Below are 72089 nucleotides of genomic sequence, written 5' to 3'. Positions count from 1 at the left end.
GAGCCCTCCAGCCTCTTTTCCTTTGCAGATCGGGAGCAGGTGCAAGAGGATCTAGGTCAGCTGGCATAAGTCCTACCCACCTGGTGCCTTCCAGGTTGCTGCTTTTTTTCCCCACTTAGTAACCCCGCCCACCTGGTGCCTTCCAGGTTGCTGCTCTTTTTCCCTACTTAAGGAGCCCTCCAGCCTCTTTTCCTTTCCAGATGGGGAGCAGGTGCAAGTGGTTCTAGGTCACCTTGCCTAAGCACCACCCACCTTCTTTGCCTTGCCTCTACCTTCCTGCTCTTAACCCTTACTGGTGCCTTCCTGGTTGCCGCTCTTTTTCCTTACTTAAGGAGCCATCTATCCTCTTTTCCTTTGCAACTGGGGAGCCGGTGCAAGTGGATCTAGGTCACCTGGCCTAAACCCTGCCGACCTGGTGCCTTTCAGGTTGTTGATTTTTCCCCACTTAGCAAACCCCGTCCACCTGGTGCCTTCCTTGTTGCCGCTCTTTTTCCCTACTTATGGAGCCCTCCAGCCTCTTTTCCTTTGCAAATGGGGAGCCGGTGCAAATGGATCTAGGTCACCTGGCCTAAACCCTGCCGACCTGGTGCATTTCAGGATGTCACTTTTTCCCCACTTAGCAAACCTTGCCCACCTGGTGCCTTCCTGTTTGCTGCTCTTTTTCCCTACTTAAGGAGCCCTTCAGCCTCTTTTTCTTTGCAGATCGGGAGCAGGTGCAAGTGGATCTAGGTCATCTGGCCTAAACCCCGCCCAGGTAGTGCCTTCCACATTGCTGCTCATTTTCCCCACTTAGCAAGCCCCGCCTACCTTGTGCCTTCCAAGTTGCCGCTCTTTTCCCCCACTTAGCAATCCCCGCCCACCTGGTGCCTTCCTGGTTGCTGCATTTTTTCTCTACTTAAGGAGCTCTGCAGCCTCTTTTCCTTTCAAGATGCGGAGCAGGTGCAAGTGGATCTCAGTCACCTTGCCTAAGCATCGCCCACCTTCTTTGCCCTGCCTCTACCTTCCTGCTCTTAACTCTTACATTAAGGGCGTCTCTCGCCTCGGCATCCAAAGTGAAGGGCAGATGAAGAAAAGGGCAACTCCTGTTTGGGCCTTTTTTTTCCGACCAGGAGGACCCAGGACCCAAACCCCTGCTCAGACAGCAGGTAAGCATGTAGCAACATGTGTTTACTCCCTCTGTCCCCACAGGCCATCCCACCTCCTCTGGTCCCCCCCCCAATGTTCCTGTGTCCCCCCCACCTTTCTCGCACACAGGTGTTGCCAGTTTTGCTTGATTCTTTTACCCTGCTCCCCCACTGCCCCCTCCAGCCTATTCTGCAGGAGTCTGTCCTGATACATTCTGGTTTCATCATCACTGTCTTGTGGCCAATGCTGGATTTGACTTTTATGGTCTTCATTGATTCACGGTGCGTCATCCTTTCTCAACTCGCATGCTGGACTTCCTTTGCATCTTGTGCTCATGGTGGCCCTGAATCTTGCTGTTCCCATCTTCATCTTGTATCCTGGCTTGCCACATTATATGTTACTACTGACTTCTGCAATTGTATTCACTCTCCCCTCTTGCTTCTCCACTCTTTTTGACTGCTTACTCTCTGTTCTCTCCTCATCTCCCTTTCTCCCTTTTCCTATCTCTCCACCTCCCTTACTTTCTTCTATGCACTTACTCTATCAGAATTGTCCCTGGACCTAGTATGATAGCAATCATGTTTGTCTCCGCCCCTCCGCTTACTTGTCCCCCCCTCCACCCCTCCAGCACTATCTGAAATCTCGTCAGGCCTAGTACGATAGTCGCTTGTTTTGTTCCTCCCCTACCTTTCTGCACCCCTCTTCATCACCTTTTGTTTTTCTCCGGCTATACTAGAAATGTCGTCAGGCCTAGTACGTTATTCGACTGTCTGTTTCCATTTACTTCCCACTCTCCCCCTCCCTTACTTATCTAGGTCTTAGCTCTTGCACTATCTGAAATGTTGTCAGGCACAGTACGATTGTTAATTTCACATCCTTATTGTTCATGGCCTGTAAGAATGTCATTGTATTTTCCCTTATTCCCTCCCTTGCCTTGAAGCGCTTTAAAACACATTGTGGATAGGCACTATATAAATAAACGATCATATCATATCATGAGTCGGGTTAGCGAAAGGTGAAGTAGGGTTGGTGGGTTGTTGGGGATATGTTGGCCTGGGGCAGGTATGGTATGGTGGGTGTGTAGGGGTGAGGCAGGGAATGGTAGAGTAGGGAAGGTGGGGAACCTTGGTGATAGAGTGGGTGTGGTGGTGCAGGGGTGGACAGGTGCAGAGTGGATTGTGGGCTGGTGTCAGATTGGGGGAAGCCAGTAGAATGGGATATAGGGTACAGTGGGGCATTAGACTAGGCTGGGTTAGGGTGGTGGTTTTGCTGGTGATATGGGGGTGTGGGGTGGTGGTGTGGAGAGGGGTTTTGGTTATGGAGGTATGCAATGTTGCAGAGGTGTGGAATGGTACGGAGGTGTGGTGTTGAATGGGGTGTGAAGTGGTGCTGTTGATGTGTGATGTTGTAGTGTGGAGTGGTGGTGTCAAATTATGGGATGGTCTTGCTTTTAAAGTGGTGCTCTGGTGGTGTAAAGTGTTGGTGGGGTGGTTTGATGGGGCAGTGGGAGGAGTGGTGTGTTGGTGTGGAGTGGAGGTGGTATGGCGAGGTAGTATCATGTGAGGTGATGTGGAGGTGGGCTATGGTGTAGAGTGTGTTGTGGAGTGGGGGTATGGGGTGATGGGAGTGTACAGTTGTGGTGTGGCGTTGGGGTGTGCAGTGGGTTGTGTGGTGTGGTTTTGTGAAGTGTTGGGGGCTGAGGTGTGGAGTGGAAATGTTTTTTGGGGTGAAGGTATGATGTGAATGGGTGATGTGGAAAGGTGGTTGGTGATGTGGAGTGGTGGTGGGGAGTGGGGGAGTGGGGTGAAGTGGTATGGAGGTGTGGTATGGGGGCCTGTAACTGGTGCGGTTGTGTTGAGTGGTGGTGTGGAGTGGGGGGGTGGTGGTGTGAGATGGGTGTGTGGAGTGGTGGTGTGATAGTGAGGAGTGGTGTAGATGTGGAGTTATTAAAAGCCCAACACCTCCTTGAAGGAAGTACAAAATAACCTTTTTCCAATGCAAAACGGCCCTCAAAAAAGCCACTTAATGGCATAACCTGGTTAGAATTCAGCCCACATATATGAAATAGGCAACACTCATAAAAAGAAAATGCACACATACAACTTACAAACGCTCATAAAAGGAATGCAGAGTATTCAGGCGACCATGATAAATTTATATATGGCTAAATTAAGGTGCTTCATGAGAAAGGCTAACTAGGAAACAGCGTTGCTCCTACCATGGGGGAATCTCTATTCGTGTGATGCTAAAATGAACGAGCAAATTAGATATTGTTTTCCGGGACTTAACTGGAGGTTTGATTGCCCATTCTTCATGTTATCAATTTCTTGTAATGTCAGGAAGTCTGCAGTTCTACTGACGGCCAATAGATGTCCTCAGAAGAAATCTTATGAACTCAAATCAGGGAAATTGAACTGCAATCTACGATGGGCTATTGGCAGTATGCTCTTACGGCTGCTTATTTTCACGTGTTACCTTGCTATATTCAAGTCAAAATGTGCAGTAATCAGTAGAGGAAAAGGTCGACTGCCATCTGTGTAGTACAAATGCAATTCTGCGCATGCCTCGGTGAAGTCCGTGTTAAAGGTGGCGTGTGACCCCCAGGCTCCCCGCATGCACACACACGCTTGCACGCATGCCGGCAGAGAGACACACGGGACGCGGGTTGCTGGTACGGGTTTCCCGGCCGCAACTGCTGGCCGGGACCTCCTTTATTGGCAACGCGCATGTGCGAGCCCGAATGAGGCTCGCGCATGCTCACAGTGCGTACGTGCTACACAACATCCCTCCTTTTTCCCCAAACAATGAACAACATTAACAAATAACAAACACAACCTGGGAACACAGGAACAGTTCTCGACCTTCTAAGAGACCGGGTCCATGATGAAGTCCTGGAACCTCAGCGGGCTTTGGCGCCCCTCCGGCTCGGGTACCTTCTGGCCTCCTGTCGAGGTGGTCTTGGTGTCCCTGGGACCTCTGGAGGGCTTTTGTCCCCCGGCGGCGCTCCTGGTCCGGGTCCTGGAGAGGGCGCCTCTTCCGTCACGGTTGCGGGTGCTGCTGATGGGGCTGCCTCGATCCTCTTGAAGTAGGACACGTTCCGTGTGATGGTTCCCCTCACACTGGCCGCCGTGACCATGGACCCCTTGACGTGGGTCACTCCTAGCGGCTGGGCCTCATACGGGAAAGATAACTTCCCCTCCGGCCTTCTATTCTGGACCAGGACAGTGTCTACTACCTCGATCGTCTTCTCAGGCAAGTTCCTGCGGGCACTTTCCCACTCGTTCTTGATCCTTCGCTCCATGCGTACACGGTTGTTGTCGATCACCCCGGGGAGTCGCCCCTCTACTTCTGGCAGCAGTCCTCTGGGGCACCGGTTGAATAGCGCCTCGGCCGGCGCGACCCCGGTAGACTGATGTGGGGTTGTCCGATACTCTCGCAGGAATTCAAAGAGGTGTTGGTCCAATTCCCCTCCTCCATCCAACGAAATTTAGAAGACCTTGTTGAGTGTTCGCATGAAGCGATCGGCCTCTTCATTCGCCCTGGGCCAGAGCAGGGTGACCTTCCGGTGTTTGATCCCCCTCTCCTCACAGTACTGGCGAACTGCTGCCCCTGAAACGGCGGGCCATTGTCCGAACAAAGCTCAGTGGGGAAACCGTGGGTGGCAAACATCTTCTCCAGTGCCAGGATGGTGTAATCGCTGGCCGTTTACCCTACCAGCTCCACCTCGGGATACCGTGACCATTGGTCCACCACTGCAAGGAATACAGTCCTCTGCCCGTAGAGCCAAAGTCGGCATGCACCGTTCCCCACAGCTGCTCACTTCTTTCCATGGCTCTGATTGGTGGTCCCCTTTCCGCTGGACTGGCTGCTGGGCACGGTACGCATGAGCGTACAAACTCGTCCACCCTTTGCTCCAGATACAGGAACCACACCTTCAATCTTAGGCGTGCCTTAGTCTTTGCGGTTCCTTGATGTCCCTTGTGGGCCAGCTGTTGCACTTTCGTCACCAAGGCTCGCGGGATGACAATCTGACAACCTCTCAACAGAAGGCCGTCGTCTGCAACCAAGAGCTCATTGCGCATCCTTCCACAGCGCTTGGAAGTCCTTTTGAGCCCCAGTCTCCCTTCTGGCATTGTTAGTGAGCACCTCTCTCCACTCCCCACTGTCCATTGCCTCCTTGATGATCAGGAACATCTTGTCCGCTTTTGAAGCATCTGCAATCTCCTGGCGTGCCAGGGCCATTGGCAGAGCCCCCTCCACGACATTATGCACCATCTCAACGCAATCCACCACCTCAGCCGTGTCTCGGGGGCGCCCGGCCCCTGGATGTCTGGACAGGTAGTCTGCTGGGTTATGGGTCCCCAGGCGATATTGCAGCTTGACCCCATATTCTATCAGTGACAGCATCCACCGCTCGATGCGTGGAGGTGGCTTGGAGGAGGCGCCTGCCATGATCAGAATAAGCGGCTTGTGGTCAGTTATCACCACAACGGGTTTGCCCAGAATGTAGATCCTGAAGTGCTTGCAACCCCACAGAATGGCCAGGGCTTCCTGCTCAATCTGCGAGTATCTTTTTCCCGTTTCCATGAGCGCCTTGCTGGCATATGCAATTGGACGCATGAGTCCCTGAGAGTCCGCTTGCGTGAGCACCGCACCCAGCCCCACAGGGCTGACGTCCACGACTATCTCCGACTCCCTGTCCGGGCTAAAGTATGCCATGGTTTCCTGGCCCGTCAGATCATTCTTGATCTTGGCAAATGTCCTTTGTTCCTTGGAAGTCCACGGCCATGCAACGTCGTTCCTCGTCAGGGCCCGCAAGGGCTCCGACAGTGACGCCAGATCGCGAATGAATCACCCACAATAGTTCACCATGCCGAGGAAGCTTCTAATCTCCGCCGGTGACTCTGGTGGGGCCACTTCACGTATGTCTCTCACCTTCTCCGGGTCAGGCGAGATGCCCCCTGCATGGAACACAAACCCGAAGAACTCTATCCGGTCCTTGAGGAATTGGCATTTCTTTCGGTATAGTGTCTGAAGACCAGAATGCTGTCTGACATCTTGATGACACCTTGTAGTCCCGCCAGGGCTCCCCAGATGACATTCTGGAAGACTTCCGCCGCTGACGAGACACCAAAACTAAGTCTTTTAAACTGATATAACCCTTCATGGGTCATAAATGTTGTTATGTACCGTGACTCCGGGTGGTGTTCCAGCTGGTGGTACCCAGACCTCAGATCAAGCTTGGAGAAGACTTTCGCCCCCTGCAGTTCACCCACTATGTCATCCAGCGTTGGCGTAAGGTAACGCTCCCTCTTTATGGCGGCATTTGGCAGTCTCATGTCCACGCAGATGGTTGTGCCCTCCACCCTCTCTATGATATCCAAGTCAATGAGTGATTGAAGTTCTTTCTCCACCTCCGCCCTCAGATGGAATGGAATTCTTTGATGTTTGAGAGCAGTCGGCCTCACGGACCTGTCAATGTGGAGTCTGATGGGGTCACCGTTCAGCTTTCCCATGCCTTGAAAGATGCTTTCGAAGCACTGCAGCAGGCGATCAATGTCTGTGTGGTACACCGCCAGAGTGAAATGCGCGATGTCGAGGGCTTTGGAGGCAACGCAGCTCAGTAGGGAGTGGAGACTTACATTAGTCACAAAGAACCTCGCCTTGATCTTGTTGAGCCTGTGTGATACAGGGGCCACGAAGACTCCCTGAATCAGCAGCAGCGTGTCCCCTCCAAAGGAGTATATCCGAGCTTTGGAATCTTCCAGCTTGGGGGGACCCGGGAGATCCTCATAGTGTTCAGCGGCTAGCAGACCGATGCTCCTGTATCGATCAAGACTGGGGTGGGCACATCACCAATGTTTACAGTGCACGTTGGTTGCCTGCTCTGCCTTGATCCTGTGGCGATGCTCGAGATGAAAAAGATTTCCTCGTCATCTTCCTCCTCCTTGGCAATGTCCAGATCTTGTACGCCTTGCTCAATCGACGACACACCCCACACGCGCCTGGGGTTGCCCTCGCTTCACCTTGCCGGACGCCTCGAAGCAGCCACTGGGCCTGAGCCCCTGCACACTCTCGCATAGAGTCCTGGCATGCCACACCTGCCGCAGACTTTAGTCTTTGCAGGACACTCCCCAGCATGTGGCAGGTCATATCCACAGTATGGACAGGACTGCAGATTTCCAGGCGCAGAGGGACTGTCTGCTCTTTTGGGGGCCCAGTGCATCCTACCTGGGGCAGAGCGCCCAATGGCAAAGGCGTCCTCACTCTTCCCTGGATGCATTGCTGCGTCCATCTTTGCACCTCGGGACTCCGCCAGTTCATATGCTCGCCCAGTGTCCAGGATTTGCGGCAGCGTCAGGCCTGGCTCCCGAAGCACTTGCCTCCTCAACTTCCCGGAGCTGCACCCCTGAATCAACTGGTTCCGCACCATCTCCTCCTCATTCACCCACCTGCAGGTGCTTGCGAGGTGTCTCAACCGTGCACAGAACTGGTCCAAGGACTCCTCCCCTTGCAGCTTCTCTGCACACATCACAAATCTGTCGAAATTGACATTCGCCATGGGGAGGAAATGGTCCTGAAGGGCCTGTTTCACCGCATCATAGGTGACCATCTGAAGATTTAGCGAGTCATAAATCCTGTGGACCTCCGTGCCAGCTGAGTACACCATTGTGACCACCTTCGCATCATCATCCGTTTCCCCTGAGGCCCTGAAAAACATTTCCAGTTTCTTCACCCACAGTAGCCACTTCGGCCCCAGCTTAGATGGCGGGCCTGTGGTGTCGAATTCAGGCATGGTTGCCAAGGTGCTGTACATCCTGCGTGGGACTGGTATGGGGGCTCCCTCTTCTCCCTCCTCCTCACCCATGATGGTGACTGGGTTGAAGATATAGCCATTGGGTCAGCCCTGAGAAACTTGCACTGACCTTCAAGTGTCCAGGATGTGTGTTCAGGCACAAAGAGGGCCCAGGTTGGAGGCGTGGTGGGCCTGCAGCAGTCGTGGGTGATGCCCTCAGCCTTTTCCTCAAGATGAACCACGGCCCTTTAGCTGTAAAGGGCCATGGAGTGTCCAAAAACTGTTGAAATATTATCCGGACCACAGCCGGCGCACAAGCACCCATGTGGGCCGCAACCGCTGTGATCCACGTGTATCTCAAAATGCCCGCCAGCCAAGTGCGTAGGTTCACGACCGCGTGGGGAAAGAAAACACTTTCTCCGACTCAGCAGCAGCCGGAGCAATGTCGTGTTCCCCACCGTCGCCGTTCCTCATCGCCAGTGTTAGAGGTGGCGTTTGACCCCCAAGCCCCCCGCATTCACACACAAGCTCGCACGCATGCCGGCAGAGAGACACACGGGACGCGTGTTGCTATTACGGGGTCCCGGCCACAACTGCTGGCCGGGACCTGCTTTATTGACAACGCGCATGCGCGAGCCCGAACGAGGCTTGCGCATGCTCACAGTGCGTACGTGCTACGCAACAGTCAGGATCAGATGGCCAATGAGTTCTTCTCTTTTCAGAGCCTCAGGCAAAAAGTACTGACCATCGGCCAATTGGACACATCCATGTGTTCTTTTCGACTAGCAATTGCAAGATTTGTAGGGAGGTAACAAAGGTGCCCATAGTAGCCAGTCGATCTCTCTCTCTCTCATGCGCACGCACGCACGTACACACACACACACACACACACACGCACATGCGTGCGCACGTGAGACAAAGCTCTGTTTTGGGGAATTCTGGGACTTGAAGTCCTAAATTTAAAATAAGAACAAACAAAACGTCAAGTCTCACAATTCCAAGAAAAAAAAACAGCAACTGGGAAACACCCAGACACTACAACTTGCTTGAACTGCATACGATCATAGGCGTTGAGTACATGGTGGAAGAGGTGGCAGTTGACCCCATACTCCTTCAACCACAGGGGCATGTGAGTCATTTTGTCCCATGGATATGCTGCATGTAGTTGTATGGGGGCGACCAAAACCGCAAACCCAAAAAAGCATTGGGTGCCGTGCGCTTAGAAATCGATTAGCGCGATAGGACTTCTGGTGTCTCCCCTGCTGGGCTGAGGTGAAGTGTTAGCATGCATCTTGCAAAATTAACATGTGCTGCTCACTTCAAAGTAGGAAGGCTGCCTCATCAATGTACCAATTGGGATTCAATTGCCAGGTGGATGGGGAAAGAGAGTATAGTGGACAGGGACAGGCCAATGCTGTTTGGCAGGCGCAGAAGTAGGGGGAAGTCGGAGACCCAACAGCAGAATGCTCAGGAAAGGCAGCTCCGCAGGTTAGGTGACTGTTGCTACAATGTTATATAAGTTTAGACTTGGCTGTAAATCCTATGGCTTTTTTACAATTCGTGCTTCAAAGTGTGCAGTAAAATGGGTTGTCTCCATCTGGGGATGGGTTCGGCTCCCTCTCTTAACTCGTGGAATTTCTGACCCCATAGCGAGAATGAAAGGTTTGCACCCATGCATATATTAACACCCTTGTTTATTGGAGAAGAAGGAGGCATAGAGGGAGATGGAGCACCCTTTGTGTGGATCGAATCTAAAACACGATCTACTAAAGTCTGCATGTCCAAACTTCCTAAAACTGAATATGGAGATAATGGGTGATTAGTTTAAAGATGTCAACCGGTGTCTAATCGTCTTCTTTTGTCACCAAGCCCCGAGTATGGGGTTTTATGGATGTTGTCATTGTGAGAACGCTCAGTCAAGGTCAATACATATTTATTTATTTATGCATTTTTAAAGCGCTCACACAGTCCGGGGGCATAGTGGCGCTGTTACAGGAGTTTTTGTTGCGTATAATACCCAGAGGTTTCTAAGCGCGGACCTGGGGATCGAACCTGTGTTGCTCCGTGTCGTCTTACTTCCAAGGCAAGGCAAGCACCCTACTCCTGGCAATACACCCCATTACCCATAATTAAAGTGCAGAACCACTTCAGTAGAACGATATGCAAAGAATGTCTATCATGGTCCCTCTCTAACCAATATAATAATTACCCTTAAAATTAACACAAGGAATGCGTGTCCATATTTTAGCAACATTTTTCATATTCCTATGATGCCAATCACATACTCTAACAGCACAGAGGTGCAAACAAAAGTAATTCAATACAGAGACAACGATTATCATGTCCGCTGTGGAAATGCTATACGAAATTAGGTTTTGGTTTTGGGTAATTAAGGTTAATGGGGTTGGCTCTGTTCCTTGCAGAGCCCGAGCTGGGAGGCTGTGGCTCCGATGCGCAGGAACACGCTGCGACTTGTGAAACGGGAGCAGGCACGCGAAGGCGGTGCGTACGTACGTATGGGCGCGCCTCGGAGCCGCCTGTTTGCCTCCGGCCTTGCAAGCGGGCGGGGAGTGCGCACATCTCCCGTGAGTCAGCAGTCAAGCTCAAACGCCACTCGCTGGGAACGATGTTCGGCAGTTCATGACTGCTTTGGAACTTCACCCTCCCCCTGCCCCCACCGCACTCCAGATAAAACATCCTAACATTATTTCAAAACACCGTGATTTACACAGCATTGCAGCAGGCCATGATATCCTCGGGGAAGCGCCGAAGATGTTTCCGCCCGATAAAGTGATTCAGTTTCAATATTTGAGAACGAAAGTCTAAAAAACGTCACTAGGTGTGTTCAGAGCAGAGATAATGAACAGCGCGTCAATCTCGCGCGATCTTGCCTTCTATTTACTGAACTCGCAGTGAATCGTTGCGTAACCCGTGTTCATGGACTTTGTTGTGTACGTTTGACACGGTTTCCAATTCTATCCTCATGCTGTGACTGCAAAACCCCTAATCAACTGTTATGACATCAGAGAAAGGGGATTCACATGTTCACTGCCAGGTACTACTTTTTTAGGCTGCTGCGCTGTGAGTAGAGAGGGAACTTGCGGCCTCATTACAAGTTTGTCGAAGCTTCCCTGAGAAACACCGCCAAACTGGTTGAATGATTTCTGCCGCTCACAGCCACAGTAACCCCACCTGAGTGTTGTATGCCACCCCTCCTGGGAGCATGGTAGCTCCCAGGATTTGTGTAATGGTCACATGGTACTAACCATGTGACCATGCAACCCAATAAAAGGGCCGAGCCGCTTCCGGCTCGGTAGTCGAACAACAGCTGACTCCTGCGGATGATTGTATGCACCCTCACAGCATGCTGAAGGCCTGTCCACGTGATCCGGTATCTTGACGGTGCCCCTGCTGGGCAACACCGCCCCACTGTCTTTTGTGTGCCGTGTGATCATGGCTATGGTTGCAGCCCTGGCCGGGGTCCCCCCAGAGCCGAGGCTGCTGTAGGCTATGTGCCCCCAGCCACGATGTCCTGCTCCGGTGGGCCCGAAGTACGCAAGGTGCTCCCTGCTGTGTCTGAGCAGCGTGGAGGCAGCTCCTTGGTCCTTGTCGGGTGGTCCCGATATCTGCAGTGGTCTGTTCCGGTGATCCATGAACCCGGGCCGCCAAGACTGTTTACGAGGGGCAGAATGGAAGTGTTGGTCCCCATCCCTGCGGACTCCACTGGGGATTTGTCCAGTTACCCCTAGCAGTAATTCCAGCCTGTAAAAATCACAATGTTTTCAGGGAGGTTAAGTGGCGCAGACATCTCCGGCAACCGCCAGACGTATTTCCCCTGCTTGATCCCAAAACTCTAAATTTGGCTGTGCAGGGAAATTTATGGTAACGTTGCAGTTATGGAGTAACTGACTTTAGCAACATGTTCCCTACATCACTAAAACTGCAATACGGCCCTCGATATTTGTTATGTTGTTTACAGTCTCTCATGCAATGCTGGTCCAGAAGGGACAGCACAGGGGCTGGAAAAGAGAAGTGGGGACCTATAGAACTAAACTAAACTAAACTGTTTAACTAATACTCTGCACTACTCTTGCCAAACCAAGCCACTGTTCCACTGTAACCTTGTAAGGAACCTGTAAGCTTGCCCTCACGCATGTAACTCTGTATTCAATCTAAGCATGAAAGCGTCTAAGCACTCTGTAACAAGTGCTACGATGCCCAAGGGCCGCCTGGCGCTGTACAAAAATAAATAAATAGACAATATACAATTCTAGATGGGTAGCTTTAATCTGTAGAGTCCCTTCCCCCTCGGGGTTCTGTGCAACTTCATAGACTGCCCAAGCTTCACTCTCATCTAGCAGACTTCATGTGCAACCCTTGCTGAAATATGTCCCTGAAGCTGCTAGCTACCAGCACATTGAGGCTAATGATTTCATTTATGACATTTAAAATGTGCACACTATGAAAGTTATCCTATAAAGTCGTGAAATGAACAGGTGGATTGATTAAAGACACTTATTAGGCACTTTCTTATAGGATACACTTTCTCAACGTGCTGGACCACCACCTCAACCATGATGGAAAACAGGATAACGGCTTATCTGGGACCTGAAGCAACTTTAAAAGAAAAGAAGGGGTTTCCTTAGTTGAGAAGTTCTTTGTGGGACATAGGAAGATTGTTCCTGTCAACAGGGGCCTTGAAAGCTAAATCTCTACTTCCAAAAGTGGAGCATCTGATGAAGGCAACTATCATCAAATTGGCCTTGGCAGACCGCAGGCAGCTCACCTGCTGATATTTGTTCAGTTTGGCATCTAAGTAGGCAGGTGACTAAGCAACCAGTTTTAAATGGGCAGCGAATGCAACAACTGCCTCAGTTCTGAAATGTGGTCGCTTTTTGGCACCCCAAATTTGAGGCACACTACCGCATTCTAAACATCCTGCAACCATTGTAAGAGTGTCACTGTAGACCCCAGGACTAGGTAATTGCTATAATACAACCATGAGTTGGTGTGAGCTCCCACTAACAGGCATGATTCGATATAATGTCCCATTCAGTTTGGAAAGCTGTTGAACACTGGTCTCGTTGTAGGAACGTGAGAGGTCAAAGTTAAATCATCGTTCGACCAACACCCCAGGTTCTTTACCTTCAAATTAATATCGTTCGACTGGGTAAGAAACTTAGGAGGGAGTTCTGCTTTGGGTCCTCGACGAGTGACGTCTATCATATCATCTCATATCATAGGAATAACCTCTGTTTTTTCCCACATTCAGCTGTAACCAATTTTTTCATCCATATTTCTACTGCCTTCAGACTAACGCCCACATTTTCAAAATCCCTGTTGTCCGTGCTTGCTGTAATATAGAGCTTGGTGCCCCCAAAGAGAGTTCCGCCTTCTGTCGGTTATGCTCCTACGGAAATGCAGTGGCAAACGTCACTTCCAATTATGAGCATTGTAGCAGGATGACTATCAACTATGAATGAGTCTTCTAAGGCCTAGGCAGAGGTGTTCTCAAACTTTCTGAGGTCAGGTGAAACTAGGTCTACAAAGGTGCCAGGTTCGGAAGGCGAGTTGAGTTAGTTAAATGGGTTTAGTTATTTGCAGGATTCTGTGCTACTTGAGTTGCAAGCCAATGAATACATCATATATGTTTGCCACCAGACTAAATTCGAAGAGTGAACCTGTTTTTGCTCTGACGGTGTGCACCCCACAGTGCCTCAACGAGACAACATTTAGATATGGGCATGGCATAAATCCATAACTGTGAGCACAACCTTCAGTCATTCAATGAACACCTTAAACACACTCACAGTGTCCATTGGGCATGCCCTGAAGACACTGTGAACAGGGCATCACCCTAAACTACGCCTTGGCACAGCAAACACACCCACGTTGCGTAGGGGGGCAAGGCCTATGGCAATCGTATCAGGCACTTTGTCAGTGCAAAGTTTGCCTTTCCTTATCCATGAACATTTCAGACAAATTTCACAGATATAGAAGTGAGTCTGGATCATGCAATGGACATGCCTTTTTGTTTTGCTCCCCACACAATACCACACATGTTTAACTGATTCCTTTGCCTTCCCTCACATCAGACCATAACCTAAAGTACCACTGAGGCTTTATTTCATACTCTTTTATCAGTGTGTGGTATCTGTGAAACCCCCACAGTGTAAAAAGATCGTTTTGCCAAATGAGATGCTTTAGAGCCTGATTCATAGAAAAGGGAGCATTGATCCTGCAAAGCCAGCATGCAGAGAACGGCTCTGCGCAGCCATACACGCAAAGCTTCCAATGCGCGCTTCGTTTATTCATGGATTGAAACACATATTCCAACCCGGCCCGCAAAGAAAGCTGAGGTGCGCGAAGACCACCCTTGACATGCCTGCATGCAAACCAAAAACAGAGCCACAGACCAATCATTCTGCTAACCTCCGCGTCCACCATTGACCCAGCACCCCTGTGAATCTGCGCAAGCTCCCCGTCCATAACGACTTCACCCGTGAGAAGCTGTGCAAGCTCCCCCGTGAGTAAAGGCAGCACCCCAGCCAATCTGTGTGAGGCCCAACATAAGTAACGGTTGCACCCCTGCAAACCTGCACGACGTCCCCCGTAAGTAACGGTTGCCCCCAGCCAATCTGTGTGATGTCCAATGCACGTAACGCCCGCACCCCTGTAAACCTGCGTGAGCTTCCCCATAAGTAACAGCAGCACCCCAGCCAATCTGCGCTATGCCCCACGCAAGTGACGGCTGCATCCCTGAGAACCCGCGCAAGCTTCCCCGTAAGTAACGGCAGCACCCCAGCCAATCTGCGTGAGGCCCCACGTAAGTAATGGCTGCATCCCTGCAAACCTGCCCGAGCTCCCCCATAAGTAACAGCAGCACCCCAGTCAATCTGTGCGATGCCCCACGCAAGTAACAGCTGCACCGCTGCAATCCTGCTAGCCCTCCACCTTCCTCCCTGTGCACCGAAACAGCTGCCAAATACCAAGACTTTACGGCAGCACCCTCAAGCCCAGACACCTCCCACCAGCCCCCTGACCTCTGACACCAGCCCCAGGCAGCCTCACAAGTCCACGCACCACCCAGCAGCCCCCTCATCTCTGACACCAGCCCAAGCTGCCCCACAGGTCCTCACACCACCCACCAGCCCCCTCACCTCCAACACCACACCCAGACAGCCCTCTAGGTCCTCACACCACCCACCTGCCCCCTCACCTCTGACACCACCCCCAGGCAGCCCCACAAGTCCTCACACCTCCCACCAGTCCCATCACCTCCGACACCACCCCCAGGCAGCCCCACAGGTTCTCACACCACCCACCATCCCCCGTCCCCCCTACTCCGCCCCAAGGCATCCCCACAGGTCCTCACACCACCCACCACCCACCAGCCCCCCTCACCTCCAACACCACCCCCAGGCAGCCCCACAGGTTTTCACACCACCCACCATCCCCCGTCCACCCCAAGGCATCCCCAGAGGTCCTCACACCACCCACCAGCCCCCCTCACCTCCAACACCACCCCCAGGCAGCCCCACAGGTCCTCACACCACCCTCTAGTACCCCTCACCGCCGACAAAACTCCCAGGCAGACCCACAGGTCCTCACACCACCTACCAGCCCTCCTCCCCTCGGAAGACACCCCAGCCTGACCCTGCCACATAATCCCCTAACCAGTCCAATTTTGACCAACAACTTACCTCAACTCCACTGGTCTGCCACCAACATGAAGCACACTGGCCACATACCCAGTCATCGACATAACAACTGTGGGCACTGATGCAGAATCCATGTCTGTAGCTCTTCACACGACTGCCTGGTACATCAGAACCAGTGGAACTGCATCAGGACAGCAGAATGTAATAGCAGCTACACAGTGAAAGCACCATGTACATGTGAAACAGTAAAGCAACTGGGTGCAATGTGAGTATCATTGTGCCCATGTGCCATTGCAATGGCCCAAAGTGCTGTAGGTGAATGACCAAGGAGGACACAAGTCCAAGACATCACTGATAGGACAGAGTCACATGTGATGGGACTGGATAGTAGCAAGCAACAATCAATGAATTAAGGGACTCAGGTAGTAAAGCATAGCATTCCAAGGGCATGCAACTAACACAAGTTGAACAAGCATGTGTCAAAGTCATGCAAACAAAGTCTGTGAGTGTGTCAGCCAAGCAGGTGGATGATGTGGACAGCCAGATATAAACAAACTCACCTGTGATGATGAAGCATTCCAGTGGCAGATGTGAAGCATGACATGAGAGCACCCACTGGTTGGTAGCTGATGTGTGTAGATAGGTGGCCATGCATTGGGTCCCCCCACTGCACAATTGATGAGTGTATGGCACACATCCACAGTTAGGCCCCAAACCCACGGGACAGTCACAGAACAAATGCATAACAAAATAAAGCTAAACCAAATGCAGCACACGAACGAGGCAACAACTGTGTGATGAACAAAGAGAAAAAAACGGTATTAGCAATATGATGCAAAACTATGTGGAAGGGGGAAATTTCCAAGGGTAAACATGTACAAAAGTCCAAAAATCAAAAGAACACAATGAACTATATACATAGGCAGCGCCCTCAATAGTCTCTCATGACATCCTCAAGGGCAGAGTCACATTCATCATTCTACTCTTGGAGGCATGCTCAATCCGGTCCTGGACCACTTGCAGGCTCCCCCTCAACCTCCACACCTCCTCATCCATATCCCTGCAAGCCTCCTCCAGTATGGCAACCCACCTCAGTGTCCTTCCCTCCATCACCTCTGCCTTTGCCCTAGAAACCCATGCCATCCTTGCCCGATGCCTCTCCGCCATCAGTTGGATTCTAAAGTCCATCCGGACGCACACCACTTCAAGAAAACGCCTGCTCTCCTCCTGCCAGTTGAGTGTATGATGCTGCCCTGCTTTCCTCCTCAATGTTGATGGGCCCTGCAAGGATTGCTTCCGGCCACTCCTATACTGCTGCTGCCAGGCAAGCATACCCTGCGCAAGTACCCCCGTCGTCTGGATGTTCAACCACGGGGGTGCAGTACCAGCACTGTCCTGATGTTCCAGCTGTCCCAATAATGCCTGTTCCTGTGCATGTGCCTGGTCAGGCACAGTGACCACCACCTCTGTACTTGCCAGGACTTCCACCAGAGGCAGGGACATGCTGACCACCAGACTGGGCATTGTGGGTTTAATTGGAGTAGAGAGGGCTGTGATGGAAACTGGCAAGGAAGGCCCGCCGGAGGTCACAGAGGAGACAGTGGAGGAGGGGACAACTGAATGTGCCAGCGCACAGAGACCACCCGTGAACAACGCATGTGCCAGATGGCCCAGGTAGAGGTCCATTGATTTGTGATGCTGTGAGTGCTCGGAACGCAAAGCCCTCACATCATCATGAATCGAGGCTGTCTGCCGTGCATTCCCAGCCAGCAGGGTGTGCGTCATCTCAGGGGTGACCCCTGTGGCCCCAAGGGGGAGCAGGGTCTAGGTGGAGGCATCCACGATGGTGGTCCTTGTTGCATCCGATGGTGCAGGGACAGGAGGTTGGGCAGCTACCTCCATGGTGCACTGCACATCCTCCTCTCCCTGGCCCAGGGGTGCAGCCCGAACAACACCCTCCTGGATGCCCCCACCCAACCCTGTGCCCTGACCTTAAGCTGCCTCCTCCTCCACCAACACCTCCATCTCCCTGGGTGACTCCAGAGATCCTTCCTCCCTGGATGGCCCCTCCTTTTCTGCACCCTGGCCCACAACCACTGAGGAGTGCCCCGCCACAACACCCTCCTGGGACGTACCCCCAGCAGCTCCGCCCAATGGAACTTGTGCTCCCCGAGTCCAGGCAGCCTCAGATGATGTGGACTCAAGTCTGGCTGGCGGTGTCTGCGCCTGGGTCTGGTGGTTCTTTTCTGCCCTTATGCTCCACAGTGATGCCTCTGCCCTCTTCATGAGCTGCAGCAACTGTGGAAAATTGGGACACAAATGAATTGACATCAGTATCCTTCGTCAATGGATGTGTGGCATCCACACAAAATAAACATGAATCATGCAGTATGTACCAACCATGAACTGAAACACACACAATGCCCACACACACATGTACGTGCCCCAGGCAAACTGCAATGCAACTGCTGCATGAGTGTATTGTGAAGGCGCAATCACAGGCATGACACATGCACATGTCAAAAAAACACATTGTACAGTGGCCAACAACGCATCACCAAAAACAGGCAACTCCACCATACCAATGACCAACCAACACAAAATTGACATGCAGCCATGTGCATGGGATAATTACCAGGGCACCTGCCCACACAAACACAGTCACCAATGTGCACATGCAACAGAATGACCTGCAAGCAACCAACATGTACCGACACACATATCTGTGTACAAATTGCGTATGTTAGGTGGCTAAGCATACAAATATTGTATGCACGCACACATACACTTGTGTTACAAATGCAGTGGGATGAGAGGTCACAGCCCAGTCCTGGAGACGTCAATGCTTCAACTGCACATATGCAGGCATCAATGCACTGTCATGGTTTATTATACAGTCACACACAAGTCAGGGAACTCCTTCCCCTACAATGAATGTGGCGCACAATAAAAAGCACTTTTATTTATATCATTCAGGTCCTTTTTGATAAGGCCTCCACCGCGTCTCGCACAGAACCTCAACAAATGCCCAGTGCCACAATGGACTAGGAATCAGGCCGGTGTGTATTAATAAGATATGTATTAATTAATTTATTTAGGCAAATATCAGACACAGGTTACATCAACCACCTGTATTGTGGCCACACCAAAACAAAATATCCGTTTTTCATAAAGTACCAACACAGAGATGACACTAGAATATGAAGTACAATAGTTTCCTTTTACATCACCCCCAATACAAGGAAAGAACTGAACTGTGGGACTCGACCCAGCCCTTTAAGACGTGGTAGCAATACTATGAGATGAAAGGGGATGCAGAAGTTACTCAAACATCAATAATCGAAAGAACTCAGGTAGTCGGCAAAAAGGTTGACTGTTTTAATATCAATTATCTAAAACAGGGAGTACAACGGACCTCAACGACGTCTCACAGCATGGTCTCAACGATTTTCATAAAAAAATCATACTTATAGGAAAAACTCATCATTGATGACATTAACCTACATATTCACTTACGTCATCCTATGTGGCAAACTACAAAACCTATTGAAGAGAGTGATTAGGTCTAAGGGAACATCTAAATATACGTTCCATACTAGTCTAAGAAAATGATAGGCTCCTTAACATCAGGTGGGGCAACTAAGTCCTCCCCTCAAACAGGTCACTATGAACGTCACTAAATACACAACGTCTCATTGGCTACACAAACTATAGGGCCCTTAATTACGCGGCCCCCTACAATTGGTTGGCACTCTTCCATTCGTCAGTACTTTTCCACCTACGTTTAGCAGCACGCAGGCTAGACTTCCAGGTGCTGGTGAGCTGGTCATAACGATAGCTTCCCATCAATTAGCATATCATCTATCATCACCTCAATTGACTGCTGTCAATTAAGGCTTTGAACTTGTCCCTGGAAATGTTCTTTGCTCTGGAGAATTCAGGGAAGTGAAGTCATGCTCTGCATCCCTGCGTAGGTGTGGTTCGTCATGTTTGTCCAACTTCATCCTACCTCGAGACTGAAGATCGCAAATTTGAACTCTGGTGTATTTAAAATACTATTTTTTAATGGACCTCTGACATCTTCCTTGTTTTTGTCCATATCTTCTGAACAATGACTTTTCTTCTTTCACACGATTGTAACTAATGTCTGCTCATCCCAGGACACTACGACCATGGCTTCTTGGGGCTCATCCGGCCTCGCCTTTCTGAGATTTGCTTCTATAATTCAATTGCTTTTTCAACATTGACACACTGGAAAGGCCTTTCTTTTCTGGTCTAGCACTGCTATAACTCGTTGTGGAATCATCCATTCTTTACTTGCTCCTATATATGTGTATATTGCACATGCCGCAATCTATTCACTACCTAGCTAGCCTCAATACTTCATCTGCTTGTGTTTCTTTGCATGTGTAAACATGTAAAATGACTTGATATCTTCATCGTTTCTGTAGCATAAGACTCTTCATCTTGATCCCAAGAAGTCACTTATCCTTGCTATTTTCTTGATGCCTTATAGTAAATCTTCATTCTCTTGTCTCTGCATCTCTTCTATGTACGTCAATCCATTTTCATGTGTGTGTGTGTGACGTCACCATTCTTCTCTTCCAGACATTTGCTCTGCTTCTTCTGGGATTTCATTCAAATGGCCATCATACTGTCGTGCATGCAGGTATGGCTAACTCAATGGGAACCTTGTTTCTTGGAGTCTCCTCTGTATCTGTATTTTCAACGGTACTGCACATGTCTTACACTCTGGTTCCCAACATATAGGCAAGATGGGCGAGATGGTTGAGGTAGGGGTACTTGGCTCCTTCTGTACAAAACAGTTCAAAGCGCACAATGAAAATGACTGCAAACAGGGTTATACTTTGGTCCCAGCGATCCTCAACCTCCCAAACATCCACTAGACTTCACTCTTTTGAATGGAAGGCAGTGGCAGGGAGTGGGAACACACAAGAACAATTGCTTTTTGGGTAGTGCTCACAGAAACAATATGGAAGACAGAAAGGAAATGGGAAAATTCATTTTGCAGAGCACAACGGTAAAATCATTTTTTATTTATTGAGCACAACTGCTATGGGACAGAATAGAAAGAAATGGTGAATTTGTTTTTCTAGCTCACAATGGGAACACAGGGACAATTTCGTTTTGCACTTTACAATGGGAACACAGGGACAATTTCGTTTTGCACTTAACAATGGGAACACAGTGACAATTTCATTTTGCACCTTACAATGGGAACACAGGTGGAAGACATTTCGTTTTGCACAGCAAAATGGGAACACACATGGAAACATGGGTTTTTGAAATGAATTCTTTTGGCAACTCTTTATGACTATAACGGTGCACAACACACTGGGAAAAAAATGTTGGTTTCGAAAGCCACTGTAAAGACTGGTGGAGGGTGTCTGTACTAAAGTGCAGATATTTTGTAAGTGGCACGGTTATACACTGATTCTTAAAACCATAAGCATACCACTGCTGCCACCAGTGTAAAGACTGGTAGGGGGTGTCTGTACTTCCGCTCTCTATATGGTAGAGGAGAGGCACAGAGGACCCCAGCCAAGATTCTCTATTGTGGTAGCAATGGATGAGCAATCAAGGCCTAGCTTCTCAGGAGGTGATGCGGGCTGGTTCTTAAGTACAGTGTAGTCCCCGAACCCCCACGAAGGAATGTCCACACACTGTATTACTGAAAACACAGTCTTTATATAATTAATTTTCAAAGGTATATACACGATCACAATAACGCACTTTGTACACAAAAGTCAATAATGATAAATATATTCAATTCTAAAGTGGTACCACTAATGTTATCGAATCTCATTAAAGTGCATCAAATGTACGGTTAAAATGTCACACAGATTAACAATGAGGAAATCAGCAATAGAGATAGGCAGGAACGTAAGATGGTTGAAACAATAGGGAGAAGCTGGCCCCGTTACCTGGACATGGTTCTGTGTGGAGATTCCCCCACCTGGGCAACCTGTAAAATAAGATATATCGCACAAGCCCAGTCCATATGTTTAATAGTCTCACTTCTTCCTATTAAGGTTTTACCTCCCCAATGTACCTGGTGGAGTAGAGTTCTCCGATGATGCGTCGACCGATCCTTCTTGAGTGCCTCCCTTTCAGGCGGGAGCCACGGATCGTCGAGAGGTGTCGGGGAACTTGGCGTTCGGTGTCGGGGAATCGACGGCCCTTCTTGAGTGCCCTCCCTTTAAGGCAGGAGTGATGGGTCATCGAACGTCCGATGGTGAAGCTGCGGCAGGGAAGGGGCAGCTTCGTTCCTAGCGGTGCTCGTCGACGACAGAGAGTTGGCGTCCTGCAAGGAAGAGGCGTGCGGGGCACCTCGGTGACAATAGTTCTGGACCGCAAAGAGATGATGAAGAACTGTGACCCAGCAAGGGCTTCGAGTCGTCGGCGTCTCTGTGGTCTTTAGGTGGCGGGAAACCCACCGGTGGATGCTCCTCGGCGCGTCGACGGTCGGGCCTTCTCCAGCGGGAGACAAGCGGATGACGATGCAGATGAGAGCGTCCGATGATCAATGGAAGTTCTTAGGCAAACAGGAGCACGGTGGCTCCGGTTGGCGACGGCGGTCGTCGACAGTGGCGGACAACAGTCCGAGTGCTTCTCCTTGGAGTTCCGCAGCAGTCCCCGTATCGGGTCGGCAGCCTGTTGAAGGTCTGTCTATCAGGGAGCGTTGGCAAAGATCAGCTGTGCACGATGGTCCCTCATAGCTCGGGAAGAGGGCGCCTTACGAGGTCCTCTCTGAGTCAGTCCTTGGAAACACAGCAGCTTTCAGATTGCAAAGGAGAGCAACAGCAATTCTTCTCGTCCAGCAGGGCTTCAAGGTCAAGCGTCAGTTACTCCAGTTACTCGTCGTAGTGGACTTCAGATTCTGAACATGATTCCTAGCAGTGAGAGGTCCCCAGATATACTGTTGATCTCCCATTCATTCCGCTGGGTCACAATGAAGCATCCAATCACGACTAAGGGCAGCCAATCAGGCACATGAGGTATTCAGACCATTCACTTCTCTCCAGAGACTCACAACAAGTTATGTGTATTGGGACAAGTACAGAGCCATTCAACACTCCAAGCTGCATTCATACCGGTTTCGGGCAGGGTTGTCTCAGTCATTGTGTCAACCACCAGATACTAGACACCCACAACACAGAATGCATATTCGTCACACACTCTATTCACCCGGGTCCCACCCAGAGGAGGCACCCACAACATACATCACCGGGAAGGCTCCAGCTAGTCTGGCTGGGCCTTCACAACAACACCATATATGGCATTTCCACCCAACAGCCAGTCAGGGGGAAGGGACAGAGTCAGGGCTTCCCAGGGCTTTGGGAAAACAAGGTAATGGGTAATAGAAAGCAAGAGGCCACAGGGGCCATCTTGTTTTCCATCAGGAATCAACTGATCCCAATGGCAGGGCCGGGGTATCCCAAAATGGAGGATACTCCGCGCACCTGTCAGCATGGAGCTGCCACCAGCCCATACCCTGATCTGCGGGCCACCCACAGGTGCCCAAAAACATACACTAGGGGCACAGGGTTGTACCCCCACCCATGTGTGCCATAAGGGTATCCCACGGGTCCGTTCACCAAACCAAAAGAAAGAGAGCTGCACCGCCAGGAGTCCCATCTGAACTCCTGCGTGGAAAACATGACAGAACACACGATAAAAAGCAGTAAAGGACAAGGATACAGAGGCCCTGTCCCTCCGATGCATTTCCAGCATCACAGTCACCAATACATATCCTGTGAATTTAATAGGGGAATCAATTGATTTACTTTGATTAATATGCTAAGGATCTACACAGCTAAACCAGGGATTTTTCAATGGGAAAATACTAAAACAATTCTTGAAAAATATAGGGCATACACAATCTATGGGTCAGGGTATTTCTGCTTAGGAAGAGATGTCTAGACCGGGCATCAGGGAGCATCAGGGCACACTGCTGGGATAGAATGGTGTCAGTCAAGGATTTCCTCTGAGTCCTCCAAGGGTCCCAATCAGTCTCTATTTCTCCTGGCTCGACAACATGGTTAGGCCTCTCTCTGCTGGGATGTTCACGCCAGATTTCGGCAGCAGGTCATCTCATGGAATTAGTGAGAGAACTCCAGCTCTGAGGCAAGCTGGCTTAGTTATAGGGCAGATTACATCACTAACCTGACATAATTCTCACAAAAGGGATTGGTGGATTGTCACTACCCCATGCCCACCTGTGTGTTGATAGGACAAGGGAATAGGGTAGTGTTTTGAGACAACTAGGGGAGGAGAGAACTTCATCATCTCACTTCAACAGGTGGACTCAGTCTGCTTTGGGGACATAGAAATCTCACTACATGGCAAGTGCCCTTTTTTTCCACAATTTGATATGTATGAATACTTTTTTGAGCACTATATTTATGGTGCATTAAATGAGACTAGTTTGAGGTCTGCACGTCATTCCTGTGCAGAGATACAGTTTTTCTTAATTTATTCTGGAACTATATCAGTGAATAATATGGCTCTTTACGGGCGTCATATTAATCATACTTGGCATGCTTTATCAACTTGTTACATTTCTGAAAATCAGGAGGAGGGCCACATCACATTTTCATGAATAACTTTAGTTGTTTTTATCCCACAGAAATCGTTTTAGCATGGTTAGAAGGGGTTAACTGTCACCTTTCATGAAAGCCTGGAATGACTGTTGTGCGATGTACACTGTCCAATTTGCATGATAAAATGTATGTTTCCCATCTAAAAACAATGTGCAGCTTCATTACTCATTTGCTTAGACCCCCACCTTTTTTATGTTTCAGTTTCCCTGTTCATGCCTGTGACGTCAAGAAAGGGGCCTGTGTTTAGATTAGCCCTAATATTATTTCTTGAATTTATGCTTGTATTTTCAAGAAATTATTCTGATTTATGACACACCAGGCCTGTCTTCAGGACAGCAAAGGGGAGGTCCCTGAGTTTGTTTCATGTTAGGAGAAATCACAGTCCCTGTATCCTGCAGAAAATATCCTTTAAACTCGCACATAACTGCAATTTTCAATGACATCAATCTATGGCACACAGTTTCAACTTTGTCTGAATATTGTTTCTGAATGGTGCATGTACATAAGAACACCATGCCCAAGCTTACAAGACTGGTGGGTATTTTGCTGAGCATATTATTAGCTTAAAGGGAAAAACGAACTGACATAATGTTGTTTAATGTACACAAAAAAAATGCTCCGTTTCACTGCAGCTGCTTGAACACACAATTCTGGCATCCCATTGAGGGTTCCGTAGACTGCTGTTTCATGGAAATATCAGTACAGCTCTTCATGGATTTGATAAGAGAAGATGTTATTTCCAGGTGTCTTTTGCTTTCTTCGTGAAAGGCAGTTCGCATCCCTCCATATTTTTCAATTTAGCACATATCCTTTCCTTTTGAGTTGAGTTCGCAAGGCCTTATGTCGGATCATTTCTGTGCAGGCCTGGTATTTTGTTGAGTGCTCATAACTGACTCTGGCCTCTTTATTTCTCGCAGCCAAGGGCTAGTTCACCCCACAGCACATGTGTCACTCCCAGCAGATGTGTCTGCATGGATGCACTGTCAGGTGTGTCACACATGAACTCATAGCATGTCCACAACTGTCATGTCCAAGCACTTGCTCCATGCTCACAAACTGCACGTGCCCAGGTACTACAAGCCATTATGCGCTATATGCCAATACTCACGCAAATGCCAGAATACAATGTCTGATGCCACAAATGCCCAGTAATGGCATGTGGCAGCAATCAGCTGTGTCTCACACCACACACAAGCTGCAAACAGGATGTTGTTTCTGCAAAAATGCATGCCACACATACACCATGGAGCGTTGTACCACATGGGTACTCACCAGTGGCATCCAGCCGACTTCTCCAGTCCAAGAACTGGGAGTGGAGGTCCGGATAGAACCTCTCAAGTACCCGCAGCTCTACCTGGGTAACCTGGTGGCAGCCAACATGGTACACCTCCATAGTGGGTTCTGTGTTGAGGGCTGCAACTGCCTTTGAATGGCTGTGGGTCTTGAGGTCATCCCAATGTTTCCATACTGTGGTCCTGGGGCGTACTGCCAACCCCTCCATGTTGATGGCAGCCGTGATCTCGTCCCAGATTCTCTGCCTTGTGTCATTGCCCAGCTGCGTAGCTGTGTTGAAGAGGGCATCATAGGCGCCCAGGGCCCGATCCAGACAGATGCCAACTTCGGAAGAGGTGAAGTTGGCAGCCCCCTGCCTCAACTTGAGGGTGATGCACTCCCCAGATGACGTAGATGGGGCAGACATGGCACCCACAACACAGGTATGGGCTTCCTGGGTCTTGGTTAGGTGCTGTGGAGCTTTGGTGGTTTTGGCAGAGGTGGAAGTCCCAGAAAGTACAGAAGAGGTGGTTGCGGGCTCACACAGGAGTCCAGGCAAAAGTAGGACAGCTGGTACACCAAGACAGTGCTGGTTGCAGGCAGGCACTCACTCTTGAGCAGGCAGCAACAGTATAGGACTAAGTGAGGCTAAGCAGGGCCGGAGGAGGCAAATACAGCAGCACATAGGCAGGTGGAAGGGTGGTGTGCATCTTGTATCCGCAGCAGCATATAGCAGAGTAAAGGGCGTTAATGCGTAAGTTAGGTCCTGCATGCAGTGCCACAGCGCACCTACGCGCACATCTACGTGGCTCACAGCAATGACGAGGTGATGTAAGGCACGCAACGAGCATCACTGGTTGAGCAAGTGAAGCTTACGATCCGGATGAGTTTTGCAAATGTATTTTGGGGTGCTACGCAATCCGTTTCCTTCAGATAACGCATACCGCATTTTCGTTTTTGGGGGTTTGCCTCTACGCATACGTGCATGTTTGGGGAAGATTTTAAGGCCTACTGTGTGTTGCGTACGCAGTTGTTTAATCTCCGGGTCCCTTTGGGTATCGCATTTTGCTTTTTTGACTTTTCTGAAGCTTTCTGGGTACAGCATGTGCAATTGTTGAGTCTCTGGGTACCTCTGCGTATCGCATGCTGCTTTTTTGACTTTTTGGAAGCTTTCCGGGTATCGTGTATGCAATTTGTGAGTCCCTGGGTGCCTCTGCGTTTCGTATACCATATTGTTTTGCTTTTGTTGTACAAATGAGCCTTGCTGGACCAAACATCTATGTCGCACATCACATAGACTGTTGCCTTACTCATACTGCCTAGGAAAATAACTTGGTGTGCCTTCCATTCATCCCTTACACCTGTGACATGAGTGGGAAGGCCCTATGAGGGAAAGGGAGCAGACGGGCCGGGTGGGGGACGTGGTGAGGAGACATCTGCCCCAGCCCCATGGGGTCGGGGATGTGGAGTAGAGACATCTGCCCCAGCCCCAGGGGGTCGGGCATGTGGTGTGGAGGCATCTGCCCCAGCCCCAGCAGGACATGACTTGCCCCAGTCCACAGGTGGCTTGGCACTTGGACGCCAACATGGTCCCAGTCAGCAAGGGGCAGAACCAACACCTCTTGCGCCTTGGGCCAAGAAGAGATGCCCTCCACAGCAGGAAGAGGCTCCACCCCAAGACAAGGCACAGGACACTGACCCGCAGAGGAAGAAGTGCTTCACTGATGAGGAGCTCTAGATCCTCATTGACTACGTGACCAATCACCATTGTGACATCTGCCTGTATATGGGGAGCACCCATACACCCACACAATGGTTGGTGCATTGGCAGCGGGTCGTGGACCAGATCAACGTCTTAGGTGTGGAGATGCGCAATGCTGTTCAGAAGCGCTGGAATGATCTCACACGCTGCACCAATTGCAAGCTCAGTGCCAACCTGGCCTGGCCTCTTCACTGGTCATTGGAGGGGGGGCCACAGAGGTGGAGCAGCTGACACTGCATAAAGAGGCCACGAGCCAATTCATCCTCCTTGAGCAGGTGCAAAGTGTAGGAGGCCTGGAGATCTATGAGGACACATCTGGTGAGTGGCTGTCATTGTGCATCTTATGTGTCTGTGTGGTGGACATGTGTGGCACATGTCTGTGTGACAGTACACATCACCCACAGGGTACTCCCCTGTTGCATGGGCAGGAAATGAGACACCTACATGTACTGTTTTCTGCTACATTCTTGTGGCATGTCACTCTGCTCTGCTAGACAGGTACATGCGATAGCTGTTGAACAATCACATCATCTCATGCTGAGTTGCATGTTCGATTTGTCAACTGCCCCTATAGGATACCTTGTCATGATGCATATCTGAGCTGTCTGTCACCATGCCTTGTGGGGTTCCCAGAGTAAAGGTGCATACGTGCCCACATACCACAGCCCTGAGTTGCAGAAATGATGTTGGTGCTATAACAAATTAATGTAGTAAGGGCTTACGCCATTCACTACATGGTGAACCATAACTTATGGTGGGTTGTCATGCAGAGGTTGCCATCCTTGCAATATGACAATCACATGGCCATAGACGGCACATTTGGAAGTTCATGGGCAGCATGAATGGCAATGTGTGTGCCTGGCTGCATTCCATTCTTTGTAGTTGCATGATAGATGTTCAAACATATCAACCAACTTCAAATTTGAAGCACCTGTCTGACGTCAAAGGCCTGTATGTGTCCGTCAGTTGATGATTGACAGGTACATGTCTTGCCACTTCCAGCATTGTGCTGTGCAGTTGCACAGACATTGGCATGTCTGTGAACTGGATGCATGCACACTACCCCATACTCGTGTCATCTGTCTAATAAGGTCAGACATGCCAGCTACATCGCTCACTCAGATGTAGCATGATGGCTCTGTTGCAAAATGTGTAATGTGATAGGTATTGTGAGCATTGTCAGTATTTCAAACATTCTGGATGTTCATACCAATTGACGGCATGCATTCTCTGTGCATCTGCACTCTGTGCATTGTGGTTCTCCAACATTTGCTTCACTGACCGAGGGTGTCTCCTTACTGCAACCCTTCTACTCCCCCTGGGCACATGTTACCTACCAGGCCCTGCAGGTGACTTCCCTGTCCACACCACTCTTTGACCTGTGCCACTTCACACTCCACTTGCATGACTTGCCCTTCCCAGCCCCTGTTCCACATGTACTGCACAAGTCCATTGCCAGATCTACTCACCCTCAGCTGCACCGCTTCCTGACGTAACCTCTGGTGACAACACAGTTCTGGGCATTTGTGTACATTGACTCCACAGGACAGATTTGTCACACTTGCTTCATGTAGGATTGTACAAATAAGCGCATATGTACCCCTAACTGACTGCTTCTGTGTTACCCAATCAAGTTTGTTTGTTTCTGTAGGTTATCTACACCAGGATGTGTTGCATGATTTTTTGTTTGCATTACTTGTTCATCTCATTCGGCACTGTGAGTGAATGCACAGTGTGTATGCACATTGTGGGCCCATGCATGTGTTACATCGTCCACTTTCCACAGCTTGTCTCCATCTGTTCTCCCTGTGTGACTTGCGAGTGCACCCTGGGATCCATGCACACTTACTGGGACGGTCTCACACAGGGTGTGTGGTCTGTTGGGTATGAGTGAACAGCTGCATGTTGTCCTGAGGTCCATTTACAGTGATGTCCAACCAGGGGGAATGATGATTGGTGTAGAGTATGGGTATGTGGTTTTAGGCACTTCTTTGAGGGGATTTAGCATACATGGGGGCCTCATTACGACCCTGGCGGAACGGGTTAAACGGCGCCGTAAAAGGCTGCGGCGCCGTTCAACCCGTTCCGCCACATTACGAGGTCCCCTCGTGGGACACGTTAAGCACGCCTGGGAAAACCATGCATACCGGATCCCGCGAGGGGAAGAGGGAGCAAACAACGGGCCATCTCGTAATGGCCCGTTGTTTACTCCCTCTCCCATTCCCATTCAGCCCTATGGGGGCTGAAATGGGAATGGGGATGAACCGTGTCCGTGTCCTCGAGTGAGGAATTACCGGGCCATCCGAACTCGGAATGGTCCGGTAAGTCCTCATTCCGAGGACACGGACACCGATGCGGTTTTGCCGGCAGCCATGCCGCAAATTGCGGCATGGCTACCGGCATAACTTGTAATGAGGCCATGGGTCTTTTCCGGCTTTACATGCCATGTTCGGTGTTGCCTGTAGTTTGTCTGATATAGAGCTTCTGATTGACCTTTCACAGATGCCATTCCTTGCCACTCTGCCCGTCTCCGTCACCCACGTTTGACCTTCATGGCCCACAAGATGTGGTACCTTTCCATCTATGTTCCTTCCAGGATCTCAGACCAGGCTGCTTCTTGCAAAAGTGTTCATGTGTCTGTCTACCTCTCTTGGACAACTTCTCTCTGCCCTTCTCTCTGCCCTCACCCACTGTGATGTCAGAGATAGCCATCCTCATCTTCCCTCCGGCCAGTCTCCTACTTGCAGCGTTTTTACCTATCCCTCTCTCTCCCCCCTCTCCACTCCACTGCTTTGCAATCGTCACTCTGTGTCCTGTCTCCTTCTTGCACTCAGTCATCCTTCAACACTGGGTGGTCCATACCTATTTTCTTGTTCCATACAGGAGTCATCATGTATGTCCAGTATCTTCATGTTGAAGCAATGCAATTTCGAAATGTTTTTTCAGGTGGGACGCAGTGGATGCAAGCCAGATGGGTACCCGGTGCAGGTAAGTAAAGGGCACTCACGGTGGCACTTGTGTTGTGCTTGGTGGCAGGGAGTCTGGCACTGTGTGGCGTTGTTTTTCTTTTACTTGTATTGCGGTGAGTGGGTCCAGCTTCGTGGGTGCATGTGACACATGCTAATGGTAGGCTGGTGTGTCTATGCATGCTGTTTTCTCAAGACAATTAGGGTGGCACTGGTTGCGAGCTCACAGTTGTGAGGGAGAATGTCACTGTAGGGACTTTGTTGGTGAGTTGTCATGAGGGTGGCAGGCCCGACTGTTTGTGTGCTATGGCATATGGTGATCGTAGTGATGGGGATCGTTTCCTTGCACTGTTCACATGTGTCTTGACTTCCACGTGGCAGTCCATTGAATGGTTTTTTAATAGTCATGTCTACCCACGCAGGCAGTCCAATCTTGGTCCTTCTTCCACTTCTGGTGGTGCTGTCCCAAGACAATTCCACAGACAGAACAGCATTGCTGGCCATTTGTGGGAAGCCATGTCCACCACAAACACCAGGCACACACCATTGGCCAGAGGTTGTTGTTTCCCATGGTGATCATGTACCTTGCATGGTACCTGGCAGATTTTCTGGGGCCTGTTGACAGCTGCTGAGTGCATCTCAATGCTCCCTTTAGCTCAAAGCACATTGGACCCAATTTAATCCAGTCCCAGTGAAGTCTTCTCTTTCCTGTTGCCTGCTCCCTCTTGTGTGGCAGTGTTCTTGGCCTCTGTTTCTTATTCCTTTCTCCTGTCTGCTTGTCTCTTTCATGCCAATTGCCTCGGTGCATTGCCTTCCAGTATGACAGCTACCCATGTGAAGAGCTACCTTCTACCAAATCCTGGCTCCCATGCAATTGGTGATATTTTTCCATCACATCTTCTTGGACTTTACACCACTGGCTCTCCTGCCAGTGTTTACCGCATTGTCCCACTGCCATGTTAATCAGCGGATGCCATATCGTGGCATTAGGAGTACTTCCAAGGTGATCCTGGGTTTCAAGCCTCTCACTGGTCTCTTTTTGGGAGTCCTCTCAGTGTCATACTGACTATCACCGGATCACAGTGTTCACAATGTCCCATCACTATGATAATAGGTAAGTAGTACACGGTCCTGCACTGCATGGCACTTGTGGGGTAGGCAGTGTAGGTGTTGTGGGTGGGTAAGGTGTCAGTGTGTGGGATGTTCATTTTGCATTGGCGTGAGCGGGGCAGATCTGGCTGCAAGGACACATAGTGATGTGTGGCTGGTGAGTTCTTGTTTGCATTGTTGCATGTCGCTCAGGGGGGAACATGTTGCTGTGTAATTGGGTGCATGGATGTGTTGCCTGCCCTCAAATTGTGTTGTATTTCTCTACAGAGGTATTCTGCATGGGGAGATGATTGCTGCGATTGATGGGGAAGTTGCTGCTGTATGCATGTACAGGACACAGGGTTATGTGGTTTTCAGGCCTACAGAGGGGGACCACCATGGATTCCAAGGTCAGGCTCGTGCAGACTCACAAGGGATGTGGTGTGAGGTAAGATTTGCATATTTCTTGCAATGCACTTGCATTTTTCAGAATCTGCATGACTGTTTTGATGTGACTGTGTATTGTGTGCATAGTTGTTGTCAGGGAATGGGTTGGCCACTAAACCTGTTTATTTTGATGGAACACGCATAGTGGTTCCAGGGCACTCCTCACATGTCTTCATTGATAACTTCCATTTTGTACCATGCTTTCCTACTTGTGGGTCTAATGTGTGTAGTTTGGTGTCAATGTGCAGAACAGTTGTTGTTGTCCATGCGACGGTGGCTGGGACTTTGTTGTTTGTGCTGTGTGCTTTTGGGTGTACTACATGGACACTGTTGGTTCAAGTTGCTGTGATTTGTGCACAGCCATACAGATCATCGGCCATGTTTGCTCACTTACAAATGAGCTCATACGATGCAGAAATTTTAATATAGAGTTAAAATGCTCCCTATTCACAGTATGTATGAGACATGTGGAATCTTGCAGCCTTGCTTTTACACTCACAGCTACATGGATAGGTTTCAGTCTGAAGTGCACATAGTCCCACAGGTGTACAATATTATTTTGACTGGCTGATTTGAATAAGTAAACATGTAGCTTTTGATGGCCAACAATGACTAGGTGCTACAAATTAAATGTTGCCAAGTTAATACTTTTTTCTGTTCCAACATCATTTAAACTTGTTTATGTATTTCTCACATTTGCGTTTTGTAATTTGTGTAGGATCTGGAAAGTGGATCGGATTTTAGAACTGCTTGGGACAACGGAAGCCCCTCTAAACAAACAAAAACAGGGACTACCAAGAATTGTATGGAGCCACAACTAACCTTGAACATTCAAGGCAATCACAAACCTCAAATAAAATCCTACAAATTGATTCAATGCATCACCAAAACAAATCCTCCTGATGACCCACTGACATATAAAGTGGAGAAACACGTGTTGAGGTTATGTAAAAAATTGACTGAGGGCATTCAAACAATTTGAATGGAATATGAAACAGTGATCATGTAAATATTTGACTGCAGTAAGGCTATATTTGATTGCCATTTGAAATCAAGATTAATCTGAACAACCTTGAATTAAATTGAATTGAAGCCACCATAAAGTTTAAAAGTGTGCTTTCTTCAACAAACAGTACAGAATTGGCGCATACTGAATGATCCATCATTGAAAAACTATTGGATTTAATTATTGGCTGCCTCAATACAGTGTCATTCACCTTGCTGACAGTAGTTAATAATCAATAACATCCAACTTGGACTAGCCAACAGGTTGATTTTTGACAGCAACCTTTCTATTACAAACTGCACATTAAGAGAGTGCCGGTGCTTTCGATTCCGGTAGATGTGGTCCGTCAGTTGGGGGAGAGGGGTGTAGCGAAGCATGTGCGCAGTCAATTGCACCTACTACAATGATATGATATGATATGATATGATAGTTTATTTATATAACGCTTATACACAATGTGTTTCAAAGCGCTTTAGGGGAATATGTACTACTGCATACAATTCCTGCATCACTGTTTGCCTTTCCGCCAGTGTTTGGGGCATATATATGTGCCTGCAAACACATGCACATGCTGTTATGCATGACAATACCTGGTGTAGACAACGGGATTGGGTGGCCTGCAATATCCCAGCAACTATTGAGGTGGTCCGCTGGAAGGACGCAGTTGCTATGAAATGGAGTTTAGTCAGCACTGGGTGATGTTAAGCCATCTACCCACTTCCTGACAAGGTCTAAGATAACATAGGGGAGGAACCTGTACCTAGCATATACCTTGTCATCTGGCATCCCAAACACTGTTATGAGTGCTGTGAACATCTGGGCCCTGGGCTTCCTCCTCCTCTTGCGGTGTTTGTGCACGATAGCTCCTACTATTGCTGGGTTCATTCTGGCTGTACATGTTAGTTTGGTGTGCATTGCATGCTTTATACACATTGGTTCATATTAGCGTTGAAGTTTACACCTGCTATTATGTGGCCAATGGATCACTGGGTTTGCGTGTACCTTTTTCCAATGTGAGATTGCGCGCTGAGAGCCATGAATTTGTTTGGGTTTGCTTAGGAATGGGTGTACGCTTGCTTAGCCGTGGACCGTCTTTCAACACGCCCACATTTTGGTGTGTTGTTCCTCATTCTGCATGTTCTGCCGCCTATTTCGGCCACCGCATAGGCCTATCCTACACTCTGCGAGGAGCCTCACACAAGGTGATGGTCCACTCACAGAGATGTGCCAGACCTGCACGAAGTCCACACAAGTCCCTGGAAAGTCCCAAGAAGTCGATTCCATGAATCGACGGAAGGGGTTTCACACGCGGGTTGGCGCGCAAAGTCCCTGTTTGCCATGCAATAAATTACATGAATCAGGGCCTAATTTGGTAAAGAAATTGAAGAATCTACTTTTCTAAGGCAACTCTAACTCTGATGAGGGTTGGAGTATGCCTCAGAGGTCTGCCATATGAGAAACCTGTGGCGTTTCTCCCAGGCTTTTCCCGGGGATCATTTGTTCAGGTGGCCAGGAGAGGGCCATCGCTCTTGGATCCCAACCCTGGGGGCAGACAAGTGAAGGAGGATCACCTAGGCAGGGGGTCCTTGGGGTCTATGGGAGACATGCAATCGGGCAAGACATGGCATTCCTCCTGTTCCGATACACCCCTAACCGATGTCCCCTCAGTTGTCATGGGATATTGTCAGCCAAATCCCATCATACCCCATTACCTTTCAGTAAGGAAAAGGAGAAATCAACCAGGGAAAGTAACACCCAATCGAAACTCCATTCACCCATCACAATATATTTACTCTCTTCATCCTGACAAAAACCTACATGGTTTTTCCATGATTTCCAGAAAAACCTACAACTCCTACAATCCCTACTTCCATTCTAGAAGCCCAACTACTCAGATGAAGAAGAGGCAGACAGGAGTCATGGGGATTGCCCATAGGAATCCACGGGCAATGGATTCCTATGGGAAGTCTCCATGTTGTCCCGATAATTAGGTCAGGCAGAGCCAGGAAAGGAGGAACAACTACTCACACCTGACTCCAATCAACTCTTTCAAAGAGTATAAAAGGTCAGACACTGATGCACACTCTGAGCTGGGGATGCTGAAGGAAGCAGAGAAACCAGAAGGAAGGAGCCAGAGCATAAGCAACCCTGAAAAGCTTGAAGTGGGAAGGACTGTGAGGGCAGTGAGCCTGTAAGCACCCAAGAGGATGCGGTGTGGCGGGGAACCTATACATCTCGAAGGCTAACCCAGGGCAGTTGAGGCTGCCTGACCGTGCCCAACCCAGAACTCCTCCCCTGGGCGAGGTTCAAACACCCAGGAACTTGGAGCAGGCGGTGAGACCCTGACTTCAGGAGAAATCCCATTTGAACACTGATGCACTCTGGGATTTGAAGTCTGAAAACCTTTATTTTGAGAACAGTGAAAAAGAGGAGTCTGAGACAAACTGAGGAAGACCCCTGAGGAGTTAAGAGTGAGGCAGTGCACGGGAGAAAGCTGTACTTCCAGGGCACAGGCAAAGGAGGCAAAGGAGAGCGAGAGACTGGGGGGCTGAATCCGGGAGGCTCGAGAGTCAAAGCCCCTTTGTCGAAAGACAGCTACTCCCTAGAAGCCAAGGGGGCTACGTAAGCCAGCCCAACAGAGAAGGCGAAAGACAGCATACAGTGCTACAAGGTTACCAGCGGCCCTCCTGGGTGAACGGCAGAGTTCAGGAGCCACTGAGGCTGAAAGAGTAACAGCCTGTGACTACAACATCAAATTGTGAATCAAAGTGGTCTTGGGATGGGTTAAGCAAAATCCTGCGTACAGTCGAAAGTCTTCGATTTCTGGTGCAGAAAGATGAATTTGAACCCAATGGAGGAAAGTCCAATAAAAAAGTAAAGAAAGCTAGGGGAAGGGAACCCTAGAAGTAAACTGAGGAAGGTTTGAGCCCGATCGAGGGGAACCTTTAATTGAAGAACAAACATTTATTAAGGAACCTCAGTGTGTAAACTGTGTAAAACCCAAGAAGGTTGATATGGACTTGGGGTAAGGGAAACCAGAGAGGTCAAACCTCCTGAACTGATAGCTGAATGCCTAAAGGCCAAGAGAGTTCTGGAAGTCAGGGTTGGCAGTTTAAGGTGTATTCGCACAGTTAAAGTGGGTCTGAGCACGGCAGAGCGGGACCCGAGGTAAACCAGTAAATCACCTGAGAAGTAGCAAAAGTGACAGTGAGAAAAAGGTTATATTTATATCAAGAAGAAAACACGTAATTGACTACAACATCAAATTGTGAATCGAAGTGGTCTTGCGATGGGTCGAGCAAAATCCTGCGCACAGTTGAAAGTCTTTGATTTTGTTGAAGTAAAGAAAGTTTGGAAATGAAGATGAATTTGGTCCAAGCCCGGCAGAGGGAGACCAGTTGAAGCTTTTGTGTTAAAGTGGGTCTGAGTCCAGCAGAGGGGGACCCAGGGTGAACAGCAAATCACCTGAGAAGTTGTGCATGTGAAATCCTAAGAAGAAAGGAACTTTTATGTTTGTTGTATTGCACCAGTCCCTCTGAAACAAGAAACATTGAAGGGCAAAGTATGACGGCTGTCTCTGTGAACAGCAGCCTTCTGCCAGATCCTGTCTTCGATGCAATTGCTCATTTGTTTGCATCCCATTGTATTGGGCTTTACATCATCAGCTCCCCTGCCAGTCTTTACTGCACTGTCCCACTGCCCTTTTTGGGAGTTTTCTCATGGCCGGATTTCAGTGTTCACAATGTCCCATCACCATGACAAGGGGTAAGTGGTACCTGGTCCTTCACTGCCTGGCTGCCCTGGGGTCAAGCAGTGTAGGTGTTGTGGGTAGGTAAGGTGTCACTGTGTGGGTTGTTTTCTTGCATTGGCATGTGATGGGCGGATTTGGCTGAATTGGTGAAGGGTCACATGTTGATGGGTGGTTGGTCAGTTCCTGTTTGCATTTGTTGCATGGTAGTCAGAGGGGTGGGTATTGCTGTGTAATTGGGTGCATGGATGTATTGCCTGCCCTGAGCATGTGTTTTACTCTACAGAGGCATCCTGCTGGTGGAAGATGTTTGCTGTAATTGAAGGGGGCATTGCTGTTTTATGCGTGTACAGGACGCATCATCAGAGTTGTGTGGTTTGCAGGCGTACAGAGGGGGACATCCATGCATTCCATGGTGCAACTGGTGCAGGCTCACAAGTCAACAGGTGTGACGTGAGATGTGCATCTTTATTGCAGTGCGATTGCATTTCTCAAAGTCTGCATGACGATTTTGTTGTGAATGTGTATTGTGTGCATACTTGTTGTCAGGGAATGGGTTAGTCACTCGGCCTGTATATTGTTGTGGGACACGCATTGGTGGTCCATAGCATTCCTCACTTGTGTTTGTTCCTAATGTCCATTTTGTACTGTGCTTTCCTACTTGTGTTCTCGTGTATGTAGTTAGGGGCCCTTGTCCAGAATTGTGGTTGATGTTCATGTGACAGTGGTCAGCGACTTTGTTGCTTGTGTTGTGTGCTTTTGGGTGTAATATATGGACATTGTTGTTTCCAGTTGCAATGACGGTGTTGGGGATTTGGGGTGTATCAGCCACTTCCACATTGAAATTGGCACATACCCATGTCTCATGATAATAGGGAGTGGAAATACTCCCCCAAAATATAATTATGCAAAAATGCATGTGGAATCTTGCACCCCTGCTTTCACCCTCACAATGACATGGATTTGTGTGGCCCGTGGTGCACATAGTACCACAGGTGTCCATTACTATTGCCAGAATGGGAGATGTAAACATGTATCTTTTGATGTGCGTATATGGTATTAGCATAATTGACCTAAAAACATTTGATCACATTTTGTTTGACCTTTTTTTCAGTCAAATATATTTAAATATATATATATATATATATATGGGGGTGGTTAAGGCTATAGATTAGGTTGAGGGGAGGTGGGGGGCTTAGAGGGGTATCCCATTTTAGACTGAAATAAAGGTGAAATAAATTCGATCAAATGTGATTAGGTCAAATGTTTTAGGTCAAATAGACCCAAAAAACGCATATATGACTAGGTGCAGAGGAATGCATCTTTCCCAAGAAATTGCAGCTTTTCAATTGTGACATGTTTTTACTCACTTCTGCATTACTCTCATTGAAAATTGGGCTTACATTTTTACTCCCTATGTAATCAACATACTCCCTACTTTTGAAATTGGGAGTACAATACTCCCACTTGCAAATCTTGTCCGGTTCACTGTTTCTGCATGCTATTCTATGTCTAATGGACACACACATTTCACCTTTCCCAGACACACATTCTCAGGGTGTTGTGGGCACAGAGGATAGGCCCTGATTCATCATTAAATTGTACCTGGGTTGTGGCCTCACTGTGTGTGCCCCACAAGGGCAGGTTTTTAGGTGAAGTAGATTTGCACAAGCTGAGTGTGTGCAGCCTCTCCATGTGCCCTTTGGCCAGCCAAGGTCAGGGGTGGTGCCTGTGGGTGAGGGTCTTGTCCCACCTGCGTTTCCACTGGTAAGCCACGACATGTGGCGACATTGTGAAGTACACATATTGCTAGTATGATTTTAAAGACTACTGGTGGGTCATATAGCCAACACCCACCAGAGTGATCAAGGGAGCATACACAAGACTTTAGCATCCCGAATGTGCATTCCACTGTGACCCTGGTGGCCACATGTGCTGAATTGTATCTTACCTCAGCTAGTGTGGCAGGATTACGGTACGGCTTCATTGTGGATGGTGACAGCGGGGAGACACGGTACCCTGCAAATGTGCACATGGTTGTTATTGGCATCTATCGTCATGATCTGTTGTTCAGTGTGTCCCATGCATCAATGTGTGTGACAGTTCATATCCACCGATGAGCGATGTGTTGCCATATTTTCCAGATGCCAGGGCCTGGTGGAGTGGTGACTGGTGGTAGATGTAGCTATCATGCGTACTGCCAGAGTAATTGGTAAACACTTCCAAGTTCAGTCCATTAGCGTCACACACTACCTGCACATTAATAGAGTGCCAGTGCGTGTGGTTGTGGTAGATGTGCAAGTGTGTAGTGCGTATAATTCCTTGCACGTTCTCTGCCTTTCAGCCAGTGTTCAGGACATATATATGTGGCTGCGCACACATGCACATACTGTTATGAATGCCAATACCTGCTGGAGACAGCGGCATTGTGTGGCCTTAGATATCCCACTGACTATTGCTGTGGTTCACTGGAAGGAACCAGTTGCAATGAAATGGAGTGCAGTCAGCACTTTTTCATGGGGTATAAGGGCCTGGCAGTAAATGGTATGTGGTGCCAGGTCATGTTCCCACTCCCTGACAAGGTCTAGGATTACATAGGGTGTAACCAGTACCTAGCAAATACCTTGTCATCAGGAATACCGAAAGGTGTGGTGCATTGTGCACTAAACCGGGCCCTGGGCCTCCTCCTCCGGTGTCTGTGGGCGATAGCTCCTGCTATTGCTGGGTTCATCGTAGCTGTGGTTGTTGTTCTGATGTGCATTGCATGCTTTATACACACTGGATCACTTGTGCGTTCAACTTTACTCCTGCTATCATGTGGCAGATGGATCAGAGGGTTTGCCTGTGATTTTTCCCGATGCAAAGTTCCGTGTTGAAATCCATGAATATGGTTGGTTTCGGGTTGCATGGTGTGGGTCATCCCTCAACACGTCCACATTTTCCCGTGTTCTTCCTCATTTTGCAAGTTTGGCCCCCCATTTGGGTCTCTGTGTAGGCCGACCCACACTGTGCAAGGAGTCTCGCTCAAGGTGCTCGACTGCTCACAGACATGTGCCGAGCCTGCTCAGAGTTCCCACACAGTTAGGAAAAGTCCCATGCAGTCGATTCCATGAATTGACGAATGGGGTTTTGTGTGCAGAATGGCCCGCAAAGTCCCGATTTTCTCTGTAAAGAATTCCATTAATCAGGACCATGACGTACACACAAGGCATGGAGTCTAGCCATTCCGACTGGACTCTGTGCCCATTATATGGTCTTTGGTCATGTCCTAGGTAGCTCAAACTGACCAGCCATACCACTTTCACTTCCAACAGAGACCAATGTGCCCACTGGATAGGACAGAACAGGACAGTGGCCATTGCCAGTGAACTAAGATGCCCAGAGCATGAAGCCAGCCTGACAATCAACTAGTGTCCCTACCTGTTTTTTAATGCTTTGCATGGCACACGCCGGCATCTGAGTCCCTGAGTCTTTGAGTCTTCAGTCCAGAGTTGTTTCTGCAGAACCAGGATAGGGTCCAAGGCCCACTTATCCATAACTGCAGAGGCACTATCACATACACTTGCAGTGTCAGCGATAGTGACTCTGTAGCTGTTGTTACATTGTATTCCCAATAGGGAGAACACTTTTTCAGATGCTTATAATCTTGGTGCTGTTCAATGATATTGCATGAAACATTCCAAAAAGCTGCAATATTTACTCAGAACGATTTTGTGAGTTCCATCCGGTGGGGGAAAAGTTACAAGGGTGTGTCCCAAAAGTTGTGTTTCCTATGCATATTCTCAGTGAATTGTTGCTTTTACCAACAACAAAAGTGCTGACACAATGCCTGTGTTAGAAACTGTCCTCTGGTTCGACTTGTGATTTTCACAATGGCCTGGTGAAAATACATTCAGCATTTTTTTAATAAAATATATTTAAAGTGGTTTAAAAAGTTAATAAGGGAGTTATAGACAGAAAAGTTAAATGGATTTTGAATGGTTATTGAAAAAGACCAATTCTGGCTGGTTAGAGACACATTGGGCCTCATTACGACCCAGGCGGTAAGTTACCGCCTGGGCCGTGACTTTACCACCATGGCGTAAACTACGTTTACGCCATGGTGGTTGGCGGATTTACCGCCCCATTCCAACCTTGGCGGGGCGGTAAATCCCCATTTTCCCATTTACCCTTCCCCATTCCCATTTTGCCCCATAGGGCATAATGGGAGTGGGGAAGGCGTTAATTACGCCACCGTAAATTACGGTGGCGTAATTAACTCCATGGTCCCTTAGCGCCATGGATTTTAACACCTGCTAAAAGCAGGTGTTAAAACCTCCATGGCGCTAAGGGACCTCGTACTCAGGCGGTAAGGGTCGGCGCTGTTTACGCCGCCGTAAAACCCTTACCGCCTGAGTCGTAATGAGGCCCATTAACATGTTTTGACCCAGTAAACATTTAGTGCAAGGGGATACCCCACATGAAGAAATTGGAAAAGGGGCATATGGCTGGTATCAACAGTAAGACGACAGATACAAGTGATCACAGTTCAAGGGTGTTTATTGAACTTCAAATGGGTTTGAAAAATGCCCATCTAATCCTACATCTAAAGATGGGAGCAAGCTACGACCATCAAATAACAATAACTCAGTCCTAGTAGAGTCTTGTTAAAATAAAAGGGCCTATTCTGATAAACCTATTGCCAATTCTTACCTCTAAATACAAATAGTGTGGGAAACAATGTTATGCAAAAGAAAAGTGTTCACAAAATGATATGTCAGGATATTCAAACCGTTCGCTTCCCTTCCCCGCGTTTTCAGCATGGGACAAGGAGGCACACTCGAGCTTAGCACAGTCTCTGTCTTCTCTAGCACGAGAATGTAGTTCAAAATCTCAACATCATGGCCTTCTGTGCCAAAGTCTCTAACTAATGGGAGCGGGGGCTGTAGGGTGTCCCATGTCCTTTTTGTCAGTGTAGTGTGGGTCGGAGGTTGCAGGGGTGTTCCCTGCTTCCATTAGATGGGAGTGGGGAAATAAACACAATTTATTTTAAAAAAGGATCCTGCGCCGCCAGTTCAGACCCATGTTAGTGGGCAAGAACTGATGCTGCAGGGCCGGGGGAGAGACAGCAGCACACTTCACTGTGCGCCACTGAAAAGGTAAGTGGTTAGGTCGCAATTTAATTGTTGACATTATGGGCAGCACAGTGATCACATAGATTCAATATGGGTAAGGTGCAATTAAATCCTGTTAGTGCTGGGGGCTCTAAATCCTTTAGAACCCTGACATTAGGAGGGTGCCAAAAAAGAAGCCAAAAGCAATCGTTGGGCAAATAAGAAACGAGGGTGAAACCAACAAATATACCAGGAAAATCTGGCGACCATATAGAATCTACATGAGCAGCTGTCTGGGGACAGCAAAAGAGTCCCTGGTCACTTTTGAAGAGGAGAAATCCTAGCGGCAGGCGATCACAAGCACAAGGTTGTACCCAGAAGCACTAGTAACAGTGAGAACAGCCACTAATGCCAGTGAAGATTTGGTGTGAAGAGCAGCACTGTGAAAAAAGAAAAGTAAAGGGGAGCTAAAAAAAAAAGAACATTGTGCTATGAACCAGAGGCTGGCACAATGCTTGTGTAAAGAAATAAAAATGCAGTTGATAAAAATGCAATCCAAAAGGCATTTAACCACAAAATACACAGATAATAATATCAATTAATTGTGCTTTCCCTACACAACACTGGCCAGGCGTTCAAATAACAAGGGAAAATGCAATGTGATGTAATATTAGAAAATGGAGTCCGATATAAGCCTAAAGACCTGAATAAATAGTATAAAATAACTGTTCGATAAATGGAGCATATTTTTTGAGGCAAAATACGTTGATTTAATCAGTCTCTCGAAAGTATAGTGGAAATGCTTCCAACAGCCTGATTCACAAAAGTCCAATCCAAATGAGACTCATGAAGGAATAATTAAGTGTACATTATCCCCCCCAAAAAAAAGTCAAGTGATTAACTTATTTCAGTCAAACGACCATCATCAGGAGAAAATGTCTGCATCGAAAAGTAAATGACACTCAACAACAAGTTCATGTAACCAAAGTGCAACACAATAGATTAGAGGGACTTTACACTCCCTGACACACAAGAAGCAACGGGTCTACAAAGTAAAACGGCGATAAATAGAAACCAAACTATCTATGAAAGGCTGTAGAAAGTCAAGTCATCCAGAGCCAACTCGTCTGTGCAAAACAGTAAAGCTACCTCTGCAATCATTAGTCCTCAAGAGGGACATGTTCCATTACCAAAAACCTAGATCAAAGTTAAAGAGCCACCAAAGTGGAGAGGCAAAAGAGCCATGCCAAAACATACATCTATACATATATAATATAAAAAATAATACAACACAATATGTGCAAGAAATCACACTTGCCCAAAACAACAAACATATGAACTCTGTAAAGTGGCTGACAAGAACAGATCGAAATCATGGGATAGCAACTAAACAAAGTAAAAGAGAAAAGTCCTCCCAAAATGTTAACATTGCAAACTAGCACAGTGAAATAACTTGCATTAATAAGTAAAGCAAATATACATGATTTACAATTAGATTAACTCACACCAGAAGACTCTGACCGTTAAAAGACAGAGAAAAAATGAGGACGTCTGCAATTGCATAACATGATGTAAATTACATGGCACAAACGTAGGCATAGAAGAGAAACTAAATGCAATATTAACGAGTCACACAAACAACCGTTTACACATAAAGTAGATGTAAAGAGACACAAACATAAAATACATCAAGCAGATGCTTCACTCAAAATATTTCTCGGAAAAAATAGATATAACATGAACCAAAAGTAGCCTAAAACATAAAACATCATTATTGCTAAGCAAAGCAAATATCTAAGGAAAACAATACTGTACAATAAACAAAAACATTATCAGAATTTAGACTCCAAAAAACACTAAACTCATGACAAAACAAAAAAGGAAAATGTATAAAATAGATACAAAAAAAGTACCCAGCGGGATATTGGATGGACAATACAATAATTGCCAACTGAAAACCTAAACCAAAAACAGATAAAGTACATATCATGACGACAGGTGAACAATATGTCAAACTGGTACCTACAATTAAAAATCAAACACAGCACATTAAATACATCTCATCATTAGGACCAAAAGTCCCAAAAAGATTGTAATGCCTCTATTCAGTAAGACTCTCTTTCTAGAAGGATGCATTCAACAGCCTCACTGCATTTAGAATGGCATACTGTTTCTAAAATCTGAAACCTTTCCTGGGCATTAGTGTCAGTTTCTACAAAATTGTTGAAGTAATGATAATTTGGTTTGAACTACGTTTTGAAACATATTGTACTTGTATAAGCGCCTTACAAAGGCACAATAAATAAATAGATAAATAAATCCTGTCATGTAACATATAATGGTGTTCATTCCAATGCATATTAACTTTCCATGCTGTCTACCCAAAATAATACATGACATAATACATGACATTTTTCGACGGTCAAAAGGATACTATCTGATGATGTATAGATATGTGACCAACCAAAATACCATATGTACCAACTTTGAGATGAGAGGTTATTGTATGGCTTCTTATTCAACAGATATTGGTTAAGTTGACCGCCATTGAGGCATTGTGTGTGGCAATCTCTATCTCAATGCCAGTAACATGGAGATGTTTCTTATTATGACACCTGTACCCTGTTTTTCTCCTACCCTGTGGCTGCTGTCTTTGGGTCCTCTACTCTCACTATTCTGTGAGGCCAAAAACCTTGGGCTTATATTGAAGTGTTTTCTCTCCTTTACTCCTTACATTTTGGAGCTTGTAAAGAAAGCCCATGTTTGAGCTTGACCTCCTTAGCAGCATTGTAACATTCCTTACCTTCCCACAGAAGCTCAAACTCTGTAGAGCCCTGGTGCTATGTAGGATGGACAACTGCATCAGCCTCTTCCTTAACCTCCCAAATTGTTGTGTATACCCCCTTCGGCTAATCTAGAATAGGGCTGCAAGACCTATCCTTGGCCTGAAGCCTAGAGATGGTATCACTGCAGCCCAAAAATGTGTACATTGGCTCCTGCTAATTGCAAGGACTATAATATGTCCAACTTTGTTTTCCTAAATACTGCCCTGCTACAGCCATCCACTGCTGTAAATCCAATACTCTGCTTGTCAAATGCTTTATGACCATAGAGCAGGAGGCATGTCTATGTCTTCAGCCAGAGCCTCTCTTTGGAATAGCCGTCCTGCTCTTTTTTGCACTTGAACTGGACTTCCTTAAGTTCTGATGAACTTCTGAAAACTCTCCTTTGTGTTCCTGCTTTACTTCATTCCTTCCATGCTAAGTCATACCACTGACACTGGTGGCTTAGTCCCTCATAAACCTCACATGTTCCAGGCCCTATATCTAGTCGACACCAGTACGCCGCTCCAGCCTTTAGCACTGCCCTTGTGGGTGTAGCGCCTGGCGGCTGTGTACCACACCCTTGGGACTCCTTTGCCCCAGCATGTAGTTAGTGGCCTCCCACTTTGGCATGTCTTGGCACTTTCCTTCGAGGCTTCTATGAGCACTAGGTAATCCCTACTCCTCTTTCCATTCATGCACTTCTTTTACTGCACAATGCATTTGTGCATTTATAGCAGCAGTGTTTACAGTTTCTTTGGATTAGGAAGTGAAATGTATACGGAACAAATGTGAACAGCATTTTTAAGTGGCAGTTGGAGTGTGGAAGTTTAATATGCTGATAGGGTTATTTAGGGAGTTTTAAAACTAATTGGTGGATATATGTGTGACTGATTCAAAGGAGGTAACGAGGGAGTGCTGCAAGCATAGCAGTAAAAAGGGTAGAAAGGCTGTCTTGTGTGATGGTGTGCACGTGCAATCTGGGTTTTTTGATAAAGCATGGCCTATAGAGGGGACTGCCTACTACTTCCTGAGAAAGGAACAGCCTTTCTCAGAGCATCCCGTTGGTTGGATTTGGTGTATGGTGTATGGAGGTGGTCCCGTAGGAATACTGCCCAGGTTGTCCGCGACTGAGAACGTTGCACTCAGTGCATTTTACCTTGGTAGCTTTCACCTTAGGTACACCGTCAACGGTGGTAAAGAACCGCCACACCCATGATTCTCTCTGGGTGCCAGAGGTAGGCATTTCCTCTACCTCATCTTCCTGGTCCTCTTGATTGTATTCTGAATTATTGTGCTTCTTCTGTTGTCTAGGCCCTCCAGCTGGTGGTAGTGGTGTTGGTGGTGGCTCTTGGAGAGGAGGGATAGCAATAGCTGATGCCATTTCTGATCTGAAGATAAATAGCACTTCTGCTAATATTGTTCCAAGCATGTGCTGTGTCCTAGATTGCAAATGGATAATCAGTAAGAATAGGTGTAGGAGCTGTGAAAGGGTACATTTTCAGTTTAAAACTTCCTAGATCAGATGGAAATGCAGTTTCAAACTGTTCCCAAAGCACAGACCCGTTCGTGAAGTGCGGACGCATTCACAAACACATCCTCATGCCGCACGCGCACCTGATAACATGACACTGCCTGGAAAGTCTGCAATGACGTCAGACGTTTGCGAACATCGGCAAACACAAAAATAGTGGAAAAAATTGTAAAAAGTTTGTAGAAGTGTTAAAAATGTTGCAAGGAGGTGGGGAATGCCACCGTTTTCAGTTAAAACTTTTCTACATCGTCCGGAAATGTGGCTATGTTGGGAGTAAGCATAATTTTAGAAGGTTGCAGCAAATTAGGGTGCACTGGTAAAAACCTATGAAATTCAGTGAAAAAACTTTGTTAAAGGGACATTATGGTTAAGTTGCATTAATAAAAACCTATGAAATTCAGTGAAAAATCTTTGTTAAAGGGTGGTTATGGTTACAAGGTAAACCGAAGCCCCCCAGAAATTCACCAGTTATGGTGAGCTAAGCAACTGTAACTCGTACGACCACCGTGCACTGCTAAGACTAATAAGCAGGACAGTAAAGATGACATCACAAATGTCATTTATGACACCACTGATGACATCACATGTCAAATGATTTTTTTTTTTTTTTAAACTTCTCTTTATTGACAAGGAACAGTAGCTTTTGCAGTAACCATTACATCGACAATACGGATTTCGCACTCAAGTACATGGATCGAACAGGCTATACATAGATAATAAAACAGGCACATTCCACAAAGGCAGATTAGATCCGGCGAGACTGTTGAGTCCAGGTTGCACATCCGCCCGATCCGGGGACGGAGGCAAGGATAGAAGCTCCAAGTCAGCTTTACTGTTCAAATAGGTACAAAACTCTGTCCACAAATTTTTGGGGCGAGCATTCACAGGTAGTGTATTAATGTGGTCTTCCTCACAGGTCTGTGTCCAAGTGAGTGCCTTTAACCACATTTCCAGTGGGGGGGGAGCGCCGCCTCCAGCATTGCAAGATGCATCTTTTAGCCACCATAGTCCCCACGTTTAAAAATTTAGCAACCCACCTAACCCCAGCTCCCTCCCACAGTCCGAACAACACAGCCAAGGGATCAGGATTAATATGGAGCCCCACCATCTCTGAGAGGGCTTCAAGTACAGCCCCCCAGAACGGGTCCAGCGCCCCACAGGACCAAAACATATGGGCATGATCAGCCTCTTGGGATCTGCATCTCTGGCAGACACGGGTCTGGTCATGTGCAAACTTCCCGATCATATGAGGAGTATAATACAGGCGATTAAGGAGATTATATTGCATAAATCTAAATCTAGATTTGAGGGAAACCTTGCGTGTATGCATGCACATTTTCACCCACATATCATCAGTGATCGCCATCCCCAATTCGCGGCAACAAGCGTCCCGTACCTTGTGGGATGATTCTGCAGATTGTGCCATCAACATTTTATACAGGGCTGATGTGATGCCCCTGCCTCCCGCAGAATTAGCAATGTAACAGATCTCCGGGGATTCCGGGGGTTCATCGGGGTATGAAGGCCACATGCCCTGCACCGCCGCTCTAAGTCTGAAGTAATGCAGTAGTTCCAGCGGTGATTTGGAGTGCCCTAGTCTCCATGTCAGGGGAGTAATACATTTCCCCTCAGGAAACAGGTCAGAGAGCGCCCGATACCCCAGGTCCAGCCAGTAACGCATGAGGAGTTTATCCTGTGTGGGGGCGAGGCCTGGGAATGACGATATGGGCAACCATTTATAGTACGGGGGGTGTTCTGTGTATGATTGCAGGATCAGTTTCCATGCCTTGATCGTGGTGGCCACTGGGTCAGCAAAGGCATCAGACTGATATGAATGGAAGAGGACCAAAGACATGACATAATCCTCCTCCGTTGCTAGGATCTCGAGTTTGACATGAGGAGGAGGATCCGGGTGTTTATACCAGTATGTTGCATGCTGGGCTTGTGCAGCAATCCAGTATTGGGTCAGATTCGGGGCGTTAAAACCCCCCTTTTCATAGGGTAAAGACATCTGTTGCCACTTCCTGCGGACGGTACCGGAGTGCCATAAGAACCGGGTGCACGTGCAAGTCTGTGAAATAGTGCCTCCCGGTGTAACGTTAGCGAATATATACAGGAGCTTCGGAACTACGATCATTTTGATTAGCGAGAGTCTCCCCGAGAGGGACAGTGGAAGCTTACACCACCTCTTCATTTTAGCTTCAGCGTATTGCGCAGCAGCGATGTAATTGTCAGCCAATAGGGAGGCTCTAGACAGAGATATCTGGACCCCGAGATACTTGATGCCGCCCGGGGCCCATCGAAGAGGAAAGTCACACGTCGGTTGGGGAGTTGCAACGGTGAGAGGGAAAATGTCTGATTTGGTGTAGTTTATGGCGAAGCCCGAGAAGGTACCTATTTTGATTATCTCGCGGATGATTGGATCTAAATGGACCGAGGGATCCTTGACATATAAAAGCACGTCGTCCGCGTATAATGATATAATTTCGGGCGTATTTCGCAAGCGTATCCCTTTGCGGGTATGCTTGTCCCTTATACTATCCGCCATAGGTTCGATAGCCATCGCAAAGAGTAGGGGGAAAAATGGGCACCCCTGGCGAGTTCCTCTATGAAGGATGAAAGAGGCTGACGTATGAGAGTTAACCAGGACCTTTGCCTCGGGATTTGTATACAGCAGCTTGATGTAGGAGAGCATGCGTGGACTGATTCCCATTTTTTCCTGCACCGCCCACATGTACTGCCACAAAACCATGTCAAACGCCTTTGGGCGTCTAACGTCACAGCCACCGCATTGGCTTTAGGCTCAATTCTAGAGATGACATTGAATAGTCGCCGGATATTCAGGGCAGTAGATCGAGCAGGGACAAAGCCGCTCTGGACCGGGTGGACCAGGTATGTCATAATGGGGAGAAACCTGTTCGCGAAGACCTTGGCGAATATTTTGGTGTCTGTATTCATAAGGGAAAGGGGTCTGTAGGAGCCGCACTCCTCTAGCGGTTTGCCTGGCTTGGGAAGCACGGTTATAATGGCCTCCCGGAGGCACAGAGGGAAAGTAGCAAGGCGAAGCGACTCGCTCCACACCTCATGTAGGCACGGGGACAGTAGGGCAACATGTTCCTGATAAAATTCAGCAGTCAGGCCATCTGGGCCAGGAGCCTTGCCCTTGGGAAGAGCTGAGATAGCTGCGGTTATTTCATCGAAGGTAATGGGCGCCTCCAGTTGCTCTTTAGTGGCGTGGGATATATAGGACATGGGGATACGATCCAGGAGGAGATCCAGATCTTGCGAGCTATGCTCGCATTGTGGGGCGTAGAGGGCAGCATAAAATTCTGCAAAGATCTCCAGGATGGGTTGGTCAGACCAGTGCAGTATGCCGTTCTTATCCCGGATACTGTCGATTCGGGTTCTGCCCCCTTCCATCCGGACCGGTCTGGCCATGGTCCGACTGGTTCTTTCCCCCACACCATACTTCCGCGCCGCAATGGGACGGGCATAATACCATATCTCCGAGAGAGCATGAGCCTCGAAGGCTTCGAATTCAGTTTGAATCTGCGCCAGTTTGAGTGGGGAGGGGGCGGAGGCATATTCTCGCTCCAGCTCCTTAAGTTTGGCCTCGGACCTTTGTAGAGAGTTCTTAATATCTTTCAGGACCCCTGCTTCCCTAGAGATGCTCATCCCTCTAATGAACACCTTAAATGCCTCCCACCTAACCCCATTGGGAGTGTCATGGCGTTTGTTATTATCAAACAATGAGTTTATATCTGCGAAGATATCAGCCTTAAAAACAATATATTATAATGCATCTGACTTGAAGCGCCAGGTGGAACAGCGAGGGAGGGGAGGCCGCAGAGCGATGTCTAGTGTCACTGGGAAATGGTCTGAGAGCGTGCGTGGCAATATCTGCATGCTGAGAGTTTTCCCCTTTAGCCCAGTAGATAGAAGGAATAGGTCAATTCTAGAATGGCTATCATGTACAGAAGAGTAGAACGTGTATTCCCTAGTAAGTGGGTGAAGCGCTCTCCAGACATCGATTAGGCCAGCAGGGGCCATGTGCGCACGGAGCCAACGGGCGGCTCTGGATAACATCCTATGTGCGGTGCCTGATCTGTCCGGCTCGGTGTCCAATATGAGATTCATATCCCCCCAAATAATCGGAACCCCAATATACCTCAAGAGCAGGGTATTGATGTCATCAAAATAATCCGGGGCATTGATGTTAGGAGCATATGTGTTCACCAAAAGACACTCTGTGTTAGCTAGCAGGCAGTGAAGGATCACGTATCTACCCTCACAATCTATGTGACTTGTGCGCAGGGAGAATTCCACACACTTATGACTCAGGGTCAGAACCCCCCTGAATTGAGAGGAGTATACAGTATAAAATGTATTTGCACCCCATGTCGGTGCCAGGGAGGACGAGAGATGCGCTAGGGCATGGGTTTCTTGTAAAAGGAGTATTTTGACCCCATGTCTCTGGTGGTATGCTGTGATCCTATGAGCTTTTGTAAAATTGCTAAGCCCCCGGATGTTCCACGTCATTAGCCTGATGGCCATATCAAAGCGTTATGGGGCGTCCCAGCACCATGCGACTATGTTTGTTGGCCACATGGTAGTTGTCGATACAATGGCGCACCCTACCCCCGCCAAGCCACAAATTCCTTGCCATTTTTGAAATACCAACCCACAACTTCACCCCCCCCAACCTCACTGCCCACCCCAACCCAGCAGTGTTCAGAGTCCCACCCAAAGGTCTAACGCCGGCGTGCTGAACCCAACAAAGCAACACCAGCCTATACGCCCAACAGGGGCGCAGCCAATGACCATTACTTGCCCAACACAGCATTGCAGCAGCAGTGGGGGTTGCTGTTGCCGTTAACCCAACTTATGCAAAAGACTGGTGCAGTGCACCATAAATCATACAGGGGTATCAGGTATAGCAATTTCAAGGGAGCAATCATCGTAAGTTACCACTAGCGAGAGATAAGCAGGATATACAAGTACCCAAACACAACAAGGGAGATATTGACAGAGCTTGAATTAGTGGTGCCAGGAGGGCCCACTTGATAAGGTCAGCGCACACCTCTTCAATCATTGTCTATTGGCTCATCCACCGGATCCGGAAGCGGAATATGAGATTCAATGAATTTGACTGCTTCCTCCGGTACTGTGAAAAAGTATAACTTATTGCGATGGGTGAGCTTCAGTCGTGCGGGGAACAGCATGGCATAATCAATTTTTCTTTCTCTAAACAGCTTTTTCACGCCGTTGAACTGTCTGCGTTCCATCTGCACACTGACAGAAAAGTCTAGGAAGATTCAAATAGTCTGGGACTCAAGCTTCAACTCCCCCTTCTCCCGTGCCAGGCGTAGTATGTGATCTCTGTCTCTATAGCTAAGAACCTTAGCAATGATTGGCCTGGGGAAATCGCCTGGCTTTGGCCGGGGGGCCAGCGCCCGGTGAGCACGCTCGATCGTGAAGAACGGCGAGAGCTGGGGATTGCCAAGGAGGTCTCTCAGGAGGTTTTCGACAGCCAATTGCATCTTGCCCTACAGGGCAGACTCCGGTACCCCAACAATACGAATGTTATTGCGACGGGATCTGGACTCCAGGTCATCAAATTTCGCCTTAACTTGCTTCATATCGCGCACCAGGTCTGAGACAGTATTTTGGAGAATATGCACCTCATCCTCATTGACCCCCATTCTGGTCTCAGCCTCAGCCAGCCTGGTTCCACGCTGATCGAGTTTGGCCCGCATAGAGGCCACACTTGCATTAATGTCATCCAGTTTCTCATGAACTGACGCAAAGTTCTTCGCCATGGTTTCCATTAGTGCTGTCAGGTCAGGCGGGGGGCATGAAGGTGCATCCGAATCATCCTGGCACAGGGCAGACCCTCCCTGCTCCTGTCTGGGGGTTGACTTAGTATATTTGCCCATTGCCCCCGCTATGTTCGCCCTGCATGCTTTATTTGACATTTCTCTGGGATGCGGAGGAGCAAACCGAGGTCGGCTCTGTAAGGCGCGTGGATCACGACCCCTGGATTCTCAGAGTACACTAATATCAGGACGGGGAGAGGGGCCTGCCCCACCCTCCAAGAGGGGCCGAGCCCAGAGCAGGGATGAGGGTGCGTCAGTGGTCAGGCCGCAGCGGTATGGCAGAGAGGACCAGCACGTCCACTAGACCCGTATAGTAGCACAAGTCGGACGATAAGCCGATTAGATGGAGCGCCGCACAGGACCCAAGTGGGCCCAAGACCTCAGGTATCCGTAATGACAGTGGGAGTAATCCCAGGTAGTTGAGCTGGAGCGAGACAGCGGGTATCTGGACGGAGGGCTCCTCAATCGCTTGGGTAGCTCACAGGATGCAAACAGGGGGGCCTCCGGGGCACTCAGTGGCGCCGCCACCCCAGTCCAGAGAGGCACCAAGTCCGCCGTAAGGAGGCGATCCCCTCGGTGATGTAGAGGACCATGCGGGGGGAGAGCAGCACCACGTCAATTCACGGGCCCAAGGGGCTGCCCAGTCTATTAGGAAACCATAGGTTTGCGAACCCTCCCGCGGCGTAGTGTGTGAAACGTGTCCAGGATCAGATGGGCCGACACTGCAGGCGGGCTATGGGTGTATCAGAGGCCAAGGGGCCCAGAGCCGGCAGTCTTTGTCCCCCCAGCTCCTCACCTCCAGATAATCGGCTCCAGGCCTCGCGCCGCAGCCGCAGCCTCCCGCCAGCACCAGGCCAGCCGGGGCGACCAGGGAGAATTGCAGCCGGCGGGGCCGCGATGTCAGATGTTACGGCGGGAGGATGGCCAAACCAGCCAGACATCACGGGCGCCCCCCGCGCAGAGCGGCCAGCAGGGTGTGCGCAGACAGGGGCTGCGCTATCTTCAGGGAGACGGGTCCGCACCAGCAGCTCCGACAGCGTGAAGCAGTCCGATCCATCGGCCACGCTTCAGTTTCCGTCCGGCTACAGGGACACAACAGCAAGGATAAGCCGCGGAAGGTGGGGACAGCTCCCGGTGTATCTCACCCACAGCAAGCAGGGACCAGGCAGGAGGCGGAGCCCCAGCGGCTCGCAACGGATCAGGTTCCCAATCGGCCTTGGAAGGAGGGGATCGGGTCTGCCGCTCCAGCAGCCCAGGGAGCCGGACCCACAGCGACACCACTCGGCTCAGCAGGCTGTCAGAGATGGGTAGTCAGCCAGTACAGGGCACGAGTCCGCCGCTCCAGTGGCACGCAGGCGGCTGGCCCGCAATGACAATGCACGGCCCAGCAGGCCTCAGCGAGTCAGCAGCCAGCTCAGAGAGGATGGTGCTCCACACAGCCGCACAGCACCGTTTTCCGCCCTGAGTTGGATGAATGTAATACTCCAGTGTTAGTGCACAATTCACGCTCGCTCCCAGCGTTGGAGGATGCACAAGGCCGCCGATGTGAACAGATATGTAGCAGTCAGGTACGGAGCTAGTAAGCTAGGCAGCCATCTTGCAGGCTGCTCAACAGCGCCCCCCCTCATGTCAAATGAATTCTGATTAAAAGTTTGTACACGTCTTTTGTTTACAATGTTGGTAGAGATTTATCAGGGATGATCGGGAGTGGTCTCTTGAACTACATAACGTATTACAAAATGTACTGATTTAAACAAAATGTTATACTGGCATGTTCTGGTTAATAAAACAACCTGATAATATATTCACATAATAAATGGGTGCAGCATGTACCAGAGAAGTACAGTATTTTTAACCCAGTATTTTTGGCTAGTAAAATAATGAATGTTACCTTATCACAGTTTTGAGTAATATTAAACATGGAATAAATAGGTAATATTTCAAGATCTGCTATATACTTGTGTTACTACAAACAATACATTTGAAGTCTCACAATGCATACAAATCTAAGGTACATACAGGGAAACTAAAGTAAGGAAGAAAGAAATGACATCACCAGAAAATGTCAATATTATTAAAGTTCATCATTATTTATACAAATGAATTGCGTTTTGAGGCCTGCTTATTGCCCCATATATGTGCACAATGAGTTGAGACCAAACCCCAAGAAAGATACTTTTAGAACATACATGAAGGTTATAGGCCAGATAAATAGCACCTTTTCAATGTTCATATTCTGACTCTCAGTGAACAAAACTGCCTGGCTTAGATATGTCAGTGAACAAAAACAAGCGGCTCAGATATGTGATGTCACCAGTAATGTCATCAATGACATTTGTGATGTCATCTTTGATGTCCTGTGTGTAGTCTTAGCAGTGCACAGTTTCCCTTTGTATATGTTTCATATGCTTTGAGTGGACCCTAAGTGAATTACTGTAAGAACATATTTGAAGTATAAGTCTACAAATATAGTACTTTGTACTATAGTATAGTGAATTTTTAGTTCCTGACTGTTACTGGCCTAGATATATCAGTAAAGGAAAAAAGAGTGATCCAGACATGTGATGTCATCAGTGATGTCATCAATGACATTTGTGATGTCATCTTTGATGTCCTGGGTGTTAGTCTTAGCAGTGCATGGTGGTGGCACGAGTTATGGTTGCTTCGCTTACCATAACTTGCAAATTTCAGTTTTTTTTTATTTTACTTGGAACCATAACGTCCTTTTACCAACGTTTTTTCACTGAATTTCATAGGTTTTTAGTAGCGCAACTTAACCATAACGTCCCTTTAACAAAGATTTTTACTAAATATATATATATATATTACTGGCCTGCGGTAGCGGCCATCTAGTTATGGTTAAGTTGCTCATTTCATAGGAAGAGCACTTTTTGGATGGCTTATAACTTCGCTCCCCCTAGGACGAATCCTCACCAAACTTTGTAACAAAAAGTATATGGCCCACTCTGAATTTTCTCGCAAAGTTTGGTGAGGTTTGGTCCAGGGGGGCAAATTTATAGGGGGGGTCCCAAAATGTATTTTTTTCCCATAGACATAATGGGAAAAAACTTTGCTCATGTCTACAGCCCAAACCGCTGGATGGATTTTCACCAAATTTGCACCAGGAGCGGTGGCTTGGTCCGGAAAGCGTACTTTTGTTAATTTGGTGTAAATCCGTCCAGTAGTTATTTTTTAAATGACCAAAATGGGATGCAAAGAAATTAATGATATCTATGTCCGCTCCGCGGACTGGCCTCTGTTGGCTGTACTGAGTGCGGACTGGCCAGAAAATTTGCAGACTTTTGCATGGCCACGCTCGCTGATTGGCTGGTGGGAAAACGTGAAATGCAGTGAAAACATTTTAAAAAAAACAGCATTTCACAATGTCAAACTCAACAAACAATCTCTGGGGATGTGAGGGGGCATGAGGATTGGATTGGATGTGGCCATAAGAAGCCAAAAGATTGGTTGTTACACCCCCCAAAAGTCTGCGAACACTCCAGATGTACTGGGGCAGTGCTGTGGTGTTCGTGGACACATCAGATGTCCTAGGACATCTGTACCTATTTCTGCATTACAGGGTTGGGGAAAAGCAGTTTTTGGATGGCTTATAACCTTTGCGCCATCCAATGAAACTGCATGTAATTTTGCAATTTTATTCTAGAACTAATCCTGAATGGTTTTGCAATGTTTTGTGGGATTCTGTCAAGAGGGGGCGAAATTAGAGGGGGGTCTTAACATTTTTAGATGGCTTATAACTTTGTTGCTATTTGACGAATGTGGACAAAAGTTTCGAGAAAGATTATAGACCCAACCTTCAATGTTTGTGTAAAGACAGAATGAATTTTGTGAAGTGGGGGTTAAGTTATATGACTATTGTATGTACATACATTTTGACACTTTTAAAAAAATAAAACATGGGCGGATTTCGAGCAAACTCGTGAGGAGCTTTGGCAAGTACATTAAAGCATGGTTTTGCAAATGTGCTCGTGTTTTATTTTTTTACAAGTGGAATAATGTAGGTACAAAAAATTGTCATATACCTTATAGCCTGTGGCCGTGGGCAGTAGCCAGATTGTCTGGGTCATGGCATAAGGTCATGACACAGACAATCTAGCTACTGGCCATGACCGCTAGGGACGAAAAATTGTGTTATAGTGGCTGTCTACCTGGCTATGTGGTAAAGTTAATCGAAGGTTGGATAGGTTTGAAAGGGGAAAAAAGTGCTTGTGGTAATATGTTCATAGGGATTTGCAGGCTGCCATGTCAAGGGAAGAGGGGCTGTGTACGGAGCCTCCCCTTCTCTTTCCATGTTGGCTGTCTTGGAAAAGGAAAAGGATTTTCCTTTCTACAGCGGGACACCAGAGGTGTCTGCTGAAGGAAGAGTAATCCTTCCTTCTTACAGCTGGACGCCGCAGGCGTCCCGCTATAGGAATAAAAATCTATGTTTTAGCACCCTGGGTTCCTGCTTTGGGAACCAGGGGTGCTAATGTCCTTTATCCCCCATTTCAGGGGCTGCAATGGATGATAATGGTCCGTAGCCCTCCTTATTTATTTATTTATTTATTTATAACGCACCAATGCCCACAAACATCAGGCTGTGTGGTTACAGTATTTGTTGAGGAAGATGAGGTGGAGGAAGACAGTTTACTACTTGGTGATAAAGGAACAACCTTTCTGAGAGCATTGTGGTTATTGGATTTGGTGTGGCGGCGCATGGAGGTGGTCCCATACGAGTACTGTCCAGGTAGTCTGCGACTGAGTGTACTCAGTTCATTTCACTTTGGTAGCTTTAGCCTTTGGTACACTCCCGACAGTAGCAAAGAACTGACACACCCATGATTCGATCTTGGTGCTAGAAGTAGTTCCTTCCTCTACCTCATCTTCTTGGTCCTCTTCATTGTCTTTGAAAGTACTATGCTTTTTTTGTTGTGAAGGTCCTCCAGCTGGTGGTGGTGGTGGCTCTTGGGGAGGAGGGATGGCAATAACTGATGCCATTTTTAAGATGAATAGCAGTTTTGATAAAAATTCTTCCAAGTATGTACTGTGTACTAGATTGGTAATAGATAATGAGTATGAACAGGTGTAGGAGGTGTGCAAGGGAAATTTGAAGTTGAAAGTTCCTAGATCAGCAGAAAATCCAGTTCCAAACTGTCCGCGAAGGACGGATCTTATCGTGAATAGCAGACGGGTTCTCGGACACGCCGTAATGCCGCGTGCCAGCACATGGTCATGTGGTGCTGTCCTGATGGTCCGCAATGAAGTCAAATGTTCGTAGACGTCTACGGATGCAAAACTAGTTGAAATAGTTGCAAAAAGTGTTTAAAGTGTTAAAAATGATTCCATCAATCAATGATATTTGTGATGTCATCTTTGATGTCCTGGGTGTTAGTCTTAACAGTGCACAGTGGTGGCGCGAGTTATGGTTGCTTAGCTTACCATAACTGGCAAATTTCAGGGGTTTTCCAATTTTACTTGTAACCATAATGTATTTTTAACAATGTTTTTTAACTGAATATATACATATATTCAGTGAAAAAAACGTTGTTAAAGGGACGTTATGGTTAAGTTGCGCTACTAAAAACCTATGAAATTCAGTGAAAAAACTTTGTTAAAGGGACGTTATAGTTCCAAGTAAAACCGAAAACCCCCTGAAATTCGCCAGTTATGGTAAGCTAAGCAACCATAACTCGCGCCACCACCGTGCACTGCTAAGATTAACACCCACAACATCAAAGATGACATCACAAATGTACTTCATTTTACTCATATATTTATAAACTTTCTGTATAAGATAAAACAAATATTATCTTTTTTTTCTCACAGAAATGTCTAGTACTCTGGAATGGCTAAAGGAGCATTTCCCACATGGGGAAATGTCAGAAAATAGTGAAACTAATGGTAGACAATTTACAATATAAACCATTTAATTATTATTATTTTATATACATTTAACATATATATTTTCGTTTGTACAGAGCATGCCAAAATAGAAAATACCTCTGAAGAAACTGTTACGGATAACACTCTTGACAGCATAAAAGAAAAAATGGATTAATTGTTGACCAATTTTAATAATTTTAAAACTTTTGTTCAGGATCATTTTAAAACAAAAACCTCATACCATTGTCCCACATGTACGTGTGCCCCCTCACCATATCCCACTCAATTATTCCCAAACCCTCTCCATAACCCAAAACATTTTGATGAGACTTCCATCCCTTCTTCACCTGATACCAATCATGTTGAAACCCCTAATTCTCCTGTTTTTGTTTCCGTTTCTGCCTCACCTTCTCTGTCATAAATTGTTAATATATGTTAAATAAAGTAACATTTTTATATGTTGTTGTAATTAGTTTCAGTTTAAAAAAGAAAACATTTTAGGTGTCAGCGGACAGCATGGTTGTTCTGAAATGTTTGTAAAAAAACGAAAATGGAGGTGTCCTGAAGAACACTATACCTGTCGGTAGTGTTCGCTAGCAAGTTGAAACTGTTCTAAGAACACACGCGGTGTTCTGAAATGTTCGTAAATAAACGAAAATGGAGGTGTCCTGAAGAACACTATACCTGTCCGTACTGTTCGCTAGCAAGCTGAAACTGTTCTAGAACACACGCGATGTCCTGAAATGTTTGTAAATAAACAAAATGGGGGTGTCCTGAAGAACAATATACCTGTCCGTAGTGTTCGCTAGCACGTTGAAACTGTTCTAAGAACACAAGTGGTGTCCTGAAAAGTTCGTAAATAAACAAAAATGGAGTGTCCTGAACAACACTATAGCTGTCCATAATGATCGCTACCAAGTTGAAACTGTTCTAAGAACACACGCAGTGTTCTGAAATGTTCGTAAATAAACGAAAATGGAGGTGTCCTGAGGACGCTATGTCTGTCCGTATTGTTCGCAAGGAAGTTAAACTGTTCTAAGAAGAAACGACTGTCCGTAACTGTTCTTTTGACGTGTGACGCACTTTTCATTAGTTCAGGACCCGAACAGTGTCCGTAGAACATCAACGCGCATGCGCAATCCAATGTCCATGCATTTGGTGTCCTGCGGACAGCCGCTTCCTTCGCGAACATGTTCGCAAAGCGATCATATGACCGCGACCACGCTGATCGCGTGTTCTGAATGCAGACACTGTTCGTGTCCCCAAACAATTTAAAAGTACTTTTTCAAGTAATCCACAATATTTCTCAATAAAAACTCACCATAGCACAAGTCCCACATACTAATCCTGAGTTTCTGCATACTTTTTGAAACTTTTTGAACCTTTTTTTGTGTTCGATCTGTCCGCGGACAGCGCGCATGTCCGCAAACCGTGTACAAGCACCCCTATAAAAGACCACGCCCTAGAGCTTATTCTCATTGTGTTTCTGGCTATTCTTCAGAGCACAGCTATTTTTCCTGCAACTTGCAGATTATACCATCATCGAGATGGCATCCATGGCTGCACTACTGCCACCTGGTGCCGCACCTGCTTCAGCACCACCCCCATCCCCTCCACCACCACCACCTCCCCAAGGGCCTGAAGAGGGGAACAGGAGTGAGGATGTAGAGGAGGAAGAAGAGGATGATGAGAATGAGGTAGTGGAAATCCCTACTACCCGCACTCGGCGTGAGTCTTGGGTGTGGCGGTTATTTACCATTCATGGGAATGGTCCTAAGGCTCGTGCGAACCGAGTCACCTGCAATGAGTGCAAAATGGTACTCAGTCACGGGAGGCATGGTTCGTATAGCTTTGGGACCACCACCATGAAGCGACACCTCAAGTCATTCCACACTGGGGCCGTTCGCAAGGTTGTACCTTGTGAGGAGCGTAGCAGGTTGATTTCCTCTACTTCATCCTCTGTTTCTGATCCTGTCACCACAAGGAACACTCCTGTGGGACAGTGTCTTCCTCAAGCTGCCTCACAGGCCATACGCAATGCTGATGACCCTTACCTTTCGAGGGTCACAGTTGTGTGCATGTACTGCGACGCAGTACTCTGCAGGGGGGAGCGACTTTGCAGTGCTTTTGAGACTATCGTCTCAGAGCACGAGAAGACCTGCTCACTACCCAAATAAAACCCACTCTACATCTTCCTCTCTCAGCTCGCCCTTTCTTATCCCTGTGGTTGGTGTCCTCCCCTTTCCCCTCCTTTCCCCTCCTCTCCTAGTGTGTCATGTATAAAAAAACAAAAAAATATAAAATAACAAAAATTAAAAAAAAAATAAGGCTCTTTTCAGAGCCGCCTTTCACAGTTAAAAAATAGAAGTGAAAATAAATGAAGCAGGGCCCTTTGTATTTTTTAGAAGTACGTGGACAGTCCGCGGACATCTAAAATTTTGGGGTGCTACCCTATAATAACCATTGCAATTTTCTCTGGGAGGAAGTGGTGGCTCTGAAAAGAGCCTTTGGGAGGTGTTTGTGTTTCAAAAATTATAAATACTCAACACCTACTTCAAAATGGATGCTGTAATTCTAAAAAAGGTCGCAATGCATTTTGTATGTTTCTTAGAAAAATCTGATTGCCAGCATAAGTTAGATGTACTCCATCTCTACGAAAAATGTATGTACTACGAAACATAATATTTTCATTGTGAAAAGAGGACATGCCAAAATCTCTTAGAAAGGCACAAACAGCCTTATTGACATTGCGCCTTGCTTTCTCCATTTGTGGACCAAATGAAGAAGAACGAAACCACATTTGTCTCTGCGCAATCCGTGAAAAAAGTACTTGAGAATTTGGAAACATGTCCATGACCTTCCCAAGTCCTTCTTTCATTGCAAATTGCAAAGAAATTCCAGACACATGTCCTAAACTGTTCCCTCCACAATGAATTATAATTATATCTGGATGTTGCTCTGTCTCCAAAGTAGCACAGAGAGGTAACAAGTCCAACCACTTCATTCCACGTACTCCATGCCAGTGTACTTCCACATGTGGGAATCCAAGATCTACAGCTACTCCACAGGTTTCTGCATGCACCTTCAACCAATGTATCCACGAGTCTCCCAACATCCAAACAATCTGTTTTCTGAAACACACAGCCATAGCTATCTGTTCTTCTCTCAGCAAAAAGAGTATCTGAGAAACTCTCTCCTGGCACAACACACCCACTAAACTTTCCTAACCAATCCCTTTCTGTGCTGATTCTCATTTGCATGACTTCCCAACCCAAAAATCCCCGGATGTAACACGCGATGTCCGCGAACTACCGCCATGTCCGCAGACATATCGTAACATGGACAGCCCTGCTACCATTTCCACTTCACTCTCTGTGCCATTCCCTCATTGGATGTAGCAAGGAAGTCACATGACCATCCACCAATCACATTCAAGACCTCTACATCTAACTGCATCATCATAGATCAGCACTGCAAATGTACTGTGAATCTCTCTGAGTACAAGTGTCATATCATTGGCAAGCACCATCTACAAGAAATACTCTACACGTCCCCAAGGTTTCTACTTGCAGCTCCATGCATATCCATATGCATGAACACAAACTACAGGTATGCATATTTTCTGTACAGTACATGAACACATTTTCTAACTGACTTTTAGCTTGTATAATCTGTAAAATGAATCTATTGTCTTTTTTCAATCTCCTAAAATCAATTGTCACTTACAAACCTTTATACTATTTAATTTCTTTATACACACACACACTCAAATCATGTTAAACTAACATTTTTGAAATAAAATATATAGACTACATATAGTCAAACAGAATTGCATGCACACTCTATGTTCAAATCTCAAACAATAATACTTGTACAATTACATATTTTTATTTATTTATTTATTTATTTAATTACTTACATTTATATAGGACAAGCAGCCCATGACATTGAGGCACTATTACTTGGAAGAGCTTAGTAACAAGAATAGTGGTATTCAGTGGTACATTATGAATTTCACAAGGCATAGTAAAGATATTTTGTTTGCCACAGTCATTGCAATACAATTTATTCATTAAGAACATATGATATGTATTCAACTGGTGCGACGTATCTTATGTAAACAAGATAGTTTTAATGGTTTTGAGGAAGGAGCTGAGGATTTCAATTAAAAAAATTAAATGTCTACATTAAAAACAGTGCTATATACAAACAAAATTATTAATTTGTTTCTTTTACAATTGCAGTGAAGAGCATTCTCCTGAAAAGAAGCAGCCAGATTTGAAGTACAAAGAACAACTAAGAAGTAACCTGCTCATTTTAGAAAAAAAGTAAGTAGAATATCACCATAATATTTGTATTATTACTCAAACACACTGTAAGGTTAAATCATGCTATTTCTGTGCCTAAAAATAGAGATTCTGCACCATTCTGTCCAAAAATCCCCATGTCTTAAACAGCGATTTACAGCCAGAATGGCCCACACATTCCTATTTTTCGACACACAAATTACCCAACTCAGCCGCTAGATTTTAGATGTTATAGAACAAACAACTGTTTTTATTGTATAGCATTAGATATACTATTTATACTTCTCCACACCACTAGCTTACTTTTTTCTGTCATCTGAACCCCAGTTTAGTAACACATTAATTCAAGAACCCCATCCCTTCTAGTTGTAGTTCCCAATGCACAATCAGACACCATTACATACATCTTTATCATCTTACTAAAACACTCATGCACACAGCACACATACATTGCAGAACACCCCAACCCATACCTTCTTTATTTTTTTCAACAGACCCTAAAGAATGCCTACCAAATATCAAGTCCATAGAAAGCAACACAGAAGTAGATAAAATGAAAATAAAAGTGTCCAATATAAGCATCCATCTCTAGCAGAATTTGTAAAAAAAGTTGAAACAAAACAGCTAATACAGTAATTTAGTGAAACAAAAGAAGTTTCAAGTACAAAAACTTTGCCTCCTCTATCAAAATGTAAAACAAACCAAAAAACAATTAACAGAAAATCAGCTATCACTACAGATAAAACTGCTTCTTTAAATCTTGATATAGTGCAAAGTAAGCATACCAAGAAAAGTATTTTAGCCAAAATGTTCCGTCACAAAGTGCTTCAAAATCTTATAAAAACAAGAGAGAAACCAGGTTCAACGCTTAAAATATATCGTAGGAAATTAATCTTAGAAGCGCTGATAGACAGTGCAATTCTTCTCAATAGAAAGTTATTTATTTTAGTGTTAAACAAAATGAAACCACTAACAAAACTAATAACTAAATTACAAAAAGGACTTCTCAATAAACGAAATGTCAACAGAAAGAACTTAATAAGTATCTGCGGAGGTGAATGGAGTCACACTACAAGCACAGAACCATACTTTATTGAAGAAGCGTAGAAACAAAAGCAAACAAATACAATTGCCATACATGGCAGTGGTCGAGGTTATGAAAAAGTTAATAATACCATAATGGAACAAGAAATACTCCTTACAAAAATATGCCCTGAAAGCTTAGAATTACCCCTCCATTCAACTGAATCAGAACATCTAGTGTACAAATGACCATGCACGTCAATGTGTAACATTCCCAAACAATTTTTCAAGTCTTTACGCCAATTCCTCAATCAATATGTGAAAAGCAAAGACAAAATCAAAATTAAACTACTGCAAAATATGGATACATGTCCAGTACGCAAGTACACAGGACTACAAGGACATTCATTGGCCTGCATTACAGGACCTACTTGCAAAACCACCTTCCATGATATCAAAAGGATATCAACACATCATTCAACTATGAGAAATCTAGTTTATAAACTGTACCATTCTTCTACATGGTACAGCAAAAGACCTACTAGATGAAATCGACTATATCCAGAAAAAATATTGGAAGTAAAACCCACTTACAGAATGAAATAGATGTAAACCAAATTAGTAACAATTCTACACATGGCAACCTTTTACTACACACATACAAAAAAGAAATACTAAATTTAAAAGTACATCAGCTGAAGTACCAAACCATGTGTGTGTATGTTGCCGCAGAACTTTTTATAAAAGTAACACAAAAACTGTAGACCTATCATACAAAATAGAAGACAATGAAGATTCTAAACGGTTTGAATTAGCTCTCTACCTTATAGCAGAAAACAAATACGAAATAACTGACCCCATAATACTTTGCAGTTACTGCACTACAAAACTTGACAACCAAACTCCTGCACGTGCTATCACAAATAATTTGGAATTATATCCACTACCAAAACCCCTTCAACAACTTAATTTATATGAGAGCATCATAATTCAAACAGTGCACCCATTTCAAGCAATAATACGCCTTCAACCAAAAACTGCAAAATTACATCCCTCTGAATTAGTGAAAGGTATTTGTGGAAAAGTAGTGTATTTACCATTAGATGTAAAAGAAAATGTGCACACTCTAGGAGTGCAACGTCTAATGCAACAATCTTTAATTATCTTGGTAAATGGAGTACCTACAAAAGACAAACAAAATTGGCAACAACTGGTAGATTTACATAAGGTTAGAGAAGCCTTGCAATATCTTAAAGAGAATAATGAATATTACAAAGAAATTAATATTGAAGAAAACTTGAAGGATACAACTGAAATAATTCAAGAGACACAAGATCCTGCTACAATATCAAACACTTTAGACCATTATACAATTCATCCTTTGCACTCTAATGACACCATAAAAGATGCATTGGAAACGTACCAAATGCGTCAAACAAAAGGATCACCAATCAGCATGTGGGAAAAAAGTATAGAAGCACGTGCTTTTCCTCTGCTCTTTCCTACTGGCAAAGGAGGAAGGTACGATGATAAACCTATTCAAATATCAGCATCAGAATACCGCTCATTACGGATGTATTCTGAAGATCCCAGATTTAGACAAAATGTGCAATACATATTCCACCTACTCTTTGAAAGTGAACTAGCAACTTTATGTTGTGGAGTTGCACACATATTAAAATCAGGATCGCACTTTCAAAATGTGACAGCTACACAATACAATCATTACAAAAAGTTCAACAAAAAGATGAGGTTTTACAATCAAATATTACAAATTTATTAGCAAATATGCGTGGTACTAAAGAGTACTGGTTTCGACGTCATGGAGATGTACGTTGTATGATCAGAAACCTTGGTCCACCCACTTGGTTTGTTACATTAAGTTGTGCAGAATATGCATGGGACGATTTACATGATTTCCTATGCATATCAAACAAAAACAAAACAAACATTGTTCTCTGGATCCTGTTAATGTTTCAAGATATTTTCACCATCGCTTCATTGCTATGCTACATTTTATTTGTAATAAAACTGTTCCTCCTCTTGGAGAAGTGCAACACTTCTTTTGGAGAAAAGAATACCAAGCCAGAGGAGCACCATATATCCACATGCTTTTATGGATTAAATATGCTCCTAAATTTGGTCAAGACAGTGATGCCACTGTTTTACAGTTTATTGAAACGTATGTCACTTGTGAAATTCCATCAGAATCCACAAATAGTGATCTTTATGCACACATTTTACAATTTCAAAGACACAAATGCGGCAAATATTGTCGTCGCAAATACAAAAACAAAGGGAAATACTACACCAAATGCCGCTTTGGTTTCCCTAGACCAGTTACAAATACAGGTCAAGTGAACAACCTCATGTCTTCAGTTAGACATAGTGTTAAAGGTAAGTCACCTAAAATACATATTACACAAAAAGAAAAGAAGAAGAAAAATATATCAATGATTACAATGCAATCATTGCCCACTTATGGAATGCAAACATAGATGTGCAGTACATTGCAGACAATTCTACTGCAGTTGCATGATATGTCACAGCATACTTAACCAAAGCAGAAAAGACAGAGCTGCAAGACCTCTGGAATGAGCTGTCATCAGATAAAACAGTGTCTCAGAAATTATACAGCTTGGGCATAAAGATGCTGTCCCATAGAGAATGTGGGTCCTATGAAGCAGCTGATTGTTTAACTGGTACTGCATTGTATGGTAAATCTGAAAATATAGTATGGCTAAGTCTTGGTCCTGCTAAATCTAGAAAAAGAGTTCTAAAATCATACGAAGATATATAAACAATAGCCAAACATGATCCCAACAGCCAAGACATTTTAAAAAACAATTTATTGGACACATACTACCCAAACAGGAGTACCACTTTGGAAACCATATGTCTATACCACATAGCCCAAAACTACACATACAAAAATAATATAAAACCTGATGAAAAAAACGGTAAATACAGAGTGACAAACTGTGAAGGCAGCTTAGTAAAACTCACCAAACCAAATTTAATTAATCATATCAAATTGTCATTAAAGACTCCTCAACATAAAGAAGTATATTACATGTCCCTGCTACAACTCTTTAAACCATGGAGAAAAGAAGAAGACATACTAGATAACTATGACTCATATGAAGACGCTTTCAAAGCAAATGAAAGCACTATAACTGATGTAAACTTTACACAGTACAAAACAATGTTGCACAATGAACAGCAACACAAAGAAGAACTCCAGGCCCAACTAGATAAAGACACTCCTGACAGTAGTCAACCTTTTGTAACAGGAAGCCAAGAACCACTGGGAGAACCACTCATAACAAATGAGGCAGAATTAGCTATGATAGAAGTAGAAAAGACCATGCTTCAGTATGAAGATAAAGAAGACTGAACTATACTACAATCAATACTAAACAAAGAGCAACGTAGCATTTTTCAAGAAGTAACAAAATAAATTGCACATGGTCTACAACATGAAATCAAAGAATGTACCTGGCAAAATTACAAACCTATACTATTGTACGTCAGTGGTGAAGCTGGTTCTCGCAAAACATTCCTAATCAAAATCATCAGTAAGTTCCTTCAACAATTGACAAACAACAAACTGTCAGCTGTTGTCACTTCCCCCACAGGTTTAGCTGCCTACAACATAGGTGGTGTCACTTTACACCGATTACTACTACTGCCAGTAGAACACCAAAACAAATTAGACTATTACAAACTTTCTATAGAAGCTGCAATGGAACTACACAGAGTATTGAAACAAATGGAAATGCTACTAATAGATGAAGATAGCATGGTGTCCAAGCTAATGTTGGCTTTGATTCACCTCAGATTACGAGAAGTACTCAAAACAAACTATGAAGAGCTCTTTGCAGGAAAATACATTATGGTTTTCTGAGATCTTCTTCAATTGACACCAGTAAAAGTTGAGCCTATTTTTAAAACATTAGGACACAAACTCTGCCGTATAACTGTTGGCAGCATTGGAAATGTCAACCTTTGGCAACATTTCCAATATAGAGAATTAACAGAAAACATGCAGCCATCTGCAGATCTCACTTATGCCAACATCTTAAAAAGTATCAAGAGTTGGTATACTTTCTAAAGAAGCAGTAGCAATATTGAAAACACGGCACATTCATGCACTTTATGGTGATAATGCATGTGCTACAGATGTTATGGAACAATTAGCCCACAAAAATGTCAATTGTATGGCCTTAATGCCAACTGTTTCAAATTCAATGAAATAATGTTAAGTAAAGAAATGAAACCAATAATGGAAATTAGCGCTACAGACAAACTAGATGTACATGGTATGACACTACCCATGTGTGACCAAGCCACAACAAGACTAAATAGTTTAGAAAAATCAATCTCAAACACAGCACGCTTGGAAAAGATATTAAAATTATCCTTAAATTACAGAGTAATGCTTAAACGTAACCTTGACGTGGACCAAGGACTAGATAATGGAGCACTGGGTACAGTTGTTAGCTTTCAAACATACCCACGTGACAACAAAATTCAGTTTGTCAATATTCTCTTTGACAAACTTTCAGAAGTAAAAAGGATAGGACGCTCAACAGCTCGATTCCTTCTCTTCAAAGACATGTATGTACGCAGAGAACAATTTTCTCTAACATTTGCATACGCAGTCACCATTCATAAATCACAAGGTCTTACCCCTGTCAAAGCAATGATAGACAGTGGTAACACAGTTTTTAAAGAAGGCATGAGCTATGTAGCACTATCACGCTTACGTACACTTGACGGTCTATTTCTAATCAACTTTGATGCAAGTAAAGTAAACGCTGATATTCCTTGCATTTCTGAATACAATAGACTTCGCTTACTATACACCCCCCATCTAAACACATATTCTGTACCACAAAAAGTAAAACGTTGTAAAAGAAAACTAAATCAAACAGAAATGCAACAGGATGTCACTGCAAATCCTCCAAAGAGAGTAAAAGAAACTAAAACTTTATCAAGTACCACAAACATAAAAGAACCCATTAGGGAAAGTAAACCAGGTACTTCATCAAAGGAAGACAAACTAAAAAAAAATCAATCAGATACAGAACTACCTGGACCATTTAAACTCTCAAATATAGTTGGAGTAAGTTGCTATGCAAATGTAGCAATGAATATTCTATTTCAATTGCCACCAGTTGTTGACAACATTTACTGACACAGTACAGACCAATTGTGTTTGCAAATGTTAGTACTTCACAGAAATGCAACAAACAATCCTGACAACACGTAACAGAATAAGACAACAATTGGACTACGGTGCTGGAATGGTTAAATTCACTATAAACTCACAGGAAGATCCACAAGAATTTCTAATGTACTTACTACAAGTACTGGAAAACAGAAACATACCTATAAATGAAATCTTCCAGATTTCATACATGTGGAAACATACATGCATTCTCTGCAACAATGTGACACAAGAAGAAATCCCCAATGAACGCTTAATATATATATCGATACCTAATTGTGAATCCATTTCATTTCAGCAACTTGTACAAAATGCAAACCATGGTAGATTATGTACTACCTGCAATTCGGATAATCGGTCCACGTTAGTAATACAAACACATAGTAAATACGTAATACTAATGCTTCTACGTTACAATGCAGATGGTAACAAAAACAACTGCAAGCTGACTGGATTCACAGATGGTGAAATATCTCTTGGTAAGAAAACCTTCACAACAATAGGTATAATCTACCACGCAGGAGCCACAACCAATTCAGGGCACTACACTGCATATATAAAAAAGAAATGTGGATGGTTTGAATGTAATGATAGTACCATTACCCTAAAGCAGAGATTACCAGCAAATGCTTATTTAATGTTCCTAAAACCAACATTTGATAACTAAACTGTACTTAAACTTTAAGTAAACTTGTAGTAAAAAAATATAAACTGTTAGAATATTCCAAAAGCTATCTAACTGCCCAAAGATTCTACAGCAACTAATCAGATAAATGAATACCACTAAATTAGAGCAAAAAATAGACAGTTAGTATACACCAATTGGTATCTAACTGTCCCAAAATTTAACAATATCCAAACAGATAAATCAATACCACTAAAATATATAAAAAAAATAGACAGTTAGAATACGCCTACTGGTATCTAACTGCTCCAAAATTTTACAATATCCAAACAAATAAATAATATGTTACTGCTCCAAAAAACTGCAACAAGCCAATGCATAAAGCATTAGCCAGAAACAACAAGTGAACACTGAAAACAAACAAACAAATAAACTGTAGCATAACAGAAAAAGTTTTTTTTTATCCAACATGGATTATTTTTTCTCCCACAGACTCAATGATTTTAGCAACAAACACAGAAACTGAGCAAATTGCACAGTACTCTGGTTTTGTAATCTACTAAATATGAGGGTAAAAAAAAAATGTTGATTATACAATGTAATAAGTCATTACAAAATACTAATACTAACATGCTATTTTCTTATATCACAGAAATGAACAAGAAATACATGTACTTCAGTTACTAAACCAAACAGTAAGTATATTATAATAAGTACAACCATCGCAGCATATCACATCCATAGTGGCTTATAACTTTGTTCCTTATAAATTTGTTTTGCACCCAAGACTCTATGCCCTGGCCACAACCACCACAGCATATCACACCCATAGAGTCAAACATTTCATCTATGGCCTGTGGAATCTTTTAATGTCCGCGGACATAATGAGTGTTCTTAGAACACTTTCAACTTGCCACCGAACAATATGGACAGCGTCCTCAGAACACCCCCATTTTTTTATTTGCGAACATTTCAGGACACCACGAGTGCTCTTAGAACACATTCAACTTCCCATCGAACAATACGGACAGTGTCCTCAGGACACCCCCATTTTGTTTATTAACGAACATTTCAGGATACCCCGAGTGTTCTTAGAACACATTCAACTTGCCAGATAACAATAGGGACAGCGTCTTCAGGACACCCCCTACGAACATTTCAGGACACCGCAAGTGTTCTTAGAACACTTTCAACTTGACAACGAACAATACGGACAGCGTTTTCAGAACACCCCCATTTTGTTTATTTGTGAACATTTCAGGACACCGCGAGTGTTCTTAGAACACAGTCAACTTGCCATCGAACAATACAGACAGTGTCCTCAGGCCACCCCCATTTTGTTTATTTGCGAACATTTCAGGACACCGTGAGTGTTCTCAGAACACATTCAACTTGCCAGAGAACAATACGGACAGCGTCCTCAGGACACCCCCATTTTGTTTATTTACGAACATTTCAGGACACCGTGAGTGTTCTTAGAACACATTCAACTTCCCATCGAACAATACGGACAGCGTCCTCAGGACACCCCCATTTTGTTTATTTACGAACATTTCAGGACACCACGAGTGTTCTTCGAACACATTCAACTTCCCATCGAACAATACGGACAGCGTCCTCAGGACACCCCCATTTTGTTTATTTGCGAACATTTCAGGACACCACGAGTGTTCTTAGAACACATTCAAGTTCCCATCGAACAATACGGACAGCGTCCTCAGGACACCCCCATTTTGTTTATTTGTGAACATTCAGGACACCGCGAGTTTTCTGAGAAAACATTCAACTTGCCATCGAACAATACGGACATCGTCCTCAGGACACCCCCATTTTGTTTATTTACAAACATTTCAGGACACCGCGAGTGTTCTTAGAACACATTCAACTTCCCATCGAACAATACGGACAGCGTCCTCAGGACACCCCCATTTTGTTTATTTGCGAACATTTCAGGACACCACGAGTGCTCTTAGAACACATTCAACTTCCCATCAAACAATAAGGACAGCGTCCTCAGGACACCCCCATTTTGTTTATTTACGAACATTTCAGGATACCCCGAGTGTTCTTAGAACACATTCAACTTGCCAGATAACAATAGGGACAGCGTCTTCAGGACACCTCCTACGAACATTTCAGGACACCGCAAGTGTTCTTAGAACACTTTCAACTTGACAATGAACAATACGGACAGCGTTTTCAGAACACCCCCATTTTGTTTATTTGTGAACATTTCAGGACACCGCGAGTGTTCTTAGAACACAGTCAACTTGCCATCGAACAATACGGACAGTGTCCTCAGGCCACCCCCATTTTGTTTATTTGCGAACATTGCAGGACACCGCAAGTGTTCTCAGAACACATTCAACTTGCCATCGAACAATGCGGACAGCGTCCTTAGGACACCCCCATTTTGTTTATTTACAATTATTTCAGGACACCACGACTGTTCTTAGAACACATTCAACTTGCCAGAGAACAATACGGACAGCGTCCTCAGGACACCCCCATTTTGTTTATTTACGAACATTTCAGAACACCGTGAGTGTTCTTAGAACACATTCAACTTCCCATCGAACAATACGGACAGCGTCCTCAGGACACCCCCATTTTGTTTATTTACAAACATTTCAGGACACCACGAGTGTTCTTAGAACACATTCAACTTGCCAGAGAACAATACGGACAGCATCTTCTGGACACCCCCTAGGAACATTTCAGGACACCGCGAGTGTTCTTAGAACATTTTCAACTTGACAAGGAACAATACGGACAGCGACCTCACAACACCCCCATTTTGTTTATTTGCGAAAATTTCAGGACACCAGAAGTGTTCTTAGAACACATTCAACTTCCCATCGAACAATACGAACAGCATCCTCAGGACACCCCCATTTTGTTTATTTTACGAACATTTCAGGACACCATTAGTGTTCTTAGAACACATTCAACTTGCCAGAGAACAATACGGACAGCGTCTTCAGGACACCCCCTACGAACATTTCAGGACACCGCAAGTGTTCTTAGGACACTTTCAACTTGACAACGAACAATACGAACAGCGTCCTCAGAACACCCCCATTTTGTTTATTTGCGAACATTTCAGGACACCACAAGTGTTCTTAGAACACATTCAACTTCCCATCGAACAATACGAACAGCGTCCTCAGGACACCCCCATTTTGTTTATTTTACGA

The sequence above is a fragment of the Ambystoma mexicanum genome, chromosome 1p (genome assembly GCF_040938575.1).
Source record: "Ambystoma mexicanum isolate Mex_15411 chromosome 1p, UKY_AmexF1_1, whole genome shotgun sequence".
Classification (NCBI taxonomy): Eukaryota; Metazoa; Chordata; class Amphibia; order Caudata; family Ambystomatidae; genus Ambystoma; species Ambystoma mexicanum.
The sequence above is the reverse complement of the archived record's forward strand: the minus strand, read 5'-3'. Positions refer to the sequence as shown.